General features: G+C 37.6%; 1 protein-coding gene across 1 annotated transcript; it reads left to right on the plus strand.

The window, feature by feature from the left end:
• The first annotated feature begins 31,211 nt into the window (after window positions 1–31,211).
• LOC110876448 lies at window positions 31,212–58,804 on the plus strand. The gene is made up of 5 exons (XM_035977047.1): window positions 31,212–31,470; window positions 31,560–31,678; window positions 31,755–31,893; window positions 57,354–57,643; window positions 58,547–58,804. The coding sequence occupies exons 1-5, from the start codon at window positions 31,212–31,214 to the stop codon at window positions 58,802–58,804; spliced, it is 1,065 nt and encodes a 354-aa protein (XP_035832940.1).
• The last annotated feature ends 13,285 nt before the right edge of the window (window positions 58,805–72,089 follow it).

The raw sequence follows: 72,089 nt of genomic DNA on the forward strand, positions 1-72,089 counted from the left end.
TCCGGGATCATTCTCAGTTATCCTATGGGCTTGTCCCCAGTGATCTTTTGGGATTGTCCCCAGTTACCCTTTGGGCTTGTCCCCAGTTATCCTTTGGGCTTGTCCCTAGTTACTAACTTATCTTTTATATTGGCTTAGTCCCAAGTTATACTCCATTTTTCAGGTTTTCGAAGTTAAACAATTAAGGATCCTTAATCCTTATTGTTCATTAAGATTTTTACTTATGGTTACCCTGATTAAAGGTTAGGATCCTAACTTGGATCCTCAGGTATGATCCTTAACTACTTTTAATTTCGTTATTCATTTGAATAACCTTTAGACCTTGACAACTGAACCTATGATCCTTAAAATAAACTATCTTGAAAACTTTCGATTATAGGATATTTGATCCAGGATCATATCCTAAATTTCTTAAACATAATTTGCTCAACTTTTCAAACATGTGTCAAAACAATTGAAAATCAAAAAGGATAATAACACAAGATAAGCGACAGAAGTTTAAGATTTTATTTATTAAACAAAAGGATCTTTAACCCTTTCAAAAAGTTGTCAAAATTACCTACCCAAAGCATCTACCAGCAATACGTGACCCGTCCGCTGGGGTAGGTAAAGGGTGTCCATGATAATAGGTTCAAAAGTATTGCAGGGAAGTTAAAAGGCGGCAGGATCACAACGGCTTCATCCCCCAAACAGAGGATCCCTCCACCATGTGTAATCCTACCTATTGTTCAAAGGATCCAGGATCCTTAACCCTAAGAAACTATTGTTCAGAGATTACAGACCATAATTGTTTCAAGCATCAACAACCACAAAAAACTACTACCAATCCTAAAAAATTGGGCTCCGGCCTAGTCTCGAAATATCCATCATCGCCCAATCATGCAGCTTACTTCTTCGCTGCTCCATCACCACCAGCTTCTCCACCCTGATCCTTGTCAGCATCACCTCCCTCCAACATTGGGATGTCCTCAGCATCATCATCATCTTCCAATTCTGCTAGCCTTGCCTTCCAACCCTCAGCATCCCATGTGCTCCTGTCAAAGGAAGGATCCTGAGCCTCCGTAGCCATCTGCAGTTGTATCTTGTACATGGTTACCGCGGCAGAGACCTTAGCGTCTTGGGTAATGTCATGCTTCTCATAATCAAACTTGATCAACGCTTTAACAGCCTCATCTTTGACTGCCCGGATCTCCTTCTCAAGATCGGCAATCTTAAGATCCTTCAGCCCACACATCTGTTGAAGGTCAGCAATTTGACGATCCTGATCCTCAACCTGATTGACGTAAGTCTCCATTTCGGAGAATTTCTAAAGAAGACAACAGGAAAGCAACATCAGACACATGTGATCCTCGGACTTGTCGAAGACAATTAACAGGGGCAGTGATCCTAACCTCATCAAAATAGTCAAGGAATTGCTGACGGAGAAGAGGAAATCCCTGAAGGTCATCTGAAGCCTTCCTCTTTTTCCCTTTGCCTCGGGCAGGTGCTTTAGGGGCTGAGACTGAAGGGCTGGCAGCAGGAGCCTTCTTCTTCGAGGACGTGACATTGGCAAGATCACTGATCCCAAACTTGGAGGCAGATTTAACAGACCTGGCAGATTTTCCGGCACCTACACAATTCAAAAACAAGATAAGTTCCCTTGTTAAATTAAATACTTTCACATAAAACTTATTTTTTATGAGGATACTTACTTGACATTGTGGCAGACGCAGAGGATATCTCTTGAGAATCTTGGATAATAATCTGGAAGCTTCGAACTTCAGGATCAAGCTTCTTGAAAGCTAACACTCTTTCTTTGGCAGCAGGGGTCAACTTTAAGTGAGCAACAGAGATAGCTGCAAAAAAGAAAAGACATCAGTGATCCTCATCATATGAGACAGAACTGATAGTGATCCTTCGAGGATCCTCTATCCTACCATGAGTGGCCCATTCCTTGGGCAGATCCTTCCCATCCGGGATGGAATCCCTCTTAACAAAGAAAAACCGACGTTTCCAGTTTGTATCATTCTTGGTAACTTTGAAGATAGGGTGATCCTCTCCAGCTTTCCGTTTCAGCAGATAACGATGTGATCCAAACGTAGTAAGATCATAGAGCTCGGCCAGCTCTGCCATCCCCAGATCAATTCCTTCTTGCTCGATGATCCTCTCGAAGGTATATAGAACCCTCCAGATCATCGGCATAGCTTGGATATATGAGATGCCGGTAAGAGAAAAGAAAGATTGGGTGAACATCGGAAAAGGATATGAATACCCAATGAGGAAGGGAGTAGCAGGAAAAGCCACCCAGACATCTGAGACAAGATCGCTCAAAGCAGTAGGATCAAAGGGTTTGAAAACAACATTCGCTGGGAAACAATGGCGAATCTTGTCTATGTGGACATCAGTAAAGCAGCATCTCTCCACGGGAGAATCCTTGATAATTCCCTGGCTCTTTAAGGGACTCTCCTTCTTGGGACTCTTGTGCGGAGAATTACGGAGCAGCATATTTTGAACAAAAAACAGAGTAAAAGCACGAAAGAACAGAGCAAAGAAGAGAAAGAAGAAGATGATACCTGATCAAGAGTCTTCAATGATGGTTATAAAGGGAGATACTTCGAATTTAAATACAAAATGATCCTAACCCTATCTCCTATTTATAATGATGATTTGCAGGGATCGTCACATCAGTGACGTAAACATCACAACGGCTAGTCCATATGTAACGGCTAATAACCCGGAGTCGCCCGTTAGAGATAAGCTCATAACAAAATATAACTCATCTATTTACAATTAACTCCTTATATTTTGGGGGCAATTGTTGGGGCTGGATTTTACTATAAATGATCCTTATACGTGATCCTGACCAGTGATCCTTGTTTCTTTGGCAGATAGTGATCCTCAGCCAGACTTCAGGATCAGGATCATGGGACGATATGGTGATCCTTACACTAACGGTCACTTCCACTTGTTACAAAATTGTTTTGCAGGAACACCTAGCAGGATATGCTCTACACATCATGATCCAGGGACGCGTTTTCACAAATATGGCAAGAGCTAAATTGGAGATAGACGTTGTGCCGGATATGGAAACATGGCTTGATCTAAGGGCAGCAATTTAGGCTAGATTATCTTTATTTCTAAAGGGGTAATGAGCTGATATTTAGTCATTTTACCTAAAATAGGTCACCTACACATGTATAAGTACTACTCTTCCTCATTCGGAAGAACACACACAACATACGACACAACTCTCAACACTTAGACACTCAGTGATCCTTGTACTCAGCTCATTATCATCCGAAGTTGTAACTACATTTTTATTATATTGAAGTTGGTGATCGGTAGTTGCCATCACCCGAGGTTTTTTATGCCGGAGATCATACATTGATCAAGGGCTTTTTCCTCGTATAAATCACTGTGTCTTTGTATCTTTATCACAGAAGTGATCCTTTACTTTCATAGCTAACCAAGCATCATACCCCGTTTACATAAAGTTTGGTTACATTATCCTTGTGTGATTTTTGACCAAAACAGTAGTCTTTCTACTTCTTCTTGGATAATGGCATTCCTTTCTGGTGCAAACTTCCTCCTTTTTTGATGGATTGGTTTGATAGACCTGTCAATGCCAAGTTTGTGAGTAATAATATCCTTAGATATACCTGTCATATCTTCATGTTTCCAAGCAAAGGTAGATTTTCTTCTTTTGAGGAAGGATATTAAGTCTTCTTTCCTCTTGCCAAGGATCCCTGATCCGATATAGATTTTTGATTCAGGATCACTAGGATCCAAGAGGATTTCGTCCACATCTTGTTCCCTTGCCTCCAAGACATTCCTCGGAGGATACTGTAATTGCTATTGCTCCCTTGGCTTCGAGGTTGGCTTCATGGATGAGGTATAACAATCCTTAGCCTCCTGCTGATCACTGTCGATCTTGATTATTCCCCATGGGCTAGGGAGCTTCACACATTGATGGTAGGTGGATGGGACTGCTTTCATATCATGTATCCAAGGCCTGCCAAGGATAACATTGCAACAAGACAAACAGTCAATAACACAAAATTTCTGATAATTATGTAATCCTTCCACGTAGATTGGGAGTTTGATGTCCCCCAGAGTTTTCTTCGTTTCTCCACTGAATCCTACAAGCACGGAGGATCTTGGTGTGATGTCTAATTCGGGGATTCCCATTTTCTTCAGAACATCAAGCTGGATAATGTTCACTGAGCTTCCTCCATCGATAAGGATCCTGCGGACAAAATGGTTAGAGATAAAGAGAGTAATAACTAAACTATCATGATGAGGATCCTGAATGTTAAAGCGATCATCCTCATAAAACGTTATCATCTTTCCTTCTGAGACACTTGATGTTCTAATAGGTCTTTCTCCATTATCCATTTTTGACTCCTTTGCATGCCTTTTGGCCGCCGAGAAAGATGTACCACAGATGTCTGATCCTCCGGAAATAAAGTTGATCACTTGTGCATTTGCCGGAGGTGCTGGAGCCTTTTCAGGGATCCTTTCAGGATCCTGAGTCCTCTGCTTTTTTCTTCCCAACAATTCTTTTAGGTGCCCCTTGCTTAACAGATATCCAATCTCTTTTCTTAAAGCTATGCATTCTTCAGTCAGATGCCCGAAATCCTCATGGTATGCACACCATTTTGACTTCTCTTTAGTCCCGGATGGTTTATCATTCTTCCTGGGCCACCTAGCTTTTTCACCTAGATTCTGCATTGCAAGGATTAGTTCATGATTATCAACGGAATAACAATATTCTGAGATTGGAGGATAATCTTCATCATCCTCTTCTTGGTCAACAGCATGCACATTCTGGTTCTCATTTCTATGGTAGGATTTGAATTTGTTGTTCTTGAAGGAGGATCCTTGCTTCTCCTGTTTTGAGGATCCTACTTGTCTCTCCTGGATCCTCTTGTCATCCTCTAGCCGGATGAACCTGAGTGCTCGAGTTCTTACTTCATCTAGATTCCTGCATGGTGTCATAACAAGATCATCATAGAATAATGAATCCTTAAGCAGTCCCATTTTGAAGGCTTCAACAGCCGTAGCCATATCCAAGTTGGGAATGTCCAAGGATTCTTTACTAAATTTAGTTATATAATCCCTTAATGATTCATTATGATTTTGAGTTATCCTGTACAAATCACTAGTTAATCTTTCAAATTTTCTACTACAAGAGAATTGGTTATTGAATAAATTAACTAAATTAGCAAATGAAGTAATAGAGTAGGGGGGAAGACTTAGCAGCCACTTAAGAGCTGATCCAGTAAGAGTGGATCCAAATCCTTTACATAGGCATGCTTCCTTCAACTTTTCTGGGATAGGATTGATCTCCATCCTCTCCCTGTATTGTGCTATGTGCTCCTCTGGATCCGTCGTACCATCATACAGCTTCATAGTAGGGATATGGAACCTTTTGGGTACCTCTGCATCACAAATTGGTGGTGCAAAGCGAGATACCTTGTGGCTTCCATCTGCAATCTCCGGGATAGGCTTGACTACCCCCGGAACACTTGAGATCATATCTTTTAGTTTCTGTAATTCCCTGGCCATAGCATGATTGACACCTGTATCCTGCGTGAATCCATGGTTAGTGGTAGGATAATTATTTAAAATGTTACCTCCTATTGGGTTCAAGTTAGGGAATCCATATTGCTGGGATTCTGGAACAACGGAGGGACCAGTGGAAGCAATGGTCTGCATTGGAATGAAGTCCCCTTGATGGACATCTAGACTTCCTGTTTGCAAACTTTTTAGGGGTCCTGGCATCTGGAAGGATCCTGGTATCTGGAAGGATCCTGGTATCTGGGATGATCCTGAAACGAAGGAAGATCCTCCCTGGGATGATCCTGGAACAAAGTAGGATCCTTGAAACTGCTGTGCTCCCGGATAGGCTCCCGAATTCATGAAGGATCCCATATGCTGGGGATAGGATCCTGCCGGCTGAAAGTGTGAGCCTGATGCCTGAGTCATTGCTGTTGATCCGAGGTGCAATCCTCTTGATTCTCCCATAATTTGCACGTCTGGAATTTCCGATGGCTGAGAAGTGATCATTGGAGTATCAAAGCTCAAGGATTTGGGCATCAGTGGGGAATGATCCTCTGCCGTTTTCTTTTGTCTTTTGAGATCTCCAATTTCCCTGAGGATCCTTTCATTAGTTTCATCCTGCCGCTGCATACGATCCTTCATCTGCAAAATCAAAGTAAATACGTCACTAGTACTGGGAATATAAGAATTCATAGCAGAAGAAGATGGAGGTTTAGAGTTAGTGGGAGTTGGTCTCTTCTCAGCATTCTTCTGGGATCCTGCCGGTGGAGGAGGCAGAGTGTTTTGAGACGAGGTGACTGCAGACATCGCCGTGGACATGTTTTTCAATGATGAAGCCATGTAATTCTTTGAAATGATTTCGAACAAAAGGTTTTCTTATGAATGAAGCACCAATTGCCCCACGGTGGGCGCCAAACTGTTTTGGTCAAAAATCACACAAGGATAATGCAACCAAACTTTATGTAAATGGGGTATGATGCTTGGTTTGTAGAAAAAGTAAAGGATCACTTTTATGAGAAATATGCAAAGACACAATGATTTATACGAGGAAAAAGCCCTTGATCAATGTATGATCTCCGGCATAAAAAACCTCGGGTGATGGCAACTACCGATCACCAACTTCAATATAAGAAAAATATAGTTACAACTTCGGATGATAATGAGCTGAGTACAAGGATCACTATAGTTTCGAGTGTCTAAGCGTGTGAGAATTGTGTTGTGTTCTTCCGAATGAGGAAGAGTGGTATATATACAAGTGTAGGTGACCTATTTTAGGTAAAAAGACTAATAATCAGCTCATTACCCCTTTAGAAATAAAAGACAATCTAGCCTAAATTGCCGCCCTTAAATCAAGCTAAGTTTCCATATCCTTTGCAACGTCTATCCCCGATTAAGCTAATGCCATAATTGTGAAGACGCGTCCCTTGGTTATGATGCTAAGAGCGTATCCTGCTAGATGTTCCTGCAAGATAACATTGTATTAAACGAAGGTAACCGTTAGCATGAGGATCCTGTAACGGTCCATGATCCTGATCCTGAAGTCCTCCTGAGGATCACTGTCTGCCAAAGAAACAAGGATCATTGGTTAGGATCACGTATAAGGATCACGTATGATAAAAATCCAGCCCTAACAGTTAGCTTCATCCACATTTAAACTAACGTCATCTTTAACCACGTTAGCTTCATCCACAATAACATTACTATCATCTTCACCTACATGAGCATCCGCACTAGAACTAGAACTTTGAGGTTGTTTTGAGAAAAACTTGTGTATGAGGTTTTGTTTTACTTCGTCGGCCTTTCTTTTGTCCTCCTCTAGCTTCTTCTTTTTATGTTTTTGACTACCGGATAAGTATTTGTATTTGGGAACCAGAGGCATAATTTCTAGACAAAAATATTCAAAGTTTCAATTTGACTTGCAAAAGTATAAACATCAAAGTTTTAAGCATTCAACTTTGCACAACTAGACCTTATCGAACATACATACATTTATTATATGTCCACACAACTCGCTCAAACAAATTAAACAAGCATACACATGGCATACACACTAAATTGATCAAATAAAAATGTGATTAATTAGAGTATTACTTTACTATTTAAAAAATAGAATCAAAATGGTCATTTATAACATAATTTACTAATTTACTAATTTATGGTCATTTACTAATTTATTTGTTTTCCTCAATCTAAAATAACAGTATCATATTGGCTTTAAAATCCACAGTTTGATCATCCACCATTCAACCTTAGCTATGATTTCTAGAATTGGAGTTGGGGCTGGGCGTTTGTTTCTTCTCAAAGGAATCATAATTTATCATAAAAATTCCTTATGGATTGTTAGACATAATAAGTTTGACTGTTTGAGTTACCTTTTATGTGAAATCGAAACCCTAGTCAGTCAGATTGTTGTTGATGTCGAATTTAGAGATGAATGTGACGAACAGATGATCAGAATGATGTCGTTGCTGCTGTTGAATCCATGCTTTTTGCGCTTGATTATCAGAGAACAGAGATGAATGGTTGCTGCTACTGCCGTGTTTTGTTTTAGCGCCCCTATTATATCCCTAGGCCCACATCGATGCATAATATATATTAAAGAATTTTTTAAAATTTTGGGCCCCTTAAAACTTTTGGGCCTCGGCTGTTGCTCGGGCCGCCCGGCCCTGCTTATAGTTGACATATTTTTTACATGTTTCAGGTAACCATGCTCAAAATTAGGGAAAAGTCAAGATCATATAGGAATGCCTTAGATATAAATTAAACAAGACAACTTTTATTTTCTTTTTTTTGGTTTGTTTGAATTCTAAAATGATGCAATTTCTATTATAGTTAATAGTAAATTACCTTTTATTGCCTTGGTCTCTTTTAACATGAAGTCACCACTGTTAATTCCGCAGATGGTGAGGGTGTGACATTAACTATATGAGAACACAATACTTTTCAGCATGTCACATTTCATGAGACTATCTTCACCATGCTTTCTCATGTTTGTGTCACCCACATTTACTCCATCTGGGACTTCTGAGTTAACTCACCCACAACCATTTGCAACCTAGCATCACATTTCATGAGACTATCTTCACCATGCCTTCTCATGTTTGGGCATGTTGAGTTACTTTCTAGGATACACATTGTTACTTTTTCTAGCACCGAGGCAGAGCACGTGCCTTGCTCACACTAATGTTGAACTTCGTTGGACTATGTCTCTGTTTCACGACTTATGCATTACACTTCCTTGTCCTCCCACTTTGTGAAGTAACAATCTTGATGCCATGCATTTAGCATCTAATCTAGTTTTTCATCAACAGAGCAAATACCTAGAGGTTCATTTGCATTTTATTTAGGACATGGTGATAGCTTAGAGTCTTCTAGTTCGTTATGTGTCTAGTGTTCTCTAGATGTTGATCTTTTGATCAAAGGGTCTTTAGATTACGCATTCATCAGTATCTTAGGTTATTGGTTGATTGTTATTTTTTGAATTTTCGTTTTATTTCATTAGTTTCCCTTATGTGTCTACTAAGAAGGTTTAAGCAAGTTTGTTACACTATTGTCTCTTAATTGTATCATCTTTAAGTATTTATACAAATGAAAGCCTTAATTTATCATATAAAACATAAAATACTTGAAATTCAACTTTTGTTCGTTTGATTTGATTTAATCCGTAGTTTACTTTACATGCCAACAACAAACTTTGGATGAAAATAGATATCATTTGTTTCTTCAATCCACAAAAATAATATTAGAGCTAAATCCCTTTATATTACCTTTTTTCTATAATTTTATCGTTCATATATGATTCATGACGAGTATATATAGAAAGTTAGAAACATATGTTCCTTTTGTAGAAATTCCATGGGGGAGGGTTCAGATAGAAAGTTAAAAACATATGTTCCTTTTGTAGAATTCCATGGGGGAGGGTTAAGTACAAAAATCTACCAACAATATAGTCAATGAAGGCCTCCTTTATTCCAGGAGCGATGTTCGAGAATTGGGGTACAAATATTCATAAAAAAGAAGAAGAATATGAAGAAATAAAGCATCATATTTTACCCCTCTCAATAACACTTTCTTTTCTTTTTAGTGTGATAGAACTAAAGCAAAAATAGCAGGCTGAATGGAATAAATCTATACATGATATATAACTAATTACAATATCACGTGTCACACTACGCAAGTTCAAGATAAAATTTTCGTTTTATTATTTTATCCCTTCATATTTCTTTTTTAGTTTAAAAAAGGTTAGCTTAAAAAGAAAGTCAATTATTTTTATTTCAATATATCATTTTACTATTAGACCACAGGATGTGAGACGTCATTGTCTGTGCCACCTTTGCTTTTTATCTATCAATAGCGCACCTCCCCATAGCTATAGGAGTGGGGAGAGGGCTCCTTTAGATCTCGATTTCGATCTTCTTGTTTCGGTTGGTAGAATAACGAGATTTGAATCAGATTCCGGTAGAGAATTGCAGAGGCAAATCGGCCAGCAGCGGTGAACGACGGTTTCGGTGATGGGTGAATGGTGGCAGGTGAATAGGTGTGGGTGGAGGAGAAATTGGGTAGTGGTGGGTGTGGGCCCCACTAAAATGACTTAATTTAATTATATTTCTTTTAATAAATGAGTAAGAGCAATTCAGTAATTCCACATAAATTTGACTGAGTAAATTAACATCCATCCATTTTAGGGACTACGCGAGTAACAAGTAAGTAAACAACAAAGAACAAATATGTTATTTTGAAAAGGTGGGAACTAAAGGTGGAAAAATAAAAAACCATAGAAAACATCCGGGCAATTAACTCTTGAAACAAAGTTAGTTGGTTATAAAATGGTTAAATGTTAAAATGTCCCATGTGATTCAATAGCAAAGCTCCTCGTTGTATTCTACCCATAACTCTTTTCTTATTGAAAGCCTTATTATGTATCATGCATTATGTTTTTTAACGGATAACTCATGCACGCGCTATATATATATATATATATATATATATATATATATATATATATATATATATATATATATATATATATATATATATATATATAGGGTAGGGTTCTAGAGTGAACAACCTCCCAAGAGTGAACTGTGTGAACTGATCTGGATACTTGATTTTCATCATCTTGAGATTTTAAATGAATGGTAAGATGGTAATTATTTGATTAATTTTTACTATTTAATCAAATGAATAAGGGTATTTGTGTAATTACACAATGAACTAATTTAAAACCCGGAAACTTAATAGTTTCCATATTACACATACTAGATATTATTTCTATAATGTCCGAATTTAACATTACACATATTAGATATCATTTCTTTAATGTTGATAGTACACATTTAATATTGGAATAATATACTTTCACATATTATTTCTTTCTATACATATATGTATTATTCGTATTCACATTTAAAAAACGTATGTACACATATGTACATTCTCTAATTAGAAGTTAATGCTATTGTTGTTCAGCATTGTACATATGTGTATAACAAGGATCCGAGCTGGTTATTCGGCATTGTACATATATGTATTGTATGTATTTACAGTTTAGAAACGTATGTACATATATGTACATTTATAATATACCTCTAATCAGAATTTAATGATATGGTTGTTCAACATCTTACGTATGTGTATAACAAGTATCTGAGATGGTTGTTCAGCCTTGTACATATGTGTATAATAAGTTTCTGAGATGATTATTCAGCATTGTACATATGTATACATTAATAAAACCTTGATCTGAACCATCATATGTAAAACCATGATCTGAACCATCATATGTTTCATATACATATATGTTAAAAGGCGAAAATATGATATTTGTCAAATATGATGTCATGACTTCCAAATCTTTTATTTTTACTATATGGAATAGCAGGTGATGTAATAAAAGACTACTAAGAATGTACTCGTAAAAACTAAATTATATTTCCAATGTAAATAAGAACAAACTCTCTTTATCCCATACCAAATCTTTTTATGATGGACATGCAACGAGATTTTAAAGAAGTGGTATTATGTGGAAAAAATTTAATAGATGGGATGTGACTTCAAAAGAAAAAAATAAACAATGGTTATGTAAGTGCAACTTTCATTTGCAATCGAATTAAAGGGAAAATGGCCGTGATGTTTGAAAAGAAATCTCAAAAAAATAATTAATAATTCAAAGTGGATTACGAATACCAAGAACCATAGATCTACAACAGTAGAAGGATGAATAATTGCTAGTTCAATGAAGAAAAGAGTGATCACAAAAAACACTAGAAGATCGACGTGATTCTTTGATGATTAGAATGACTAGAATGAGATTGGATGATTAATTTGTTTGAATTATGATTTGGCAGAAGATCTGGAATTACCAATGGATGATAAATTGATTTGAATTATGATTAGGAAGAAGATCTGGAATTACTAATTTGTAGGGATCAGTTACATTAATCTTGGTAACTGATTTTTTATTATTAAAATTTTATTAGGAGTAATATTAAATGAAAAATTAAATTAAATTACCTAATGACAATCCTACCCTTTTGATCTAAAAAATGATCAAGGGCCAAGATTGGTTCACACAGTTCACTATGAAGATGTTGTTCACTCTTGATCCTAATCCTATATATATATATATATATGGTGCTTACAAAGTGTTAAATATAAAGCAATTATAAACTTCCTACATGGTATAGGGATGGTCCTCTCTTGGAGGATGATCCGTCATTTAAGTGTCACATCATCGTCCTTAGGAGGATGGTCCATCCCACAAATTTAGTAGAAATGGGAGGATGATCTTACCCCACCACTTTTTTATTTTTTTTATTTTTTAAATCTTCCACTTTTTATATTTTTTAAATCTTCCATTTCAAGTTTCAAAGAAATTAATTAATTCAATTTGCAATTTGAACTACTATTTAGACTTCAAGAATTTTATTAAATTGAGTTTTATGACTTTTTCTTTGTTGCTATGAGACAAAACTACCAACTATGCTTCTCTCTCTATCTCATCTTCAACTTCTCCAACTTACTTAAGCTAAAAACCCTAAAAATTTAAACAGTCGCCTGCTTCTCTCTCTTCGAAATCAAACGTGGTGAGTATTTGAATTTGAATAAAAAGGTGAATTTGAAATTTTTTTTATTTATTTTGAACGGTCATAAATCCTCGGTCCCCACAACTTTTTGTCTTTTATGCCCGTCTCAAACGTCTTCCTCTCGATGGTGAGGAGAAATGAATTATTTGATGTTGTAAATTCTTTTTTTGATATTGTATCTTAATTACAATGAGCTTTGTATTAAAAAAATTGGGTTTGATTGGTTTTTTCATTCGTTCTTACGGTTCTCGCAATATTTAGTGTTCTCAAGATAACCCTCCTATATATATATATATATATATATATATATATATATATATATATATATATATATATATATATATAGGTAGAGGATCCTGTAAAAAGTGCTCAAAGTGTGAGAAGTGTATTATAACACTATATATAATACTATATAACACCATATAAACACCGTATAACAATATGTAACACCATATGATACCATATAACACTATGTAACACTATATAACATTAATAACAAATAAAACACTACAGTTTTTTCTGATAGCATGTCTATGATAGATGTATAGTGTTATATTTGTTATATAATGTTATATAGTGTTACACAGTGTTATATGGTATTAGATGGTGTTACATATTGTTATACGGTGTTTATATGGTGTGATACAGTATTATATATAGTGTTATAATACAATTCTCACACTTTAGGCCCTTTTTAAACTATCCTTACCCTATATACGGTGTTTCTTAACCGCAAACTTTTTTTTCAATCTGAAATGTCGATCCAAGCACGTGATCACAACTTACGAGACTATATAAATCACAACTTACGAGACTATATATATATATATAGTCTCGTAAGTTGTGATCACGTGCTTGGATCGACATTTCAGATTGAAAAAAAAAAGTTTGCGGTTAAGAAAAAGCATACTGATATTGGCATATGATTTCTAATTTTTAGGCCATAGAAACATGAAAATGAATAGCGTAATTATAACCGTGATTTATAAAATGTTCGATGAACACAAAAAGTTGTCAAAGAGTGGCTGCTAGGTTTATATATACAACGCGGCCGGCAATTAAAACCAAACACATGCATTGGTTTCCCAATGAGGGTGGTCCATTGTCTGTCTATACATGTACAAAACCCACACTCAAACCCTAGTAAATTTAGTTTAATCTAATCACCCGTACGATTTGCTTTTTCTTTTTCTTAAACAAGATGAAAAGATCCTGTTCAGTATACACATTAGGTAAACAATATTTTATAATATCATTCTAAAAGGTATATCGTAGAACATGTGCAAATAGAAATATTTGGAATTAGTGTTGTTTGTTTTGTAGTATGCATGTTTTAGATGGAGCCATCGAGGAAGCGATCAAAGCCTCAAAAGGCATGTTTTTAAATAATATGTGAATAGTGACTAATTCCTCAAAAGACATGTTTTTAAATAAAATGTAAATAGTGACTAATTGATTTGCATATAAAATTGCTATTTCTAAGTATTACTTTGGATATGAATATCAATACCTTTGTTTACGTAATATTATTACATTATTTTTCTCATGTAATCATCTAACGTTTATACTCGAGGAGGTTTATGATATAAAATGGATTTTTACAAAAATATATATAAAAAAGTTTAATAACTCACTTTCCTCATGCATTGCATCGTATTAATATTGAGAGTGATTAATGACTGATAAATGAATAGTTAAACTATGAAAATAAAGTTGGTTAAAAGGATGGAAAAAGAGCCAATGAGCTTTAGTTCCCGGAAGTGAAGATTTGGGTTTAAGGTCACTGGTTAAAATTTGAATCCGATTCTAACCAGGTTTTACTACAGTGAACCTTCGGGTGATCGGTTTTCTCTAGAACTGAAGATGGTGGGCATGAGCTACCCCACGCTATATGCGATCGGGGACGTAAGCAGTGGCGGAACTAGCCCATTAAATCAGGGGTATCCTCAATTTTTTTTACTGTGCAATCAAACAATATTAAAAACGATAATAAATAAAAATATTAAAAAAAGACTATAAATAATTAAAGTGAAATAAATACCTAATAAATTTATTCTTTTTTTCATAGCTTGAAATCGTTTAATCACATCATCGTCTTTTACTTTAAAAAACAAATACCTAAGCAGGGGCGGAACGGCCGGAACCAATGTTATCGCAGCAGCAAACAACAGGATTGTGGATTCTTTTATCGAACCAGTGTTATTGGCAGCAGCAAAACAGGAGACCAGTGCGTAAAGGATGACCAGTGACGTTTGGTTTTCTTCTAGAATCTAAGCGACGATCAGAAAGAATGCCGCCATACGTATTTTTGTGTTTTTTTGGGCTAATCTATTAGTTGGGCTTATCTAATCAATTGGGTTATTGTTTCAATCGGACTCCCTTGTTTTATAAGTTTGGGTTGTTTATGGGTATCCTTGTATTATTTTAGGGGTATCTTTTGTATAAAACCAAAAAAAAAATATAAAAAATACACTATGCATACGGACTTCATACGGCTCAAATGGCATTGGTTCCGCCCCTGGAGGTAAGGGTCACCTTTTACCATTAGTTGGTTACCCCGGGTAGCTGGGCTTCTATTCTTTGACCGTTCATGAAAGGGTGTAAAAAGAAAACATAATCCAGAAAAGGATGTAAGATAGAATTTAGTAACTCCTTCGTTAAGAAGTTACACATTTTTAATATCATTATTCTTAATTTCTTTCTATAAACTTAAATTGTTGAAAAATCGGGTCATTTGTCAAACACAAAGCACGAACGAACACGCTTGCTCTTTCTGTTATAAAACGTAACACGCCAAATAAATGATTACAAGGACCTCCTAAGTATAATAAACCAATCATAAACCCAATTATATAAACCAAATAATAAACTTATATTTATCCTAACCCTCTATTTAAAATTCAAACTAAACAATTATTAACCCAATAAAACTTTAACCGAATTAGGAAAGTGGGGGTGGGAAGAATTTTTCCCGTGATAAACTTTAATTTACAATGCGTGGAGAAGTGTACAAGACCACCGCCACCATCATCTATAATGCGTAGAGAATTTTTCCCGTGATTTTTTTAACGCGTGATAGTTTTTATGTTGTGAGGGTAATTGTTAGTTGGGGGGAAATTGTTGGGTGTGGTGGTGAGTGATGACTATTGCCACTAAAAAAGGTTGTGAGTGATGGAATAATGGTTGATGACATGGCGAAACTTGATTGGGTGTTGTGAGTGATAGAATTTTTGCAAATGATAACCACCCCCTCCCCCCTTATAACCCTTGTATTAAAGAGTTGTACATAAAAAAAAACAATTTTTTTAATCTTTCATTTTTTTTTATTTTAAACTCATTCTTTTGTATTTCTTTTACATAATCGATGTGTAACATGTGCTCTTTCATGAGGGTTTTTAAATTGCTAGAAATGAACATAAATACTGAACTGATCTTGTAACATTCTTGCCCTTTGATCACACATGATGATCACCAACCCTTTTTGGGTCGACTGCTGGTGACACCACTGACTTGCATCTACAAACATGAACTGTAGCAAACCCAAAAGCAATTAGCCATAATGCTAAGTATTTTCCTTGAAATATGTGATGTGTGCATCTTTTTGTGCTAACTCACAACACCAAATGATTTTGCAATGTATTTTCAAACGCATCAAGTTTTGGTGTAAATTAGAGACATATCAACAATAAAAAAATTGGCTAAAAGGTAGCAAAAAAAGATATCAGCATCCAATAGTTGTATCTGCCAATATGGTATAGCTCAGTTAGTCAGGGGGTTTTCCACTAAGTGGTTTCCTCCTGTGGGAGGTCTCAGGTTCGATTCCTATTAAGTGCAAAATTATGTAAATATGGGAGAACACCTCTGGGAGGGATTCGAACTTGGGGTGAAGGGTTTAAACAGTATATGCTTGGCCCTTTGGAGTAAGCTGGAAATCCAGTTGATCTACCGTTTAAAAAAAATAGTTGTATCTCAAAATCAACAAACTACTGTTTAATGAAGAAATGAGGGTTAATAAACAGCAATCAAACAAGGAAATAATTTTGAGGGGCTAGGTTAGAATGTTTCAATTTAATCCAAACACTCCGATGTTTATTCGGGATCATACCCATTTGGTATATTCTCCTCGAGCTTCATAAAAAGACTCCAATTGAAATCCAAAATACATGAAAGAGATTAAATAACATACAAAAATCTATTTTGTTTGCAAAACTCAATGGCCTTTACCAATTACCAAATGAGAAGCCACAACAAGGAGTGTGAAACCCTAAAGAAAATCGATCTCTCTTGACTTATCGAACACATGGTGCATGTTTGAAGCAAATTGGAGTTCCGATACAGCATTGACCTGCGAGTTTGATGCATGGAAGCTTTCGATTTGTCATTATGAAAGATGGTTTCAATGAATATATCGCTGAAAATGAAAGTTGACGGAAAAAATAACTGACTCGACTTGCCTCGTTTATTATTTGTTAAAAATATAACATAATAAATAGATTATCTAGTTATTCATAGCTTAATTTTATATGTAACAATTATTGTTATACAAATGTATTAAATAAAAAGTGTTGATTATATCTATAAACATGGGTCAAAAATAGAACCTAATCATGTTTATTCAATTATAACGTAAATATAGATACCAAGTTAGAGATACTTACTTGTAGGGATGATTATCTTTGGGGATAAAGATGAAGCCATGATTCCCGTTACGGTACCTTGTGTTGATGGATCACACTAGAGAGAATTTTAGAATTTTTAGTATTGGTGTTCTTCGTCGAGTTGTTCATCTCTTATGATCAATATATATTTAACATCAAAATGAATGATGATCATGAATAGTGATCTGTTATGAAAACTCTTTACATTCTCTATTAAAGGTACCTAAAGGGAAATCATAATTGCCCCTTAAACTAATCAATAATTACAATTACTACCATCAAGTAATTGTCGGAGACTAGTTATGTCATATTGGTAATGTTACCAAATGATCCATAAGGCCACATCAACGGGTTATTTCTAACATTCTCTCACTTGGCCGAGTGATCATTTGTGATAAGTATGAGTAAGTTTGGTCAAGTTAAAACATTAATCAATGTTTAAAAATTGAAATTGCAACAGAAAAATACAGTCATTGAGTTATTGTCAACTCAAGACCCCCATTAATCATGTTACAATCCCAAATCAAAACATACGTAAATTTAAGACCAAAATGACTGAGGTAAGCCCTTTAATTAATTTGTATAATTATTGTCTATACGTCATTTGGTGCACATATACATATTTATAGACAAACAAATTTAAACAATTGAGGAAATTTAATAATAATTAAACATTCATATGTACGATATGCTATTATGTAAGGCCTTTAGTAAAACCCGTCTTTATTATGAGCTCTTAAAAAGACTTTGGGTGTAGACCTTAGTTATCGGATCCGTAAGCATATCATGAATGTAAATGTATTCGATACAAATATTGGTTTCCTCTTCTTGTTCATAAACGAACAATAATTTTGTATCGAAGTTTAATGCAGCACCTCTTGAACTGTTACTGTTCGAGGAAATAAGGTAGCTGACTTTTCACAGTAAGTCTTCAATATAGTATTTATATGGAGTTAATAAGTTTATGAGTCTACTGATAAAATTTCAACAACATTTAGTGACAATTGCGTTGTTAATTAACAACATATTATGTCATTATAATTTAGGTTGTTGTTAACAGTTTCTTATGACTCCTCCATGAGATAAATTTGTCTGCAAGCATAAGGATTACCCCAAATTGACTTTTAAGTTCTTTTGAACATTACAAAATCAAGGTAAGAATAATCAACCTCTTCTTTATAGTCTTTCTCGTTTCTTAAAGATATCGTAAGATGCTTCACAATAATCTAGAGTGGTCTAATGTTCATAAATGTGAGCAATATCTAAACGAGTATAGACTTGAACCTTCGTAAGGCTTCTAATTAACGAAGCATAAGGAAGTAATATCATTTATCATTTTATCTTCTAAAGGAGAGCTATATTGTTTGTTACACATGTAAGAGCCCTCTTTAGAGTAAAGCTTATGGGACGAAACTAATGTCCTGTTGAGTCTATCTCGGTATATTTTGATATCTCTCGCGTAAGTGATATCTCCGAGATTCATTATATCAAAATATATGTGAGAAATTATTTGACTTGTATAACATATACTTATCCAAAAAGTGCTATCTATATAAGGACAAGTTTACATTAGTTGCTCCCACTCATCTTGAGGTAGGTACATAAATCCACTTAATTCTTGATGAAAAAATGCATTAAGATTTCATCACATTTTGATGTTTGCCTTAAAACCATACATGGAATTAATTGACTTACAAAGTAAGTATTTTTGACCTTTAGTTTAGAACTTTCAGGTTGTTTTATAAACATGTAAGTCTTTGTTTACGGAAAGTTGTTTTAATGTTAATATAATGTAGCTCTAAATGATTATAAGCCACTAGAACAACAATGATCCTCAAAGAAAAATTTTGTAAGAAAGGTAAGATGATTCTTTGATAAATAATTCTCTTCTAAGCATAACCTTTAACAATCAATCATACCTTTAGTGTCTTAACGTTTGCATTCAGATTTTGTTTAGTGATGAAGACCCTTAGGTAATTCAACCAAATCCCAAACGTTAAAATCAAATTTGCTAATAACAATTCTTATTCCATTTAGAAAACTGATTGATGCTAATGGCTTAATTAGAGGAAGTAGGACCAGTAAACTTTCCAATATCCATTTCAACTTAAGTCAAGGAGGATACATAATCATCAAAGTTAAACCTGGATGACCTCCGTAGTTGATTATTGGGTTGTATTATGAGTTTCAATTTTATGGATTAACTCTTGATTAAGTTGCTATCACTTTCAAGATTCTAAGTGTGTAAGAGTTGGTGCAGTATGGTGTGCAAGGGGTGTAATCGGAGTAATTTAATAGGTCTTTTCCCCCGCCTCTTGCACTTCTGGCAAGTCCTGATAAGGACTTTTACTGCTCCCACTGACTTAGAAATCTTTAACAATTTAGCATGTTTATGGTCAACATTAAAAGACCAATAAATTCTAATAAAGAAACAGATTAATGAATTTACTTCTTGTAGTTTCTCAGTTTGAGGATTACAAGTTTGGCAAGAAATCTGAGTGTGCCCACGTCTAAGAAACAATGAAACTTTTGTTAAAGTAACAATATATTCTTAAAGAGAAAATTTGTGAAGGGGCAGTGTCTTGTACATGAGGTACAAATTGAGGTAACAACAAGTTTTCACTCCCCTACCTCTTGCAACTCTCGCAAATTAAGATTAAGACATTTAATGCTCCCACTAACCTTTTAGATCTCTAGGAATGCTACAAGATAAGTTTCAATGATGTACGTGTTGTGGGAACATGTCATATATGTTAGACTTGATTTCCTTAATGTCTAGATGTTATAAAAATTTTGAGGGACATATTTAGAAGGAATCATAGTATATATGAATTAATTTCTTTAATAAATTGATCCATATGAGACATATTAGATACAAGTAAATATTATTTGAAATGATAAATGACTTATGTCTGAATATTCCATTTTGGGATAAGTTCCAGTGAAATATAATTTCTGATGGAACTTGATTTATTCCCTTAGACATTTAAATATTAAGGCTTTTAACACATGCTCGTAAGTCACTAAAAATGAGATTTGATAATATTTCATCCTTCATTAACCTGGTCCAAATTTCGCATGCAATTTGGTCTTAATGGATGAAGTTTGTAGATCTCATTTTTCTTTTGTTAAATTTTCATTTTCATGATAACAAAAGGTTGTGAAAAAGTGTAGCATCATCTAGTTCTATCTTATAAGGTTTCTATCCAGATTGAAATGACAAATAATATGAGAGTTTAAGGTAAGAGCTTTGTTGTCAAAGCGAGGGCTTAGGTCACCTAGGCGTCAATTTCAGGCGAAGCCTGTGACAACTCGTATTTCCAAGGTCACTCTATGTATTAGTTCCTTTGAGATTTGATGCATATTTGTCGAGTGAATGAACTATTTGAATAAATTGCTTATGCTTGAATATTAGCGAAGTTGCGAGATTTTATGTGTTATATTACATGTCTAGTCGCACACCATTCATCAAACCGCACAACTTTTCTTTGTTTGACTAATTGGACCCGCGGCCCAAACCTCAAGCCCAAACCGAGCCCCAAACATGTTATCTGATTGAATATATATATTTGGTTGTTGTATGTATTATGTTGAATGATAAATATGGTCCGACTTTGTTAGTTGTATATCATCCACACATGTTCAGCAGGCCTTTTAGTTGGGTTTAAGCCCATTACCCGACCAAAACAGTGACCGCCCTAAATAACTAACTACTAGATTTTATGTACCTATGTATACGTATTGTTTATGCAAGAGTTTTTTTTTTACAAACCCTACTTCTTGGTGTTGAGCGACGGCAGAAGAACTAGCAACCCCCCCCCCTTCACCTTGTACCAGCATCCACTCTCAACCACTCCCCTTCTCCTCTCGAACGATCGATCACGGAGATACGCTCCAGGCGGCGATAAATCTCGATCCACTCTGCAAATATAACCAGCGGCTGCCGGTGCCGGTTAACCCGCCAACCACACATACGCATTACTCTCGCTCCTCTCTCTCTCGGTGTTCTGGTCAGAGTGGCCGATGGTTGTATCTTTTCTGTTGATGATGTTACGTGAAGACGACGATGATTGTTACACCAGCAAAGATGAAGGTCGACCGATGCCGACGCCATTGCTTGTAGCACGAGTAGTTCAATTGCAGGTTGGGATTTTCTGCTCGGTTCTTGTTCGTAGTCGGTTCGAGGTTCGGGTCAGAGCAGCGACAAACCGACACCACAGTCTTTTGGTTAGTGTACGTATATGTGTCTTTGATGATCTGTATTCTTTATGGCTTTTGGCATGTTCAAGTTTGCTAATTGTTTTGTATATAGGAATTTGTTAAATGATTACTTGAATGCATGATTGATTGTTTTGACATGAATGTTACAGTTATCAATTAAGGGTGCAAATATGAATTCATGATAGATGTCCACTAACAGGATTCCATGTGGGTATGACATAGAATCAACCTTGATGTGCTACTGATAATTTGATTTGCAAAGTGATATGATGTTGTTAATGGAGTATTAAATTTGAATGATAAATGCTACTGATGTTCATGCAATAAAATGGTAATAAGGATAAGTTCATGGATTTGTGTTGCTTGACCGTTGTTCGATTTAATTAATATATAAGTGATCGATATAGTGGTGTGATAAGAATGATTCCATGATTGACCAGTTGTGGTTGGATACATGTAAATATTTGCAGTTGATAATGTATGATAACTTGTACAAGAAATCATGCTCATGAATTCGATAAATTGTCCAGTGGGTAGGAATTGAAGAAGTTAATTATGTGAACATTCTGAATCATTACAAAAATCATTTGGGCCTTACATGCTTATCAGGCCGCATTAGTGAGTAAATTGTATATGGACTTAGATTTGGCCTCACGCTGACCCGGGAACAACCGCATGTTCAATGTGGGTTGGGCTCTATTGGGCCACTTGTACCTTTTAGATATCATGACACTTTGGGCTGTAAGTTGTCTACAGCTTGGAGGGTTGCAATGGGTCGCGTAAAACTAGAACGGGCCGCACCAACTAATGGGTTTGAACTGGATTGGTTTGGGTACTAGGGGCTGGGCCACAAGATAATTATAAACAGCATGTTGGAACTATGGGTCGCCCGATCCTTAGGTAGATCGTTAATTCAAGTAATTGTCATAGGTTGTGTTGGAAGGGTGAATGCATGGAATCGAATGAATGTTGAGTGACTATAAGATGACTTTAGGCTGATGTATCAACTGGTTATGACATGAACTACATGTGTGTGCTACTTGTGCAATAACAATGTAACAAGTGAACGTGAAATACATGACTTAATTTTGTGCAAAATATGTGGTTTATGTGCACGTGAAGCTGACTGTGGTTGATACTTATGATAGGACATGTGTGATCAACTCTTAAACAAGTAATTAACCTTACCGAGCAAACCAAAGGTGAGTTCACTACATTCGAGCATGCGTCCCAGTGGTTGGGGACAGTCAGTGGGTATCCCGTGGAGGGATAAGTCTTTTGGGTAAAAACGGGTATATTGGTTAATATTCTCACCTATCATTCTTGTAAGTCCCTTAATATGTTACCTGGAGGGTAACGGGTATTAGTTGGTAGCGCTACTTAGGTTTGGCGCCCTCACACCGCTCCTAGATAGGACGGATGTGAACTAATGACCCAGTCGTGGCCCAGTACTAGATAGGAGTACGTGGGAAGGGCAGTCATGTATTTCAGGAGCCGTCTTGTTCGGAATTGAGATATTAACAATATTACTTGCATTGGTTATTGAACTGTTTTACATACAACTGGTAACAAACGTTTTCTAAAACTGTGAACTCGCCAGCTTTGTCTGATACACTTGTTACATGCTCGCAGGTCGTTAGGTACTTGGGAACAGGAACTTGCTGGCTGGAGGGCGTGAGTGGTCATGGTTGCATTGATGAGTTTATTTATCAAACATTTATTTACTATGGATGTTTGGAAAGTATTTACATTATGTTACGTTAACGCTTCCGCTGAACTTGATGGTTTTTGAATTACTTATGTTTTGATTTTATTACTATTAAATGATGAAACTTTATTTTAAACTTATTGATTCAATGTAATTAGTGGCCCATTACTAGTGGTCACATGCCTAACAGGGATACTCCCTAAGTGGTAATTTGAGGGTGTGACAGTTTGGTATCAGAGCCACTGGTTATAGTGAACTTGGTTTTAAAACGTTTTCATAAAACCAGACTATAACCGAACAATTCCGAAATCGACCATGATACTCAGCTCCAGACTGCAAGGTTCGTCTCTCGTATACTCATTGTACTGCATAACTAGTGAACACTTACATATGATATTGCATGTGATTGCACGTTTAGCACAACAGTATGAATTCATGTATTACTTGCATGCGCTATGTGACTGATAGGGTGGTATTTCCCTAAACATTCATGACTTACGTTTCATGATGCTTCTTGTTTGCTACTAGAGTTTGAGGAACCATTTGACATGAGTTAGGAGGAGCTGAGATGAGCATGCAAATCACAATATTATTGTGGGTGCACACATAATAATAATGTGCGGTGTATGCGAGTTCCAGTGAGGCTTAACAAGTGAAAAAGGGGTTCCGTTCCATTATTTGATCGATGTGAAACACAACAGTTTATAGGAGTCATAGCGGTGATTGTCTCATACTTGAACATGATCTTTTCACTCCTTTCTGAATCCTTACGAATCTCGATGCTATCGAGATTTACCTGAACACACATCTGAACGCCTAGCGAAACGTGTAGAATGTTAGGTGCTTGCACGAACGTCCTTGAGATGGTCTATACCTTTCTCGCTTCTCTTCGTTTGCTGGAACCCTATGTATTGACGTCTTAGACTCCGAAGTGTGATCACTTCTGCAACACTCTCGCAGCCTACCGCGTATTACCCAATCGACTTGCTAGATCGAGAGACAAAAGGGTGAGCGTGGTATTTACCGACCTCAGTATTTGGACAACCCTGATTACCGGCAACAAACACCAGCAAATTGACTTCAATCGAATTCTTAACCCTAGCCAGCGGCTTATGGGAGTCAACTCTTATGAATCAACCGGGACATGAACGATGACAATTGACTATAGAGTGGAATGTGTAACTTTCAGCACAGTGAATAGTGCCCTAGTACGTGACACGGAATGTGAAAAGATGGACCATGTTGGTGAAAGGTCGTAAGATCCCGTTACAAGCAGCGACATTAGAGTCAACAGTCACGGCAACAACGAGGTGCTCATAATCGTAGCTTACAGTATGGAACGAAGGTGACTTCGACAAGGATTGACTGTGTTAAGTCAAGGTGACAACAACCAAGGGAACGACGGCAGTATTGGAAATTCTCGTAACGAAACCAACGGCAAGGAAATGATGCTCATAGAAGGGCACTTCGGGCTGGCGTGGGCGAAACCAGGATTACAGCAACATGGTGGCCAACACGTCTTGGAAGCTAATCGTTTCGTTCCTGTTCTGTTCAACCGTGATATTTCCTGAAACCAAACCTGTTGTGGAATCGACAGACGGCTAGTCAATTAAAACCTCATATGTTTGTTGGGATGCAAACTCGACCTTGTGGGACAAGTGTTCGGTATCAACCTTCCTTCTGCTATTCCTGATAGTTTCGATGCGGTAGTTAGTGTGGGCTAGTTATCCAGATATCACATAGATATGCCCTTAGTAGAGGATCGTTATCTGTTCTAAAGCGTCAGAGGGGCGCAAGAGTTAGCATCATTTCAGCAATAAAAGCCAGGAGCGTCTACGGAGAGACTACCCCGCTACGTTAGCAACCGTTACTGATGTTGAGGCTAAGGAAAAGAGGATCGAGGATCCACCAATTGTCCGTGATTCCTCTCAGCGTGCTACCCGAGGAGCTTTCAGATTTACTTCCACCACTGTTAGGCAGAATCTTAGTTTGATCTCACGACAGGGGCAGCCCTGATTACTCGTCCAACATACCGTCTTGCACCAGGAGGGTTGCAAGGACTATCTACAGGAACTGTTGGACAGGGTTTTTATTGGACATAGTTATTGTTCGCTTTGGGGAGCCCCAGCTATATTCGGGAAGATAAAGCCTTTTTGTATGTGTACTGATTATCCGGAACTCAGCAAGGTGACAATCAAGAACTATTTGCCTCGACCATGTATTGACGGGAGACCAAGAGGAGAATGTTCCTAAAATGACATATCGAACGCAATACGGCCATTGCGACTTTGTACATCATGACCATTGAGTTAATCGACACACCAGTAGCTTATGGACTACAAGAATCGACCGTGTTTATTGATGACATTTTGGGTCATTTCCAGGAGGAAGGCATATCATGGAACGACATGTGTATCTTATTTTAGAGCTCCTGAGGGAGGAGCCACTCCGCGCGAAGTCTTGTTAAAAGTAACTTCTGGATTCGAGAGATACCTTTTTGGTCATATGATCAACGAAGTGGGAATACACGTGGATCTCGCTAAAGACCCATTTCGTTAGATATTGTTCGGCACCAAAGATCCATTCGAGGATGCAGCAGTTTCTTGGTCTCACTAGATGCTATCGCAGATTCATCACAGGATTTTCGAAGATCACGCAGCTTAAATCTCTTTAGCACAGCAGGGTGCTGTGTTCGTGGAAGACAAAACAGGAGGACGACTTTTCAGCTTTCGAATCCCAACTCTGCACCGTTTACACACCGATGCAGCACGAGAGATTAATGACTTACGTAATGGAGTTACAAATGGGAACTGTTTGACACACAACCAGCGGTGGAAACCGTGGTCTTTGGATTTAAGTTGGAGGCATTACTTGGACGGTACCAATTGCACCATTTAGACCGATCACAAGGGCCTCCCGTGTGCATTTGTTCTAAGAGAGCTAATTATGTGCTGGCATCACTGGATGGAACTCTCGAGTGGATATAACTATGGAACCTTAACGCGTATGAGCTTGCAACTCACCATCGACTCTAGCCTACCTGGTTAGATCTGCCCTATTTACATAGAAGCACTGAAGGAGGAGAGTTTTCAAGTTGAGTCCATGCGGGGCACGGAGGAGCAACTTTTGGCAAGTTGGACGATATCCGTTACCTCATGGAACGAATGTGGGTCTCACTATACGGCAATTGTAGGGAACTTGTGTTGAGCAAAGCACGCCAGCCTCGATATGCTGGTCATCTGGATTTGATGGAATAGGTTAGGATCAGAGGATCTTGTACTAGCAACTGGGCTTGAAGGCCTACACAGCGAAGCATGTGAACGACGTTTGGCTTGTGCTAAAATCAAAGTGGAACATCAGAAACCTTCTGGTTCGTGTCAGTAATCAGAAACATCTATTTGGAGATTGGAACAGACGGCCATGCAGTTTGTCACTGGTTTACCAAAAACTCAGAACGGAAACAATATCACCAGGGTGATCGTTGATTGTCTTACGTAACCGGCACACTTTCTTGCAATCAAGGAAACTGATGAGTTTTTGCAGCTTATGAATAATCCTCCGAGAGAGGCAGTTGTGAGGCACGAGGTGCCCACTCCTATTAACTATGGTTTTGATCTATACTCGATGCATATCAGGCAATACGCAACACCCTTGGCTCACGTCTAGACATGGGCATTACTTATCACAGTAGGACAACCGGACAGAGTAATGAACCATCCTGACACGCGAAGACATGCTGCGAGCATGTGTGTGATTGACTTAGTGAAAATTTGAAAGGACACTTACCTTTGGCTGAGTTCTACTACAGCAATCACCATTCTAGTATTCAGACAGCTCTGTTGAGGCAATGCATGGACAGTTATGCTAATTTCCTTGTTGAATTAAGGTGGGTGACAACCTAATCAAAGGTCCAGAACTTGTATTCGAGACTCTTGGAAAGATCGTTTGGATCGGAAATCGTTTGGCAGACGCGAGTGGCCGTCAGGAAAGTTGATAAGCTTAGGAAACACTGGGAGCTCGCTATAGGTGACCGTATCATGTTGAAAATCTCGCCCTGGGAGGGTATGGTACGCTTAGGAAGCGTGGCAAGCTTAATATACGTTACGGTGAGTTATTCAGAATTCTGGAGAGAAGCGGTCATGCCGCTTACAAACTCGAGTTACCCGACGAATTGGATAATGTACATGATGTCTTGAATCTAAGGCAGAGTTTGTCCGATGAAACGCTTATGATACCCTTATTAGAGTCTAAGGTTAGTGACAAGTAGCAGTTATTGAGGAATCTACTAAAATTATAGGCTAGGACGTCAAGGATCGTTGGCATAGTCGAATTCCAATCGTAGGAGTTCGTTGGAACTCAAGACGTGGACCGGAGTTCACGTGGGAACGCATAGATCAGATGAAGCTCTTGTATCCTCAATTGATCAGGTGGTTGAACCAACTTTTGCTATCATTGGTGAATTTCGGGACGAAAATTCCCTTTCAAGTTGGGGATGATGTGGCACCCGCGGAAAATTTGCAGTCATCCTAATCTATCACTTCACTTCTCTGTGCTTACTTATCAAATTTCGGGACGAAATTTCTTTCAAGTTGGGGATGATGTGACAACTCGTATTTCCAAGGTCACTCTATGTATTAGTTCCTTTGAGATTTGATGCATATTTGTCGAGTGAACGAACTATTTGAATAAATTGCTTATGCTTGAATATTAGCGAAGTTGCGAGATTTTATGTGTTATATTACATGTCTAGTCGCACACCATTCATCGAACCGCACAACTTTTCTTTGTTTGACTAATTGGACCCGCGGCCCAAACCTCAAGCCCAAACCGAGCCCCAAACATGTTATCTGATTGAATATATATATTTGGTTGTTGTATGTATTATGTTGAATGATAAATATGGTCCGACTTTGTTAGTTGTATATCATCCACACATGTTCAGCAGGCCTTTTAGTTGGGTTTAAGCCCATTACTCGACCAAAACAGTGACCGCCCTAAATAACTAACTACTAGATTTAATGTACCTATGTATACGTATTGTTTATGCAAGAGTTTTTTTTTACAAACCCTACTTCTTTTGGGTAAAAACGGGTATATTGGTTAATATTCTCACCTATCATTCTTGTAAGTCCCTTAATATGTTACCTGGAGGGTAACGGGTATTAGTTAGTAGCGCTACTTAGGTTTGGCGCCCTCACACCGCTCCTAGATAGGACGGATGTGAACTAATGACCCAGTCGTGGCCCAGTACTAGATAGGAGTACGTGGGAAGGGCAGTCATGTATTTCAGGAGCCGTCTTGTTCGGAATTGAGATATTAACAATATTACTTGCATTGGTTATTGAACTGTTTTACATACAACTGGTAACAAACGTTTTCTAAAACTGTGAACTCGCCAACTTTGTCTGATACACTTGTTACATGCTCGCAGGTCGTTAGGTACTTGGGAACAGGAACTTGCTGGCTGGAGGGCGTGAGTGGTCATGGTTGCATTGATGAGTTTATTTATCAAACATTTATTTACTATGGATGTTTGGAAAGTATTTACATTATGTTACGTTAACGCTTCCGCTGAACTTGATGGTTTTTGAATTACTTATGTTTGGATTTTATTACTATTAAATGATGAAACTTTATTTTAAACTTATAGATTCAATGTAATTAGTGGCTCATTACTAGTGGTCACATGCCTAACAGGGATACTCCCTAAGTGGTAATTTGAGGGTGTGACAAAGCCCCATAATACCGCCTGGTGGCAGGCAAGGCAATGCAAAAGGTGGAATTTGGAAAAGCCCTAATAGGCGATAGCTTTCTTTTAGGCGCTACTCAATGAAGGCGGTGGCTTTTTTCAGGTACGCTCCATCCTAATAGGAATTTGATTTTATCTAAAAAATTCTTTGATTTTGTTTTGATCTTATCACATAAGATTACCAATTCAAATTGATTTACCCTAAAAATTATCGGCAATCTATAAAACTCTAAATAAAAAATCTAGGGTTACCAAGCTTTTCACATACCACGGTAACCAACTAGAACTTTCAGAGGCAAATTCAAGGTTAGTTTTTTTTTCTCCATTGCTCAATATCTTATTTGCTTTATAGCTTATTTGCTTTATAGCTTATTTGCTTTTAATTTGATACCTCAATACTCAACTGTGTATATGCTTTTAATTCATATTATGTTAACTAGTTTTATTTACACTTGAAATTAGTCTATAACTAGCACCTTCTCATAAACTCCGTAGTAGTTGCTAAATTGTACGACCTCTTAGTGTCTAAGTGAATGTAGAAGAGTAAACAAACAGTTTTCTGTTGTAGGCTGACGAAAGCTTAATTTTTTGTGGCTGGGGAAAATCACTATTTAACTTATTGAGATTTTTTAACTAACTGATATTATGGACTACAATTGTTGAGTTGTTTCCACATAAAATGGCATCTGAAGGTGATTTGGCATCCTCACAAACCAGGAGTAACGATCCTGGATGGAAGTATAATCTTTTGAAAGATAAGAATGACAAAAATTGTGTAACTTGCATTTTCTGCAACAAAGTAACTAGAGGAGGGATTTATCGAGCTAAGCAACACCAAATTGGAGGTCATAAAAATGCAAAAGCATGTTCTAAGTTTCCACAGAATGTTAAAGATGAACTGAGAGCATATGTCGAAATCCAAAAGTCAAAGAAAAACCTTGATGGTTTCCATGACTTGGATATTGAACAAGGTGGATTTGGTGATGATGAAGAGGATGAGGATGAGGTAATGGAGATAGCTAATGTTCAAAAGAAAAGGACTGGGATAAATATTGGTGGAGCTGATAAAAGAAAGAAATCAAATGTGAAGGGTCCACTTGATTTGTTAATGTCGAAAGTAAAGGAAAATATGTTCAAACAAGCATAAATGATGCTTGCGACAAGGAGCTTCGAGGAAGAACGGTTCAAAAAATTACTGCCTTTTTTTACCAAGCTGGCATAGCATTCAATGTTGCTAAGTTAGATAGTTTCAAAGAGATGATCGGGGCTATTGGAAACTATGGGCCAAATCTCAATCCGCCTAGTTATCACGAGTTGCAGGTTCCACTTCTTAAGAATGAGATAGACAATGTAGAAAAGTGGATTGAAGGGCAGAAGGTGGAGTGGTCAAAATTTGGGTGTTCGATTATGTCGGATGCTTGGACGGATCGAAGACATAGAACATTGATCAACTTTTTGGTCAATAGTTCTAAAGGGACTGTGTTTATGGAGTCCGTTGATGCACCTTCTTATGCGAAGACGGGGGAGAAGTTGTTTGAGCTATTTGATAATTTTGTGGAGCGAATCGGAGAAGCTAATGTTGTTCAAATTATCACAGACAACGGAAGCAACTTTAAATTAGCTGGTTAGTTTTGTTTTTTGTTAGGATTTTTGCATATTAAATTCATTGATAACTGCTAATTATTTTTTTTCATATCTCATACTTTTAGGCAAACTGCTGATGGAAAAAAAGAAAGCACTTGTTTTGGACACCGTGTGGAGCCCATTGTTTGGATCTTATGCTTGAAGACATTGCAAAGATTTCCAAAGTCAAAGCAGCCATTGAAAGAGGTATCTTTGTTGTTGGTTACATCTACAACCACTGTGGAGTTTTGAACCTAATGAGGGAGTTTACAAAAAACAAGGAACTGACACGAAGTGGGGTTGCACGATTTGCAACAACGTATCTAACTTTACAAAGTCTGCATAGGCAAAAGGCTCCTTTGCGAAATATGTTTGCAAGTGAAAAGTGGGTGAATAGCAAGTGGGTTAAGGATCGAAAAGGTACAAAGTGTAATGACATTATATTCACACCTGGTTTTTGGAGCAATATTCTTTTTAGTCTTAAAGTAATGGGCCCTATAGTTCGAGTACTTCGTTTGGTTGATAACGAGAAAAAAAACCCGCAATAGGTTATATTTATGAAGCGATGGTGAGAGCAAAAAAAAACAATAGCAATAGCTTTAGGCAAGGATAGAACCGATTACATGATGGTGGCAAGCATAATTGACAACAAGTGGAGTTGTCAACTCCACCATCCATTACATGCAGCGAGTTACTACTTTAACCTGAAGTTTTATTGTACCAACCCGGACGTTGAAAATAACAAAGAGGTGTCTGATGGATTGATTGAGTGCATTAAAAGGGTTGTCCCTAACAAGCAAAAACAAGATTCTATCATGAAGGAGATGGTGATCTGGGTGAACCAAGAGGGCTCTTTTGGTTTAGAGATGGCAAAGCGTGGAATTGGTAATATAGCTCCAGCTAAGTTCTCTACCTTTGAATTATTTTATGTTTAAGTTTTTTTTTTATTTTTGCTTAATTTGGTATTTTATCAGCTGAGTGGTGGAAACTTTATGGGAAAGGGACCCCAAATATTCAGCACTTGGTTATTAAAGTTCTTAGTCTGACATGCAGTTGGTCTGGATGCGAAAGAAACTATAGTGCTTTCGAGCATGTAAGTGACCCGATTTTAGAGTTTGTATGAATTTTTTTATTCCTTCAAACTATTTAAAATTTGTCGCTTTTAATAGATCCATTCCAAGAAAAGAAACCGTTTGGAACACAAGAAGTTACATGATCTTGTGTTCGTAAGATACAACAAGACACTCCAAAATCGTCGTGACAAGAATGTTGCATATGATCCAATATCATTGGATAACATTGATGCTTGTAATGAGTTGTCACACCCCAACCAATGGCGGAAACATTGGGATGAGACGAAGTGTGAAGATTGCAAGAGACTTCATAACGCTATTTGTGACAATATTTAATAAATCGATTTCATTTCATAAAGTAAATTGTCAACATTACAAGAAAATTCAAATACATCAAGTTCAAAGAAGTACATAACAACATAAGCAAAATTGATACAAAATATTAAACCTAAACGTCTATATGTGTATCTAGGCATCAACGCTACTTCTTTTCATAGCATCGTCATCATTAACCAGTAACATGTTTAAAATACAATTCAATGCAAAAGCAAAGGCGAGTATACAAGTTTAAGCATAAGTATAAGTATAAGTTTAAAAGTTTAAAATGAATCCACATGGCAACTTAGTCTATACGAGATCAACCTAACGCGGCATGCAATATTTCTAGCCAACCTCTGTTTACGCAAGAAAGTTTAATTAATTCAACATGACCCAAGTTTAAGGGGGGGGCGGTGCGTTACTCCTATAGCGCTATACATGTCAAATAGAGGCTCGTGAAAGCTAATGACTAAAACATATCACATAAGTATGGTCCACGTAAGCATCAAGTATCATAACATAGTATTCATGTATAAGGATTGTTTTGTGCATTGCATAAAGAATAAGTTTAAGTGTAGTTTAATAGTTAAACATGTTACATCCCAAAAAGTAGTAAACATAAAAAGGGGGTTGCGAGTATACTCACACAATTTGCATATGCTTTTCGATTATCCAATGTGACGAAGTTGATGAGGTTAGAAGGTTGAATATGTTCGTGTAGGGATTTAGGAAGTTAAAACACAAGAATATAGGTATTCGAAAGTAATCATCCTTTAACACCAAGTACTTGTTCTTGACACTATGAAACCTCAAGGGTTAATGTTTTCATGAGTAATATACTCATTAGAATTGTAACAAGTCTTATGTCTTAGATGATGTTATTCTAATATCTTGACGAATGAACACAAGTCCATCATCAAGGGCTCGAATAGTATATATATGTATAAGTATTATATGTATTATTTAGTCCATTAGTCAAGCATGAGGTAGAAGATAAATCTACATTTAGGTACCTCTTATGGTTCACCACTACACTTGATGTAAAAACATACAAGGAGGGTCATGAACTAATAACAATACAAGAATAAGAAACAACTACACTATGAGAAATCATCAAGTAATGTGGGGATTCTATGTTGGACAACCCAAGTTAGTCCATAATCACACCTACATTAAGTCTTGGACTTAAACATTACTTGTGGGTTAAAAACCCTAAACAAAACAGAAAGTATTTGAGGATTGACCTCTGATTTTGTATGTCTCAACCTTGTTTTTAAACCTAACTAACCATAGAAGTGGTTATAAGCATAAGGACATAGGTTTGAGATGAGTTAGACTCAAGTTGAACAAGTTTAGTAAAGATTAGATAAAATCAGAAATGAACAGTGAACTTTGGAGCCTTTTTGCCGGAGTTTCAGGGACTTATTTACTGTGAAAAACCCATGGAATCGAAGTTAAGGTCAATCCAAGCACATAGGAAAAAGAATGAGCTAAAACGGACAAGAAACGAGTGAGTTATGCTCACTTTAGTGAAGCTTGCTGAATCTGTCCGAACTTCTGATTATAGTTGCGAATTTAGGGAGTTTGAGAGAGTTTTGAGAGTGAGATTTGAGTTTGTAAAGTGGTAAAGAGACTGATTATAAGTGGTATTTATAGGGGAAAAGATTAGGGTTAAGTTGGTTGCAATTAATAGGATTAGTTGGGTGTTAAAAGAATTAAAACAAAGAAGTTGTTTCTTTCTTGGAGCTTGCGGCCGAACAGGCTATTTTCAGCCAATAACCATCTTTATTTTTTGTTGACAAATTAGATTAAATTATTATAAATGTCATATTATGTGAAACATATACTAACTATTATAAACAAGAGGTTAGTGGGTATTAAACAACTAAAAAAGAACATATTTTCCTTATGATTTGTGGCGCTAATGGCTACATCCATTTGGTTTACATATATTTGTTTTCTTTTGTTTTTAGGTGACAATTATTATACGTACAATCAAATAACTCACAAATGACATAACATTAGTTTAGGTGATTTAAACATCATAACAATTACATCAGCCCAATGACTGACTGATTACATGTTGTTAGTTGTCCCTTTTTTTTTTTTGAACATTAGTAAAAGAACATCAACTTACGTTGATGTTTGATGTACTTATTATTATTATTATTATTATTAGATTATTAGAAATTATTATTATTACTATTATATTATTAGAATTAACCACGTATTTAATAGTTAACAAGTATGTATAAGTTATGAGTACCAGTATGTCGAGTATCGGTTGCGCGTATGCATTCAAGATTGGTAATAACCCGGGTATTGCAACACGTATAAGCATGTATAAAAAAAGAATTTCCTTACGATCGAAGTCTCAGATTTACAATGGTTTGAAACAAAATACGAAATACAAAAGGAACAAGGTTTCCAAAAATAGAAATACAAGACACGTTTTCTAGTTAAGGAAAGTTATGAAAAAGCATGGCATTACAGTCTCCCCTCCTTTAGGGAATTTCGTCCCGAAATTTATTCAAGAGTAAGACTTTGAAAAAGGCATTTTGGTTAAAAAGAATGATTGACTAAAATTGAGATTTTGATGTTTGAGACGTGTTGGGAAGGATGTATAAAATCGTTGAGGAACGAAAGGATAGGGTTGTGAAAAGAGTTTGTTCAAAATAAGTTTTGAGACATTAATTAATCATAAGTAAAATGTGTATGTGTATGTTATCTAAGAACGAAAACTTTCGTATAAAATGGTATGCACTTTGATGAAAAGTGTGGTCACTTCGTAGGTTGTAAGAAAACAAAAATATTTTAGGTTTCGAGTGTTTAAACAAATTTCTTGTAAACGAGGTTTGTATAAAAACCAAGGAATAACTGGGAAAAACGGAGGTATGAGAGTGAACGAACGATCTAGTAGGTGAATGCGAGTACAAGAATGGTTTGAAGGTTGGATACAATGTGATTATGAGTGTTGAGAATGAGGTCTCGTCATGGATAATTGGATATAATGCGTTTGTGAGTTGTTAAAGTTTGTATTGGGTCTAAAAGGTCTGCAAAACACCGAATTTCTCATGGGACGTTTTACGAAAGTTTGGTAACATGGTGAAAACACTTATATATAGGAAGTACCAGCGGCGTATCCACCATGTTTTGACCACGTTGCGCCCGTTTCGGTATTCGCGTCATGTTACGTTCCGTGTCTTACCATACACAGTAGTACACTCTATGGTTCTCATACGCCTATCACTATAATCCAGTGTGCACCCGCGATTATTTTGATCGTCGCATGATCCGTATAGCTTGTACTAGTTGTGTATGAATCAGGGTATACATAATTTAAAAATTAAGAATGTGTATGTATAAGAATATAATATATAAGCAAGTCCATGCTTAAGTATGTATGGGACCCACGCAAGCGAATCCCTCGGATTACGCTCGCGTACAGGTACGAATGTATGAATCATGAGTATGTATGAAAGTATGAGCACAAATATAAGTTTAAGTATGAACATTCACGTAAGTATAAGTATAGACATAAAACGTACGAGTAGTATGAATATAAGTATAAACATAAAACGTATGAGTATGAGCGTAGGTACGAATAATAAGAATTACGTATATAGTGTACGTTAGAGCATAACGAATTTGGACATATAAACGCTTGAGAAATTTGAATATGTAAAACGAATTATATAAGCGATTTCGTCGCGAGGTATCGATTAAAACGTGTATGATGATTTACATGTATAGTTGTTTAAGCGAAAAGTCGCGTTTATTGGATCAAAATAGATCGAGTTTGATTTTGGAATATAGAATATAGTTTGTAAATGTAGGACGGTATAAAGTATTCGTTGGTTATGCGTAACGTATTTTGTAATGAATGGAAATGCTACTTTTGTTTTAATAGAGTTTACGAAATCCGAAGATGGTCGGTCCCCATGAAGTCTTCTTGCCCACGTGTTTTGTAAATTAGTGCTAGAAAAAGGTTTTCGAAAATACGGGTTCGTTTCATTTGCATCCAAACAAGAAATTTTGAATTTTGAAGGTTCTTATGAAAACGTTGATCCTAAGAAAAGAAATTTAGCAAAACGGACTTGGTGATCATTGGAAAGAGTTTTAACAAATGATTTGTTGATGTAAAAAAAAATCTTTGGTAAAACGTTTGTATAATATCTATAGGACCTTATAAGTATATGGGAAAGTTGGTTTGAATTTCGTTAGAGAATGAAAGTTTTTTGTATGGTGATATAATGTGAGTGCGTTTTAGTGATTAAGTCGAATATGAAGTCCATGGGCAAGAGATGCACTGGACCGATTAAATTGATCGGTAGCATTTCGTAAGGTTTGGAAATTCGTGTAGTAAAACGTTTAAGACATTATTAAGAATCTCGTGTATATGAGTTAAGTGAAAATAGGTTGTAGGATAAGAAGTACGTTTGATAAAACAATGTATTTTGAATTTAATATAGGTAGGTATTTCGATAAATGATAAATGACTTAGGTATAAAACATGATCGGATTTGCAAAATAGGACATTTTGAGGTAAAGTTTTGGTAACGATCACCTAAGTAAGGGAATCACCCCTAACTCGTCGGTGAGGTTGTTTTAAGAAAAGAAGGAGTGGAGCTAATCGTCAAGGTAAGGAAATCACTCCTATCTCGATGGTATGCCTCCATTTTGGCGTTACAAAGAATGTAAATAAAATTGAGTGACGTTTTGAAATCATGCATATGTATAAATGTATGAAAAAGATTTAATATGTTGTGTGTGTGAGAAGAAAATATCGAAAGTAAAATTGAATTTGAAAAATTGCATCGTATAAGATAAATATGCTCTGATACCAATCTGTCACACCCCAACCAATGGCGGAAACATCGGGATGAGACGAAGTGTGAAGATTGCAAGAGACTTCATAACGCTATTTGTGACAATATTTAATAAATCGATTTCATTTCATAAAGTAAATTGTCAACATTACAAGAAAATTCAAATACATCAAGTTCAAAGAAGTACATAACAACATAAGCAAAATTGATACAAAATATTAAACCTAAACGTCTATATGTGTATCTAGGCATCAACGCTACTTCTTTTCATAGCATCGTCATCATCAACCTGTAACATGTTTAAAATACAATTCAATGCAAAAGCAAAGGCGAGTATACAAGTTTAAGCATAAGTATAAGATAAATAGTAGAACACATGTTTGATTGAAATTTAGAATGGTTCCAAAACGGAACTTTGACTAACCAAAGTGGTCGAAAAGTCTTTCGAGTTTGAGGAGCATGCTTTGGCCTAATAGGTGAAATACTATCGCCGACAAGTCGGTTAACGGTATTTACCCTTCCGGTTACTACATGTCCCAAGTCAATCGAAATTTTGAGACTTGGCGGGATTTATGAAAAAAATCAAGGAGTGGAACTAGTCGACAAGGTTCGGGTTTCACCCCTAACTTGACGATTTCGTATCCTAAGTGTGGTTGGTACTCGTCGGGTCAAAATTTAATTTCAACACTTGACGAGGGTCCACTAGAATTTGAAATTTGAATTTCTCCATCAAGGTGAGGATTTCACTCCTAACTTGATGGTGAATTTCATGTAAAAAGAAAAGTAGATGGGTCGAGAGTTGTTCACCAAATTGTGGGTTTCACGCCTAGCTTGGTGAAGTTGTCTCGTTTGTGTATTACGAGTGGTTTTGATGTTAGTATAAACGAGTAAAAGACGTATGTTCAAAATAATAATAACAAGTATAAGCATAATAAGCATTTCAAGAAATAATACGTAAAAGACATTTCAAGGATAGCACATAAATGAGGGAATGACACAACAAGTATTAACAAACAAAGCAAGTATTAACACAAAAGTGACATATATGTTTAAAAGGCCAAAAGCAAATAAATAAGGAGTAAGCAATGTATCATGCAAGTGGTTCAAGCAAAACATAAGAATAAGGCTCTAGAACAATAGACTAGGTAAAAAGGCATGGCAATTCTACCTAATTCCCTATAGTTATGGCTCTGATACAAATCTGTCACACCCCAACCAATGGCGGAAACATCGGGATGAGACGAAGTGTGAAGATTGCAAGAGACTTCATAACGCTATTTGTGACAATATTTAATAAATCGATTTCATTTCATAAAGTAAATTGTCAACATTACAAGAAAATTCAAATACATCAAGTTCAAAGAAGTACATAACAACATAAGCAAAATTGATACAAAATATTAAACCTAAACGTCTATATGTGTATCTAGGCATCAACGCTACTTCTTTTCATAGCATCGTCATCATCAACATGTAACATGTTTAAAATACAATTCAATGCAAAAGCAAAGGCGAGTATACAAGTTTAAGCATAAGTATAAGTATAAGTTTAAAAGTTTAAAATGAATCCACATGGCAACTTAGTCTATACGAGATCAACCTAACGTGGCATGCAATATTTCTAGCCAACCTCTGTTTACGCAAGAAAGTTTAATTAATTCAACATGACCCAAGTTTAAGGGGGCGGTGCGTTACTCCTATAGCGCTATACATGTCAAATAGAGGCTCGTGAAAGCTAATGACTAAAACATATCACATAAGTATGGTCCACGTAAGCATCAAGTATCATAACATAGTATTCATGTATAAGGATTATTTTGTGCATTGCATAAAGAATAAGTTTAAGTGTAATTTAATAGTTAAACATGTTACACCCCAAAAAGTGGTAAACATAAAAAGGGGGTTGCGAGTATACTCACACAATTTGCATATGCTTTTCGATTATCCAATGTGACGAAGTTGATGAGGTTAGAAGGTTGAATATGTTCGTGTAGGGATTTAGGAAGTTAAAACACAAGAATATAGGTATTCGAAAGTAATCATCCGTTAACACCAAGTACTTGTTCTTGACACTATGAAACCTCAAGGGTTAATGTTTTCATGAGTAATATACTCATTAGAATCGTAACAAGTCTTATGTCTTAGATGATGTTATTCTAATATCTTGACGAATGAACACAAGTCCATCATCAAGGGTTCGAATAGTATATATATGTATAAGTATTATATGTATTATTTAGTCCATTAGTCAAGCATGAGGTAGAAGATAAATCTTCATTTAGGTACCTCTATTGTGTCATAGAATTCATGTAGGAGGTAGGAAAAGCAAGCTTCCATTTAGGTACCTCTTATGGTTCACCACTACACTTGATGTAAAAACATACAAGGAGGGTCATGAACTAATAACAATACAAGAATAAGAAACAACTACACTATGAGAAATCATCAAGTAATGTGGGGATTCTATGTTGGACAACCCAAGTTAGTCCATAATCACACCTACATTAAGTCTTGGACTTAAACATTACTTGTGGGTTAAAAACCCTAAACAAAACAGAAAGTATTTGAGGATTAACCTCTGATTTTGTATGTCTCAACCTTGTTTTTAAGCCTAACTAACCATAGAAGTGGTTATAAGCATAAGGACATTGGTTTGAGATAAGTTAGACTCAAGTTGAACAAGTTTAGTAAAGATTAGATAAAATCAGAAATGAACAGTGAACTTTGGAGCCTTTTTGCCGGAGTTTCAGGGACTTATTTACTGTGAAAAACCCATGGAATCGAAGTTAAGGTCAATCCAAGCACATAGGAAAAAGAATGAGCTAAAACGGACAAGAAACGAGTGAGTTATGCTCACTTTAGTGAAGCTTGCTGAATATGTCCGAACTTCTGATTATAGCTGCGAATTTAGGGAGTTTGAGAGAGTTTTGAGAGTGAGATTTGAGTTTGTAAAGTGGTAAAGAGGCTGATTATAAGTGGTATTTATAGGGGAAAAGATAAGGGTTAAGTTGGTTGCAATTAATAGGATTAGTTGGGTGTTAAAAGAATTAAAACAAAGAAGTTGTTTCTTTCTTGGAGCTTGCGGCCGAACAGGCTGTTTTCAGCCAATAACCATCTTTATTTTTTGTTGACAAATTAGATTAAATTATTGTAAATGTCATATTATGTGAAACATATACTAACTATTATAAACAAGAGGTTAGTGGGTATTAAACAACTAAAAAAAGAACATATTTTCCTTATGATTTGTGGCGCTAATGGCTACAGCCATTTGGTTTACATATATTTGTTTTCTTTTGTTTTTAGGTGACAATTATTATACATATAATCATATAACTCACAAATGACATAACATTAGTTTAGGTGATTTAAACATCACAACAATTACATCAGCCCAATGACTGACCGATTACATGTTGTTAGTTGTCCCTTTTTTCTGAACATTAGTAAAAGAACATCAACTTACGTTGATGTTTGATGTACTTATTATTATTATTATTACTGTATTATTATTATTATTACTAGATTATTAGAAATTATTATTATCACTATTATATTATTAGAATTAACCATGTATTTAATAGTTAACAAGTATGTATAAGTTATAAGTACCAGTATGTCGAGTATCGGTTGCGCGTATGCATTCAAGATTGGTAATAACCCGGGTATTGCAACACGTATAAGCATGTATAAAAAAAGAATTTCCTTACGATCGAAGTCTCAGATTTATAATGGCTTGAAACAAAATACGAAATACAAAAGGAACAAGGTTTCCAAAAATAGAAATACAAGACACGTTTTCTAGTTAAGGAAAGTAACGAAAAAGCAGGGCATTACATGAGTGGTTGGTTGGGAGGATGGAAGAAGATGTGAATGAAGAGGCTGAAGATGAATATGGGGTTGGAGAGGTAAGGGGAAGAAAATCGTCACAACCTTCTTCCTCACGAGCTCTAGTGGATGAAATGTAACACCTCAAAAATTTATGTCCAATAATGTATTGACACGTGTCATAAGCTTTGAACGTGTGAAAGAATACTTTAGAGGGACTAAAGTTGACAAACAGAAAAAGTATGTGAATATAAGGGTTCAAAGTGTCAACAATGGATAAATATATCGTACAATAGCCCTGATGTGTGTAAAATGCAACATATAAATCACATCAATTAAGGCATAAAACTAACCCTTTTTAAGTACTAATGTTGGAAAAAGAGTGTTTTTGTCTTTCTTTTGTATTTTCAGGATGAAATGAGCTCAAATTCACAAAAGAAGCAAAAAGACAACTAATTCTAGCATAAATACAAGAAAAGGAATAAAAGTAGACTGCCCGGACCCTCAACGGCATCCTCCAAGGCAAAGAAGAGAAAGCAGAAGACTGAACACGCCCCGTGTCCAGCGGACACGGGGCCGTGCCCAAGAAGCAGTATAAAAGACAAACTTATAGAAGCTTCCATTGCCCACCACGGGGCCATGTCCAGCGGGCACGGGGGCGTGGTGAAAGTACAGCAGGCGCATTAATTGTAATTGCGAATTACAATTAATGAGGAGAGAGAGTGTCAGACGGGTACGGGGGCGTGTCCAGCGGACACGGGGCCGTGCCCAGCCTTCTGTTCAGCCTATAAATAGGAGTGCTTGGTTTCATTCCATGTGATCCCTTGGCACACCACCTCTCTCACACTTCATCCACCACCCACCACCACCATAATACCATCATCCACCACCATCATCCATTGTCCATCGTAGAGTGTGTGAGTCGTCTCGGGATCCAAGATTGATCGTAAGAGTTCTTGACAATCAAGGCCATGTTTGCCTAAGTCTCTTACATCACTTGGTGAAGACAAGTGTTTAGTATAATACTTTTTTATTTTTAATCTTTTGCACTTTTTATTTGGTTTTGTATTAATGACTTTAATAACTAGTTACTTATGTTGAAGGTGATATTTCCTTATCGTTTGTCCGTGGTGTCTTGGCGTTATTTTACTGTCTATATAAAATAACAGATTTTCACCATTCATATCTCCACGGTCTATATGGAGGTATGTTGGCTACCTGGTCGGGGGTTAAGGGAACGGTTTGGTAAGGGTCTTGCCCTTGTTCAACGTTTAGAGGTCCTGCTTGGGACCTGGGTCAAATTTAGTAGGATCTCCTTCAATGCCCATAGGTATTGGATGGCGGCTATTTAGGACTGTATCCCTGCTGACTCAGACTACTTAGCCGAGGGTAACGTCATCGCCGAAAGCGGGGCCTACCACAATTTGCATTAATAACTTAATTCATTATCTTTCAATAATCCAACCCTTTAGGATTGTATCCTTGCTGACTCAAACTACTGGGTTGAGGGTAACGTCGCCTTCAAAAGAGGGGCCTACTACAATAACTAAGATAATCTCTTAAACAAGTGCAAAAGTGCGAAAATAATCAAAGGTTATACTAATACACGTGTCGGATCCAAGTGATTCATCTTGTCTATCTGTTTTTATTTTATTTTATTTTTCAGCATTTAGTTAGTTTTTATTTTCTTAGATTAAAACATTTTTCTCACTTTTTGATTTGATTAGACGTTGAGGATAAACCGGTATTAAAAGCTCTTGTGTCCTTGGACGACCTCGGTATCTTACCAACACTATACTACGTCCACGATGGGTGCACTTGCCCATATGTGTGTTTAGTGTTAGTAAATATCGTGTTTTTATAAATTTAAAACTTGGCTAAAAGTGTAAAAAGGGCTTAAATATACATCTAAAATATATCGCACTACACACGCATCAAGCCCTATACGATGTTTATAACCTTAAATGAATAAATCATGGATCATACGAAGCTAAAAATGAAAGAAAGTGAAACTACAAGGGTTAAATGTGCCAACATGTTTAAAGTATACCTCTGAGTGACCTTTTAGCAAACCCGAAGCTTTGTAACGGTAAATTATGCTCACTAGAATGTGTGATAAAAATTTCATAAAGTTTCGTTATCGTATGAGGAAGTTATGATGAAATTCGTATACAAGGGGTTAAAAGCATCAACGTTGAAATCTAAGGCCTTACGGGTGATCACAAGGTTAAACAAGGACTTAACGGAGTTTGGTTAAGTCTTAAGACCCTTAAAAGTAAGGTTGGAGGGCCAAAAATGCAAGAAATAAACTTAAAACCACGCATACAAGGACCAAGGACCAAAAATGCAAATAACAAAACTTGTTTGGCCTGTTCTGGCAGCTCATACCGGCTGCGTAAGGCCCTTAAGGAACTTTACGCGGGCCGCCTGAACACCCCAGCGACAGAAAAAGCTTCACAGCTGCCAGTCAGACCTATGTAACTGACTTTAAAGCTTGTTTTTGCATACCAGGGGCTGCACCAACAAGTTTTCATGCATAGGGGGCACTTGTCTTGATCTGGAATCATGTGTAGACTTCCTTGGCATCATCTTATGAGATCAAAATCACTATATAAGGAACCCACTTGTTGTAACACTTGTGCACACTCACTTGAAACATTCACAACTTCATTTCTGGAGCTCCTCTGATCAACCACAAGCTTCCTTGTGATCTCTAGTCGTAATTAGGACACTTGTAACTATCCTTAACCCTTCCTAATTCAGTTTAGCTTAGTTAATTAGCTAAAAGTCAAACCGCCGTAATTAAGGTTTGACTTCGAGATTAATCATAATTTATTCAGTCAAATCTCAAATTAAAAATACCTATGAGTGGGTAATTATGTGGGTAATAAACCCTTAAAAGGGTACTCTCTTATTCCCACTCTAACTATGTCAATTGTCGGGTCAAAGTTAACTTTAGAAAGTCAACAGAAAGCTTATTTTCAAATTAATGCATAATTAACAATGTAGAAGCCATGCAACCTGTTTTATCATTAAAATAACTTGGTAATTGATGTAAGAACATGTCTAAACATGTTCACCCCGACAATTTTCAGTTTAGGTTCGGTTTGGGACCGAAAGTCGCATAGTTTGACTTCTGCTTTAACTTTCAGTTCTGACCCGTTTAAGCATAGTTTAGATGTGCCTTAGAGCTTATTTAGGACTAGGTTTCATGTTAGTATAACCCTCTGAGATTATACAACTTGATTCACTAGTTATCCGATTCACATGCATGTTTCCGTTAAATGCTTATATGTTGACCATTATGCCCAAATGACCTTAAAATATGATTTTTGAAAATGTAAAAGAGTAGACACCTTAGTTACTGATTATAAACTTGTACCTAAAATTTGACATCAGTTTGAGGTCTAGATTAAGAGTTATGCTCATTAGCGTAATTAGAAAGCTTTTTAGTAATTAAATGACATAATTAGCATATAGCCTATCTAAACCCAATTTTTGATACCAAACTTTTTACCCACTGATATAATATAATATTTTGGGATTTTTGGTGATTTTTAATTATTTTTAGGCTGAGCATAACTTAGAGTTCTAAGTATAATTCGTTATTGTCGGTTTTGCCCTTTTAGGCTATAAAATGAGTTTTACAAATCCTTTTGATACCAAACCTTTTTCTACTGATCTAATATGATAAATAAATTATTTTGAGCGTTCTTTAATAATAAAAAAATATCAGCTTTCCTTTGGAAACCCGGAAATGGCTCCAAATCGCTTTTTTAAGCGTTTTTAACGCATAGTATGTAATAAAACTATTTTAAACATATTAGGTTTGATGCCTACTGATATATTCAGTAAATTTTTATATTTTTATAGTAAGCAAAAGATTTAAACTCGGATTTACAGTTTTGACCTTTTAGGCTTATGTGAAATTACCAAAATGCCCCTACGGTGCATAATATGGTTATAATTAATAAAATTCACATATATATTATAATCTACTGTTATAACTTATTAAATTAAGTATATTTACTGATTAAATCAGACCTGTAACTCAGATTATTATTTAAACTCTTTTATAACCTTTTAAATGACCAAAATGCCCTTACGGGGCATAGTTTGAGTTTAAAATAATTTTGGGTATAATAGAAGATATCTTACTGATGTCACAACATATTTAAAGCATATTAACTTAGGAAACTTGTATGTGATTCATTTGGTTACCCGTTACGCAATTTTCGCGTTCGGATCGGCTTATGTAACTAGTTTGCATATATTAGCCGAAATGGGTCAAACCATATCATTTTTGTCTCAAAATCCAGAATGTGTTTAGTTTACCCATATTATACAAGTCTCTAAACTTTTTGGGTCTAAATCACATTCTATTCCGGTCTTCGCTTAATCATGCGTTTGAACTGTATCTATCTTTAAAACTAACCGGTCTAAGCTTAGGCTAAATTAAAGACCCGTTAGGAATCTAATAGGTTATTATAAACCTTCGTTCCAGAATAGGAGACCCGGTAAAAGCTACGTGCACTTGCTTATTGTGATTATTACTTGCAAAGGTAAATACTTTTAACTTATTTTCCCTTATACGGGCTTGGGGTACGGTATATAAAATACCGCTTGGTCGGGCATTGAATCTTTAATTGTATGGTGGTTAATTCATTGAAATGACCCGTTTAAATTGTTTTGTTTGCTTAAAACATTTGGGGGGTTAATGACCATGTCCCAGATATCCTTGGCATCATTTTAAGAAATGGCCACGACCTTAGCACGCGGGTGTAGGCGTACACCCGCCAGTGCATTTATAAATAATAAGGTATAACCGCCGGTTTTGGGAATAACCCGCCACGGGACTATACCATGTGGTGTGTCAATTAATCTTTAACCCGGTGTTCAACTCGGGCTACTGAACGTATAAGAAACGAGTAATTCTTTTACAAGATTATATACAAATAATTATCCCAAGTTATAAAATCTTTTGTGCCATGTGCATTCAAATCAATTTTCAAACATTTTCAAAATCAGTCAGTTAAATTGTATTTACCAGTGCAAACTGACGTATTTTCCCAAAAAGGTTAAGTGCAGGTACTACTCGTAATAGGCTGGCCTCTCCTTAGCATCAATAAGAGTCTCGCAAGCTTGGATGCATTAAGTCTGTTAAACAAGTTTCCTCTTTATTTTGATCCGCCTGTGGATCTGTTTCAACTGTTTGTGATACTTAATATTACAATTTTATTCGGTTGAAATAAATCTATTTTTTGTTTCTGCTGTGCATTTAAATTTGTGTTGTTTGACTATGATGATATCAACTACGTCATGATACTCCCCACCTGGCCCACCGGTAATACGTGGAAATATCGGGGTGTGACAGGTTGGTATCAGAGCCAACACTGAGCGAATTAAACACTAGCCTTTTTTGTTTAATCTCAGTTACACGAATTGCACATTCCTCGATCCTCGAGTCTAGACAAATAACATAGGACAAATTATGTTTTGTTTTATTTTTGTCTTTCATTATATATATATATTCTTGTTGTTATCTTTGTTTATGTTGACAGGTTGACAATGCCGCCATGATTCCGGAGAGGCAGAGGCAAGGCCCCGGTGACGGGCCATGATCACGAGGCCGGGCCTTCCCACCGGCGCACACCATCAATTACCATGAGCATCAGTCCCCAAGAGCCTTGGAGGACTTACATTGAACCTGGGAGGCGATCCGTCTCCCTAAGCTCCTCACCATCATACCTTCATTCTTTTGGGCCTCAGTCTGAGAATGAGCCCAACAACCCCCAACCTTCGTTCATACCTCTTCAGCGATCGAACTCGCACCATTCATTCAATGACCCCACTACCATTATAATAAAATGGCAAAATTTAAAAAGGACAAGACCTAGCCATGTGTCATCTTAAGACAGGGCCAAGATGGTAGTTCCATAATTAGATTCAGATCCATATTAGCACCTCAATCTAGGATTGTTCTGCGTTAATTATTAAAAGAATCTTAAAGGTAAAACCTAGTCTACATGTTGTTGCAGACATGACCAAGATGGTAAAACCTACACAAAAGATTCCAATTCTTGTTAACATCTGAAAGCATGTTAACATTTCTGACAAACTGTGATACGATAAAATCACATAAGTCATCTTTAATTTGGGATATTCCAGTTTCCCTTATTTATATAACCATCCCTTATGGATGAAGTGCCTACGGGCTATAATTAACGTCCGTTTGGACTAAAGACAGTAGTAGCCTACAACTCCCTGTCTAGAAAAAGGTAATGAACTTTGATTCAAACCTTAAATACCTTGATTCTGTAAAAATCTTGGTTTATAAATTAAATATGTCTGTATGACTAGGCTTTTTGTGTTATTATTAAATTATAATATAGGATTGTAATGAAGGTCCTGAATATATAAATAATTAACAAATTAACCCAAAATGGCTATTAAAACCATTGCTAATAAATCATAAAATACTGTAAAAACTTCTAAATAAACCTTGTCCATTATTTTCTGATATGTAGCATTTAAAGCTACATGGCTGGGTCTGATGGGGGTAAACAGTCATCCGGTAGAAAACCATGAAAACGCTAAGATACATGTGACCGGAGCAGAACTGCAAGCATTAGTAGATAATGCTGCTGCAAAAGCTATGGAACGGTCGTATAGTGAATCTAGTGGAACTCGAAGTAGGACCCTATCTACACCGCATTCCAAGCCTAAGACTCATTCTGAGGCTCACAGCAAGCCACCCTCTAAGAAAGAAGAGCCAAAGAAAGATGATGATCGACATTCCTCAAACCAAAACAGTGTTCCGTCCAAAAGGATAGTATTCGATGACAAACCACGTGCTAAAGGTTGCACCTATAAGTACTTTGTTTCATGCAAACCCTGAGATTTCACTGGGGAGAAAGGGGCAGTGGATTGCATGACTTGGTTGGATGAAATGGACACTGTGGTAGATATTAGTGGATGTGCTGAAAGGGATATTGTAAAGTTTGTATCTCAGTCTTTCAAGGGTGAGGCCCTAGCCTGGTGGAGGTCGTTGATTCAAGCTACCGGGAAGATTCCACTGTATAATATGACAAGGGATCAATTTGTCACTCTTATCAAGGAGAACTACTGCCCTCAGCATGAGGTTGAAAAGATTGAATCTGATTTCCTATCGTTGGTTATGAAGAACCTGGATTGCCAAGCTTACCTTACGAGTTTTAATACAATGTCAAGGTTGGTTCCTTATCTTGTGACCCCGGAACCCAAGAGAATAGCTCGTTTCATTGGGGGTTTAGCCCCAGAAATTAAGGCAAGCGTGAAGGCCTCTCGGCCAGCCACTTTTCGGTCTGTAGCAAATATATCATTGTCCCTTACATTGGACGCGGTCAGGCAGATATCGCTAAGGAACTCGGATGCTGAGAAAAGAAAACGTGAGGATGACAACTCACGGCGGTCAGATAAGAAGCGTAAGGGAAGCAATGACCATAAAAAGGGTTCAGGATCTAAGAAGGAGGGTCAGCAGACGGGTGACAAGCCCAAATGTAAAACCTGCAAGAAGCATCATTTCGGGAGGTGCAGGCATGAGTCAAAATCCCAGTCACAGCCAAGGGCATGTGGGATTTGTAAGTCAAGTGAACATAAGACTCTCGATTGTAAGAAGCTGAAGGACGCAACATGCTACAGTTGCAACGCGAAGGGGCACATTAAGTCAAATTGCCCGAAACTTGCAAAGAAGGCTGAGGAAGGGGAAAAGACCAATGCAAGGGTCTTTCAGATGAACGCACAGGAGGCTATCCAGAACGACAATGTGATAACATGTACCTTCCTAATTAATGATGTCTATGCAAGAGTACTTTTTGATTCAGGAGCTGATAAGTCGTTAGTAGATAATAAGTTTTGTGAATTATTGAAATTGCCTGTTAAAGCCTTAAGTGTGAAGTATGAGGTGGAATTAGCAGATGGAACCGTAGAAACCGCATCAACTGTGTTAGATGGGTGTTTCATATCCATTAGGAACCACTCTTTTCCTTTGTCCCTACTTCCATTTAAGTTAGCCGGTTTTGATATAGTGATAGGTATGGATTGGTTATCGCATAACCAAGCCCAGATTGTCCGCAATAAGAAGCAAGTGGTGATAAAGACTCCGTCTGGTGAGCCACTTACCATTCAGGGAGATACCTAGTATAGACTGCCTGGGCAAATGTCCATGCTCAAGGCATCTAGATGCTTGAAGAAGGGTTGTGTCATTTATATGGCACAGGTGACTACTGATGAGCAGAAGCCCAAGATTGAAGATATTCCAGTCATTTCTGAATACCCTGAAGTCTTTCCTGAAGAACTACCTGGTTTGCCACCAGATAGGCAAGTAGAATTCAGAATTGACATCATCCCCGGAGCAGCACCTGTTGTGAGAGCACCTTATAGGTTGGCACCAACAGAGATGAAGGAATTAAGGACGCAACTAGATGATTTGCTAGCTAAAGGTTTTATTAGACCTAGTTCGTCTCCTTGGGGAGCACCAATCCTATTTGTGAAGAAGAAGGATGGATCAATGCGTCTATTGATTGATTACCGTGAGCTTAATAAGGTTACTATCAAGAATAGGTATCCTTTGTCCAGGATCAACGATCTTTTCGATCAATTGCAAGGAGCAAGACTGCATTTAGGACTCGCTAGGAATCTAATAGGTTATTATAAACCTTCGTTCCAGAATAGGAGACCTGGTAAAAGCTACGTGCACTTGCTTATTGTGATTATTACTTGCAAAGGTAAATACTTTTAACTTATTTTCCCTTATACGGGCTTGGGGTACGGTATATAAAATACCGCTTAGTCGGGCATTGAATCTTTAATTGTACGGTGGTTAATTCATTGAAATGACCCGTTTAAATTGTTTTGTTTGCTTAAAACCTTTGGGGGGTTAATGACCATGTCCCGGATATCCTTGGCATCATTTTAAGAAATGGCCACGACCTTAGCACGCGGGTGTAGGCGTACACCCGCCAGTGCATTTATAAATAATAAGGTATAACCGCCAGTTTCGGGAATAACCCGCCGCGGGACTATACCATGTGGTGTGTCAATTACTCTTTAACCCGGTGTTCAACCCGGGCTACTGAACGTATAAGAAACGAGTAATTCTTTTACAAGATTATATACAAATAATTATCCCAAGTTATAAAATCTTTTGTGCCATGTGCATTCAAATCAATTTTCAAACATTTTCAAAATGAGTCAGTTAAATTGTATTTACCAGTGCAAACTGACGTATTTTCCCAAAATGAGTCAGTTAATATACAGAATGTATAAGGTATCATAAAGCCCAATTATAAAACAGTTTATTATGGTTCTTATAGTCTTAACATAAAATTTTGCCACTAATTCTCATATAAATTATTTGTTGATTTCTGGTAAGTAAACATATAGAACTAGACTCAACCCGTCATGTGTTAATTGGAATATTATCATTAGCAGACTCAAATATCATAAATATCTAACTACTTATCTTAGCCAGCTGTCACATTGAATTACGGATAGTCCATGCTCATGCCTAGTTAATGGCAAAAATTTGAAGTGAGACTTTCCTTTGAAGAAACTTATAGCTGGAAGTAGTACTTGTACACTATCTTTGAATCTTAAAAGTATCCTCCTTTTAGGTTTAGTGGTGGTGAGATGAACAACATCTAATTTTCCAATTTCGTGCATTCATTTTCCTGTACATATGTTGCTAATCAACACACTCATTTTCCTTTGGTACTCTTGAGTAGTATAGTTGATTCTTAAGGCAACTTATAGTATTGGTGGAAAAGTTATATGTAATGTATCAGAAAAGTGTACTGATTTCCATGTGTAAACCTTTAAGTAATGGTTCACGGTATTGTACATCATGATGTATTCACATATACCACTAACTTTATAGTAAGAAACTAGAGTAATGCATGCGTTTGAGGAGTTATTTTGATTCTTCCAAAGAAAACAAATTAGTCTTGGGAAATTTAGAATCTGGAATAGCTCCCATGATGGCAATAAAGATATGAGTTCTTGATTATCATAAGAGATATAATGGTTGACTTATCCTACTAGTCATGCTCTAGTTTTCTTCTGTAATACTTTTATCAGAAAAGAGCAGTAAGATGATCATATCTTAAGAAATAATCAACAATCCAACAAGAGCAAATTTTGTAGAAACTCTTTAGTAAGCAAAACATTTTAGGTTTTGAAATTAGAATGGATAAAATAGATGAGATACAAACTTAAGAAGAAACTTGGAGTGATTTACATTATGGGATGATCAAGTAAGACATACACAAATTATTATATTGAAGATATAGTCTACTATAACACCAAAATAACAGACTAATTTAAGGCTCTACCTGAATTTTGGCTTCGCTTTGGCTTTGACCAAAATTCAGACATTATGAACGTACATAAATAACAAATTGTCTTGATATTCTAAATAAATTTGGCTTCGCTTTGGCTTTAACCGTAATTTATGCTTTATGAACATACATAATAGACTGACTTATTGTTCTACATGAACTTTGGCTTCGCTTTGGCTTTGACCAAATTTCATGTATTATGAACATAAATAAATAAAACCAATTTAATGTTCTGCCTGAATTTTGGCTTCGCTTTGGCTTTGATCAAAATTCACGCATTATGAACGATATAAAATAATAAACCTCGGTTTAATGTTCTACCTAAATTTTGGCTTCGCTTTGGCTTTGACCAAAATTCAGCATTATGAACGATATAAATAATAGACCGTCTTTAGTGTTCTACATGAACTCTGGCTTCGCCTTGGCTTTGACCAAAATTCACATATTATGAACACACATAAATATAGACTGTCTCAATGTTCTACATGAACTCTAGCTTCGCTTTGGCTTTGACCAAAATTCATGTATCATGATGAACATACATACACAATAAGGTAAAACACATAAATATAACGTAACACCTTTGGGCCAGAAATGAAATATTTATGTAAATTAGGCTAATAATTTATTATGTATGTCATTAAACAATTAGTTGTTGGGTTCATTATCCAACAATACACATAATAACATAAAATGACATAAATTAAAGTTGGGCCATTCGCAAGTTATGGTCATACGAAACCAAATAAAATAAGGCTTCCAAAAGTTAACATAAGGCATGCGAATTCGTATAAACGTTATGCGAAAATTTATGCAGAAATAATTTATACAAAATATCACATGCGAAAGCTTAATATATAATTTTTGTGGATCATACAAAAACATCGATTAATTAATTTCATAAATTAAATAAGCCGTGCGAAATTAGAGATAGGATTCACACCAACAAATATATATAATTTAGTTTTGATAGCCATCGACATAAGGCAAGGCACTAAATTTTAAATATAATGACTGATCAATTAACTGCATATAAAACACATCATAGCAATCTAAACCCATCAATTAAGGTTTAACGCACATAGTTCATATATATGAACTAAAATTGCCAATAATCATAATCGTGAATGAAGACAGATATATATTAGTATTTTATAATTCATAAGAAAAATCATTCCAATCAATTATTTATGTGAGTATTAAAAGAATTGATTCATGCATTCAATTCATGAAATGCAACTAAAACGTTGCTTAGACTAAAAAAATAAACTGATTTTAACATGGCAATTTTCAAGATCCAACTAGAAAAGCTAATTAATCGATCATAGAAAACAATTTTTAATGATTTAAGTTTCCAATTCCATAAGATCGATTTGCCGATATACTTGCGAGCGAAAACAAGACAACGAACAAATTAACATGATTAGATTGATATAATCAACATCCGCTCTGATACCACATGTTGATTATATCTATAAACATGGGTCAAAAATAGAACCTAATCATGTTTATTCAATCATAACGTAAATATAGATACCAAGTTAGAGATACTTACTTGTAGGGATGATTATCTTTGGGGATAAAGATGAAGCCATGATTCCCGTTATGGTACCTTGTGTTGATGGATCACACTAGAGAGAATTTTAGTATTTTTAGTATTGGTGTTCTTCGTCGAGTTGTTCATCTCTTATGATCAATATATATTTAACATCAAAATGAATGGTGATCATGAATAGTGATCCGTTATGAAAACTCTTTACATTCTCTATTAAAGGTACCTAAAGGGAAATCATAATTGCCCCTTAAACTAATCAATAATTACAATTACTACCATCAATAATTACAATTTCTACTAGTAGTGTCACCTTCCTCATTAGTTCCTCACACTTCACTATGCCTTTGTTATGAAATTATATCCTTGAATGAAGAACTTTGTTCATCATTCAACACCCTGTATCTTCTACCCCTTAACTCTCTCCAAGCAACAATGATGTCCTTTATTTATGCTTGAAGGGGTATGGTCCTAAATACCGCACACGGCATAACCAAGCAGATGCGGAAGCATGACCATACCCACACTTCAACATAAAAAATGCGCAACCATGCCAGCTCACATACAAAACAACTACTACAAGTATCGTGATTATAAGTATTGAGTTGTTTATAAAATTCTAGATGTTGCTTATACATGTTTTATATTATACATATATAACTTATGTTATTTTTTTTATTTATTAGTTTATTTTATTTTTTCAAATTTCTAATTATAATTGAGTTAGTTGAGTTGGCAACTTTTAGTACAATCCAAATACGATCCAACAGATATTTTTGTTAAATACTACAATTTTTTTATGTTAAGAAGGGCTTAGAAAATTAACCACCATAACCTATAACTGAACCATAACCAGTATTATCAAACCGCTATTAACCGATAACCGACACAACCAATGGTTATGATTATGAAACTTTGTGAACTGACCAATCAGTTATGGTTACGATTATGAAGCTTTTGTTAACCAATATAACCTAAATCAAACAGAACTTATAATTTTAAGTCTATATAGTGGATCTATTTATACATAAACCATATAAAGGTTTTTAACTAAGTTAAAAGTATCTTAGCAACCAAATGATCTTGATGTAGATGACATTTATTTTGATGAAGAATTGAGATGTTATGATCGTAACTTTATAATTATTTTATCTGTAGAGAATTACCTTATTAAAAGGAATCTACATCGGTAGTTTAATAAAAAAAATTGTACTCTTTGTTACTTTATAAGAAAGGGCCAAGCTAATTTAGACTGTACACGCCCGGAATACACACCCATATTTATTTCATACCTTGTTTGATTAATTAACCAAAATTAACCGAAATTAACCATAACTAACTTCATAACCAATTAATCATAACCGAATTTGGTTATGATTATGGTTAAGGAAATTCCATAACCGAAGTTGGTTGTTGTGGTTACGGATAATGATAAAAACCAAATTAAACCAACCCATATGTTAAGTGTTAACTGACTCAAAACTATAAATTATTACCATCCCTACACATGTATCCATGTTATGTATGTATGGATTGTGTATTTGTTCAAAATATATAAATAAACACAAATAAAGTATGGATTGTTGGTATTTTGAATTGCATAAATTCACACGTTTATTAGTTTTCATTCTAGAGGTTGCGGCTCAAACGATGGAAAAACCCATATAAGAGTTGGTTTTCACTTTGTATTAATTTTATTGCAAAACTTAATATCAATTTTTTACTTTGATGCCTTCATTTAAACTATAGCATGCTTGTCATGGAATAATTGGTATGTTTATTGTAGAACATATTTAATGCTATAGAGTAGGGTGTGATTAGAAAATAGAGTACGGTGCAATTAGAAAAGTTCATTGATCTTTTGAATTTTCTCGTAACTTGATGTTTTTAGAGAGAGAATGCATTATTAAAACTTAAAAGATAGAAAGACACCAAAGGGCTTCTAGCTCAGTGAAACTAATGTGGCAACGTGTGATGGAAACGTATCCCTTCCCATGAGGTAGGGTTCTAGTCCTCTGGTGAACTAGATGTGTAGATATAGATGTAGGATTCGTGTGTTTAATTTTTTTATATTTTATTTTCTGAAAAGGCAAATATATAAAACATAAACTCTTGAAGAACCTAGACAAAAATTCTTGGGTCCACCACTGCTCGTGATGATCTCCTCCCGAATTTGGTTTGCCGATCTCCTTAGCCTCGCGCTCTAAATGTACCAAAAAGTGGAAAAGATAAAGGCCATCAAGATTTTCTTCCCCAAGTATGAAACAAGCTCCTGTGCGACCTCAAGTAACTGATCCAAATTGTCCAAACCTGTTAAGTCCCACCCACACTAGCAGGAAACAGCTCTCGAGATATATTAAGCCTTTGAACATGACAAAAAAAAACATGTAGAACTGTTTCACCCATCGGGGGCAAGGCAGACGATATCTAGTCATGGTTCACTTAGACTGTTGCATAAACTGTTGGAAAATTTCGAAATTGCTTGGATAAATCTGAAGTCGTGTAATCACTTTCAGATCAAACAATTGGAGTGGCTACCAATCTTTGATCGGATAAAATCAGATTTGATTCTAGATTTCTGTATGAGAATTTGATTGAGAGAATTTTGAGGGATTTTGACGAACTGCTCATTCGTCTAGGGTTTGGAAAAACGTTTGAGAGAGCGTATTTACAGTTTTCCATAACTGCCTGCAGTTTTTGTTTTGAACAAAAAACACCTTTGGTCCCTCATGTTTCAAAAGTGCATATTTAGCCCGAAATTTAATTTCTGATGCATTTTCGACCCCAGCCAGGGGCTCTGCCCCTTGGACCCCGCCAGGGGCTGCCGCCCCTTGGACCCCGCTTCTCTCGGGGGCGCTGCCCCCGAACCCTTGCCAAGGGGGCGCTGCCCCCTTGGATCCCCCGTTAGTCCCGATGACATTCAAATAAGCATGCATTCTTATTTGTATGTCACGCGCAATCTCAAATTACACTAAAATATCCAACATAAACTATCAGTAGGGTCGAGATAAAATCATTTATTTAGTGTGTATATGTGTATGTGTAAGTTGTTTTGAAAAAAAAAAGATAGAAAGACACGTGAAAGTTACTAATCTAAATGCCAAAAGACCAATTAAAATTTTGAACATCGGGATTTGACATCTTGAGTAGTGTAGGCTTTGCCACGATTGAACTTCATACATTATACGACTTCTAGAGGAAAGTCAGTCATGTATATAACTGATACTGTTGATACAACAAATAATAGACCAAGGCCTGTAGCGATATCTCAGGGGTAAAAGGGTTCAAGGTTTCGATTAGCCTAACGCAGGTCGTGGGGTCCCCCCACGTTTGTAGCACGTGGAGGCGGATCACTTTGTTATTATTCACTTTGAATTCTGGCTTGAAGGGTTCAACCCAGAATGTCTATGTTAAGTGAGATAATATTGTAGTGAGCCGAGAATAGAACAAGCATGGAGCAGGTTCTAGAGAGGAGAAGTAAGATCAGAGATCAAGGGTGATCTGAGTTGATCTGGAATGGCTGGAATGAATGGCAAGAGGCTGTTATTTATAGGGAAAGAATATTCTATAAGAGGAAGCCTTTGACCAGTGATCCTTGGCTACAGTGAGGGACTTGCCCATTTGAGGGTTGAAGGGTTTAGACCTGCGGGTAAAAGCGTGTTCTCTGTGCACATACTCTCTTTTACGGCTGTGAGAGTGTTGGACACGCAGAGGGTGATGTGACAAGGCTCTGACTTGTCTTTTTACTGTTCATGACCGTTGGACTATTTCCGAACCTTTTAACCTTTCAACCTTTTAAGTTGTTGTGTTTCTAATCAGGTTTATTAAGGTTTGAGCTACCCCCGACATCAGCCCCCCAAGTCAGAGGTATTTGGGGTGTAAGCTCAAATGCTTCTGACTTTTGTACACGATTTTTATTGCTTAAAGGCTTCAAGGCTTGAAAGGTTATCAGGTGTCTAAGTTTTTTGGATTTGAATTTTGAAATGACAGTTAATGTGATGGATGGCAGTTTTTTGCCTTTTGCGTAATAATAATTGCCTAGACTTCACTTTATTTTTTCTTTCGATCGTCTCTCCTGAGTGCTAGCAAAGATATGTATGTGAGTTATTCTTGTCTCACTAGAGGAAGTTGAGGCTTTTTGTAAATAATGGGGGATCGATCCAAAGTTTAATCCGGTGGCTCCGGGTTTACATAAATCGATCGATCAGTGTCCCGCTGGTTCGATTGCTCTTTTTTGTTGTCATTTCGAGTTTTCCAACTTGTGTCATCCGTTTTCAGTCTTTGTTCTGAATATATTAGAGTATTATTGTGTGTCGTTTGTTCAGTTGCGTCCTCAAGGTCTTGCTGGGATTTTACATTTTGAGGTTTTATGATAGGGTATGACCCATCGTTGTTGTTCCGATGTTTCTTCCGTTTGACCAAGAACGACGATTGGGTCACGTTTGAGATATCCCAAGTTGATGTTTGTTTGACTTCCTCCATGGTTACTACCTTTGGTTCTATGAAGGACCGATTTTTCTGTATTTCAGAGTCCATTGTTCCTTTCAGGCTTGTTTGGAGGCATCCTTATGTTGTTTTGAATGAGCTTGAACCTTTCAAACACGAGATAGATGGTTGTTGAAGTTTATTAGGGGGTGTCCTTCCAGGCTTTGTCCCTTTCCCGAACATCTTTTAGTGTTGGTGGATGTTAGCAAGTTGTGGGACAAGCCGGATCGTGACCCTGTGCTCGTGAGAGATGATCAAGGTATGATATTTTGTATTTTCTGCTTATGTTATATTTTATTTGTTGCAGTTATGTTTGCCTTAGACTTTATCAAGAGCGATGACACATCTGATGTTGTGTTTGGAGATGCCGAGGCTACAACCGGCGAAGATGTTGTTGTTAGGGGCACTGAACATAGGTTCGAGGGTTCAGGCTATGTGAACGTTCCCAAAGTCAAGGGTTTCACCAAAGTTGTTGCTTCCAAATTCTCTACTCTTCGTTCGAGCTGTTGTTTGATAAAGACTACTGACCAACCATCGGCTTCTGAGCCGGTGGAACTAAGTAATGACATAGAGGCTTCAGATGATTTAGAAGTTGGGGTTGGGGAAAATCAAAAAAGGACAATGGACGGCCCTTGGTGGTTTGGCGGGTAAAAAGGTTGTGAGCTTGAAGGGTTCCGGGAAGGGTGGTGAAGGTTCCACCAATGTTAATCCAGGGGAGGTTTATGTGCCGGATTGGAAGGTCACAGTTGGTGACAGCTTCAAGCCTTCATCCGTTTGTGAGGATGTTCTTACCCACTTTGATTCTCCTGTTGTTCGAGGTTCTTGCTCATCTATGGGTAATGACCTGATGATTTTGAAAATGATGATGAGTGCTTGCAACCTTGCTACCTTGCTTCTTGAGGGTGTATCCCGATTTCGAAGAAAGGATGCAAGAATATGAAGTCTTTTCGAAGAAGAGGGATGAGATGAAATCTTCAATGGTTGCTTTGAAAGAAGCTGAGGGATACGCTAAGAGGGAGAAAGCATTATTGTTTGAAGATTTTTAGGAATTTTCTTCCCGCACAACACTGAATTGGAAAAGCTCTTGGAGACTGACAAGGTTCAAGTCAGGGTCGATAAGGCTGCCTTGGAGCTTCAGAAAAAAGGCCTTATTAGAGGAGAAAGAAAGGTTGAAGGCTTCACTTGCCCAGGCAACTAGTGATAATAAATGGCTCATTGAGCATGAATTCCAACAAGTGGTTAACTATCTTCTCCATTCATCGGAGTTCAAAAAGGTCTTGGGTGATGTGTACACCGAGCTTCTTGCTCATGGGAGACACCAAGATTTGTTTGCTGGTTACAAAGCTTTGTAAGCCTGGGGAGCCTTAGGAAAAGTCTTCTCTTTTTCAACCCAAAGCCTTCGAAGTTTTCAAGGAAACTGTTTTGAAGGTAGGGCATATTATTTACCCTTATGTGGGTGAAGTCTCCAAGTATTTTGGTAAACCTTTGCCTGTCTTGCAGGAGCTAAAACCCAAGGGCCTTAATGAGGTTGTTTGTAACGAAGTGTTGAAGTCCTTCTCGAAGAAACGTCCTTGCTCCGGAGATAGCGAGGAAACGTGTTCTGAAGGTGGTGAGGGCTCAAAGGGTTCAAACCTTGAAGCCTCCGAGGCAGTGGGTGCAGCAGGGAGGAAAAAGAGGAAGGCTAAAAAGACCCAAGATGATGGAGGTTCGAAGAAGGATGATGCATCAAAGTCTACCATCCATGACCTTGCTAAGTGAAGAAGAAACCTTAATTCATAGCTTTCTTAGCATGTCGAATAATGTTATGGGTTGTTTGTTTGAACATCTTTTTATTTTAAAGGAATCGTCTAGATCCCTTGGTGGTTAAAGCCTTGAAGGCTTGTGGACAATGTTTTATGTTTGATGGCCAGTATGGCCGTTGCTATCTTTAACTTATCTTGCTATGTTGTTCTATTTATTCCCTTGCGTTTTCATTGATTTTGCATGTTGTCTTTGTTTTGGGTGGTGCATCTTATGTTATTTATACCTTAAAGAGTTCAGTGCTGCAGTCACTTAGCCTTAGGATATTTTTAACAAGAAGATACAACCTCTATCCTATGTATGACATTCACTTAGAGTCTTTTTGGTTCGTAAGCCAATGTTGGGGCTTAAGGAACATTTGGTGTAGGCTGTTCAAACCCGTCTATGAGACATGATTTTTAAGATTTCTCTGAGTGTAACACCTCGAATTTTTGTGTCCAATGATGTGTTAACACGTGTCATTTGATTACACGTGGCATTGATATTAAATAAAGGACTAATATTGACAAACCTTGAAAGTATACAAATTCGAGGGTTATAAATGTCAAACAAGGGTAGATATACTGTATGGTAACCCTAAATGGTGCTTGTACCTTCAAACGAATAAATCATGGATCGTGCGGAAGCGAAACGCGGAAGAAAGTGAGAGATTACAAGCTACAGGGGTTAACTGTGTCAACATGTTTAATTATACCTCTGAGTGACCCTTTAACGCTCCCGAGGCTTTGTAACAGTATTATACGCTCACTAGAATATAATGTATAAATTCCGCGAAGTTCCGTTTTAAAACGAGAAAGTTATGATCGAATTCGTATGAGAAGGGTTAAAAGCGTCAACAATGAAAGTTAAGGCTTTCTGAATAATTAATAAACTAACCGGGGACTTAATAATGCGGGTAAATAACACAAGGCCCTTAATTGTAATTAACCGAGGGCCAAACCGCAAAGTTACCCCTTCAAACCCGAAAGGTCAGGTTAATAATTACGAAAGATTTCGTTATTAATTACCAGGATTTCGTAATGATTATAAAAGATTTTAAAAACCTGAAAATCAAGCCTCTCGCGACCCGCGTTGTGTTTTGGGTTAAGTGGAGGCGGGCCGCGAGCCACCTCCTTTACGCGCCTGAAGTTTGAATCTCAGGCGACCCGCGTTCAAATGCATGGAAAACTTCCATGCGGGCCGCATTGGACGCCCAGATGCAGAAAGTTTGTATTTTCTTGACTTTTGAGCTTGTGAATGATCAAAACGCCAATAAAAGAGGCATGGGCGCCCCCTACTCGACCCATAACCCTCTAGGACACATGCCAACCATCCATGATCAGTTGTAGGGTGTTGTGTGATGATCTTGGACCTTGACTTTGGCTATAAATAGCATACTTGTGTTCATAACTTTCATCACAACACAACAACACTTCTCTGGTCATTCTAAAGGCTCTCAAGTGTTCTTCATTGCTCTCTAAGCAAGTCTTAACTTCTGTAAGTTCATTAGATCCTTTGTAGTTCAATTTATGCTTAGAAAATCACTAGAAACCAAACCGTCGTAAATACGGTTTGACTTTAAAATAAATCCGAGATGGTTCAGTCTTATGACGAATCAAAGGTAGTTATGAGTTGGTATTAATGTGGGTAATAAACCTCTAAAAGGGTTCCCTCTGATCACCACTCTAACTAGCTCAAATGTCGAGTCAAACGAACGGTTAAAAAGTCAACATAAAGCTATTTTTGCGATTTATGCATAATCTGTAATATATATGCTATGAAACCTGTTTTGGAACTCATAAAACATGATATTAAGTATATAAACTTGTTTACGCTCGTTTGAATCGACCATTTGCTATATTGACCCGGTTCGGAGCCGAATGTCGCAAAAGTTTGACTTTTGCTTTGACTTCAGTTCTGACCCGTTTTAGTGAGGTATAGATATGCCTTAGGACTCTCTTAGGACCAGGTTACATGGTGGTATAAGCCTCTGTGACCGGTTCATGAATTGTCCGAGTCTTTTACGCATTTCCGTTAATCGCCTAAAAGTTGACCGTAACGGCCTTTTAAAAATAAAACGAGTATTTCGGACACGTGAATGGACCATAACCTTGCTTATTAAATTATAAGCATGTCCTTAAAGTTTCACGTCAATCCGAGGTCTAGAATGAGAGTTATGCTAAATAGCGCATTTATAAGAAATTTTTGTAATAAACGGCGCAATTAGCATAACGCCTATCTAAACCAAGATTTCGTCACGAAAACTTTTACCCACTGTTATAAAATAATATTTTTGGAATTTTAAAGATTTTTAATAATTTTTACCTTGCTCATAACCTGCAGTTATGGCTACGGTTCGGTAAATACCGAATATGCCCTTTTTGGCCAAAACTTGAGTTCTACAAGGTCTTTTGACCCGATTCCAGTTGCTACTGATTTTAAATAATAAATAAAGTATTTTAGACTTTATAAACTGTTCGGGAAACTCAGATTTCCTGTAGAACTCGAAAAGCTCTTTAAAAGTCTTTAAAATGACCGAAAAGCCCCTACGGGGCGTAATATTAACTTAAACTCGTTACGGGCATCACGGAAGGTATCCTACTGATGCCACAACCTCTTTAAGGCATATTGACTTAGGAAATAAGCGTAAGGCTCTCATGGTTAACCGTTTCGCCTATTGCGCGCACGGTTCGGCTTATGAAACTAGTTTTCATAAATTAGCCGATACGGGTCAAATTATATTATTTGGACCCCAAAATCCAGAGTGTGAACCTTGAACCCATATAAAACAAGTCCCTGAACTTGTTTGGGGCAGAATCATATTCCATTCTCGGTTTTCGCCTTTTCGCGCGATTAAACCATATTTATATTCCGGAACCAACCGGTCTAGGCTACGGCCAATATAAAGACCCGTTAGGATTCTAAGAGGTTAATTAAAACCTTCGTTCCAGATTAGGAGCCCAGTAAAAGCTATCGGTGACTTAATCAAATTAAGGAATAATACTTGCAAAGGTAAATACTTTTGACTTATTTCCCCTATACGGGCTTGGGATACGGTATAATAATACCGCTTGATTGAGCATCATATTTTCCATCGCTGAGGTGGTTAAATTGTGTAATGTGATCGGCTCATTTAAACAGTTTTGTTTCTTAAAAGCCTTTGGGGGTTAATGACCGTTGTCCCGGATATCCTTGGCATCATTTTACGAAATGGCCACGACCATCGACATCCCGGTGTAGGCGTACACCCGGTATATATTGTCGACATTTAATTAAAAGACGTAGCCGTTGGTTTCTATACTACGGTTTTACGCAATGTGGTGTGTCTATTAATCTTTAACCCGGCACGATCCGGGCTACTGAACGCATAAAAAGAACAGGTAATACGTTCACAAGATTTTAATAATTTTCCCAAGTTATAAAAGAGTTTGTGCCTTGTGCATTCAAATCAATTTTAATAAACATTTTCAAATGTGTCAGTTGAATGTATTTACCAGTGTAAACTGACGTATTTTCCCCAAAAAGATTAAGTGCAGGTACTATACGAAATTGGCTGGTATTAGCTTCCTAAGCATCACGAATAGTCTCGCAAACTCGATGCCGTATCTGAATGAACAATATTTTATTATTTTGATCCGCTGTGGATACATTCGACTTCTGTAATATATTTGATATTACCACCAGAGGTTGAAGTATATATTTATCTTTAAAGCTTCCGCTGTGCATTTATATAATTGTGTGGTTTGACTATATTGTTGCCAACTACGTCACGGTAATCCCCCACCGGGCCCACCGGTGATACACGTGGAAATCGGGGTGTGAGAGGTTGGTATCAGAGCCAACATTGAGTGAATTAAACACTATCCTATTGTGTTTAATCTCAATGACACAATTGCACATACTTGAGTCTAGACAAGAACTTAGGACAAATTCGAATTGTTATTCCAATTTTGTCTTGTTCTTTTATTATTGGTATTTAAAGTTTTATAAAGCAGGAAAAATGCCACCTGTTATATTTCGAGGAAGAGGAAGGGGAAGAAGAGGCAGAGGAGATATCGTGACGCATCACGATCACGAAGCTGGACCGTCAGGTACAAGACCTCCTTCAATGACAAGGAGCAAAGAACCACAACGACGAAGAGACCTTTACGAACCCGCGAGGCATTCCACCTCGCACAGCTCGACGCCATCATACCGGCACTCCTTTGGGCCAAACTCAGAGAATGATCCCAACAACCCACAACCTTCCTTCATACCTCTACAACGTTCGGTATCGCACCGAAATTACGACGACCCTACTCCATACTTCATAGGTCAGTTTAATCCAGCTGACTACATACAGGAACCTTCAGGCTTTGTTCCATTAGGGCCACAAGATCACTTCTCCGAAGACCATATGGATGAAGATACTGATCCAACAGAACCTGCTCGTGGTACGCCCACGCATCCGATAGAAGTCTCTGATGGGTCATCCTTCCATGGCACACCCTATCAGGGACCAGACAGTTTCCAAGCGTTGTTTGACCGACATGAGTGGTACTACACACCACCTCAACAGACATCACAACAACCGCGACATCCACAGGATCCCTCTGAGGATTCACGCTTTGTGGCAGTTACGCCACCACCTCCGCCACCGGCGCAACCAGTAATGCCTGATCCGCCAAGGCGTAGGAGGACAAATGCTCGTATGTCCACCCGAGGAGGAGGGGTATCCACTTCAGCACCCCTCGACACTCTAGTAGTAGCCACTATCCGCCACTACAAGAAGAAGGACCTTCAAGTCCTATACAGGAGGCGAACTCCGCACCAGCTGCACCAAATTCGCCACCATTTGGGTATGACCAACCCATACCTGCTTACACGGGTCCAACGGCTTACAACCCGTTCGAACCGTCTCAGGCACATTACAACTACAATTATGAACGCGACCCATATGTGGTGTCGGCTAGATATAATGCATGCTACCCTGACGGAGCACATGGAAACATGGGAGCTCCGGACTACTCAGCTCATGGGTATCCAATACCTCCCAGACCTCCAGTTCCGCAACAAGCGCCACAACCACGTTTCTCTCCTCCTGAACAGGAAGAGATACTCCATCGACTAGATCATGTGGAGAGAGAGTTCGAGGAAGAGAAAAAGAGCCACCGAGGATTTCTCAAGGGCTTGGCGAACCTACTAAAGGGCAAAAAGAAGAAACGTGACCACTAGCCCTTAATAGTTGTACTAATGTAATTTCTACTTTAAAAGAAGTCCCTACATGGACATTTATCGTATTTCAGTCCCTACGTGGACTTATCTTTAAGTCCTTGCATGGATACTTATTTTATGTTAGTCCCTACGTGGACTTGTCACTTATTTTAAAACCTCTATGGAGGTATGTACTATTTGAAAGACCCATTTAGGGCAATATGTGATTGTATTTAAGATAAAGGAATTTTGTTTTAATATGTATGAAATAAATCAAAACCATTCCTTTTAAATTGATCTGCCTAAATAAAGAATCTTACGAGTGAAACCTAGCCTGGTGTCTTTTTAAGATCCGGCCAAGATGGTAGGACTTAATTAAAAGATTCAAATTCCCTGTTAACCACTGTAAGCATGTTAACAATCATGGCAGATGTGATTCGTTAAAATCACGCACGTCATCCTTATACAATAATCCTTTAAGGATTTCAAAACCCAACTAAATGATTTATAAATCGTGGGTTAAATCACCAGAGAAGGTGATCAACCTTATTTAAACATCCATTAGTGATGTAGTGCCTACGGGCCAATCATATTTAAACATCCATTAGTGATGTAGTGCCTACGGGCCAACCTTATTAAAACATCCATTAGTGATGTAGTGCCTACGGGCCAACCTTATTTAAACATCCATTAGTGATGTAGTGCCTACGGGCCAATCATACTAAACATCCATTTGTGATGTAGTACCTACGGGCCAACCCTATTAAAACATCCATTAGTGGTGTAGTGCCTATGGGCCGTAATAATCGTCTTATAAAGACAAAAGACAGTGGTGGTCTATGACTCCCTGCCAGAAAGGGGTAAGAGAACTACGGTTCAAACCTCTATGCCTTTGATTCTCTGAAATCTCGGCTAATATTATAAAACATCCTCGTGATTAGGCTTTATGCCGCCAATATTATTGATATAGCTAAAATAGGATATATTCAAATCCTAAGATTTAATGAGTAATAAGTTAACCAAATATGGTCTCTGTTACCATGGTTGACAAATTGTTATAAAAGACAATTATATAATAATCTCCTGAATAAAATTTTGTTATCTTCTGTAACAGATTCAAGTTACAATGGCGGATCCCAATGGAGAGAATAGCCATACAAATGAAGATGACTACGACAATGCGCCAGTGCATTTGACAGGCGCACAGTTAAAGGCTCTAATTGACAATGTTGTTCAGGCAGCTCTGGATCGTCAATATACTGAGTCCCAAGGCAGAACCGTATCAAAACCACCCTCCAAACCAAAGTCACAATTCAAACCACTCTCCAAACCCAAGAAAGGTGACGATAATCATTCGTCCACTGAGAACAGTATTCGTCGTGAACGAGAATACACTGATGCATCCGGTGCCAAGGGTTGCACCTACAAGTACTTCGTGTCTTGTAAGCCCCGGGAATTCACAGGGGAAAAGGGTGCTGTTGATTGTATCACCTGGCTGGATGAGATGGACACTATTGTGGACATCAGTGGGCGCGCAGAGAAGGATGTGGTGAAGTTTGTGTCCCAGTCATTTAAGGGCGAGGCCCTGGCATGGTGGAGAGCGTTGGTGCAGGCATCAGGTAAGTCTGCTTTATACAAGATGACATGGGAGGAATTTATTGCTCTCATTAAGGAAAACTACTGTCCTCAGCATGAGGTAGAGAAGATCGAGTCTGACTTTGTGTCACTGGTGATGACGAACCTGGACTGCCAGGCATATTTGACGAGCTTCAATACGATGTCTCGCCTGGTTCCATACCTTGTGACACCAGAGTCTAGAAGAATCGCCCGTTTCATTGGGGGCTTGGAGCCCGCGATAAAGGCTAGCGTAAAGGCCTCTCGGCCGACGACCTTCAGGTCAGTTACTGACCTCTCCTTGTCTCTCATTTTAGATGTTGTCCGTCTGAGGACGCTAAGGAGCAAGGAGGCTGAGAAGAGGAAACGTGAGGATGATACCTCACGAAGGTCAGGAAAGAAGCACCGTGGAAACGGTGATGGCAAAAGAGGGTCGGAGACGAAGAAAGATGGGCAAACTGGTGAAAGACCCAACTGCAAAATCTGCAAGAAACCCCACTCTGGGAAATGTAGGTTTGCGTCGAATTCACAGTCGCAGCCAAAGACTTCTTCCTGTGGACTATGCAAGTCCAAGGATCATAAGACTGTGGATTGTAAGAAGATCAAGGATGCGACCTGCTATGGTTGCAATGAAAAAGGGCATATCAAGAGCAACTGCCCTAAGAACGCCAGAAAGGCGGAAGAGACGAAGAAGACTAATGCTAGAGTCTTCCGCATGGATGCAAAGGAGGCTGTGCTGAACGACAATGTGCTTACAGGTACTTTTCTCATAAATAATATATTTGCAAGAGTACTTTTCGATTCAGGCGCCGATAAATCCTTTTTAGACCAAAAATTTTGCCAACTATTAAATATGCCTATCAAAACCCTAGATGTGAAATACGAGGTAGAGTTAGCAGACGGCACGATAGAAACCGTCTCCACTGTTCTAGAGGGATGTGAAATGTCCATTAAGAACCATTCTTTTCCTCTATCTCTACTTCCTTTCAAACTAGCGGGTTTCGACATTGTTCTAGGCATGGACTGGTTATCCCATAATCAGGCCCTAATCATTTGCGGCAAAAGGCATATAGTATTAAAGACTCCGAGTGGTGAATCGCTTACCATTCGAGGAGATACGCAGTACGGATTGCCCGAGGACGTATCTATGCTCAAAGCTTCTAGATGTTTGAACAGAGGCTGTGTCATTTACATGGCTCAGGTGATAATTGAAGAACCCAAGCCGAAGATAGAGGATCTTCCTGTCATTTCTGAATATCCCGAGGTTTTCCCCGAAGAACTACCTGGTTTACCACCAGATAGACAAGTGGAATTCAGAATAGATATCATACCAGGAGCAGCTCCTATAGCTAGAGCACCTTACAGACTAGCTCCGACGGAAATGAAGGAACTAAGAACCCAGTTGGATGAACTGTTGGCAAAAGGTTTTATCAGACCTAGTTCGTCTCCCTGGGGAGCACCTGTCCTATTTGTAAAGAAGAAGGACGGATCGATGCGGTTGTGTTTCGATTACCGAGAGCTAAACAAAGTGACCATAAAGAATAGATATCCTTTGCCAAGGATCGACGATCTGTTCGATCAGCTGCAAGGAGCAAGCTATTTCTCGAAGATCGACTTAAGGTCGGGCTATCATCAGCTAAGGGTCAGAGATGAAGATGTACATAAGACAGCATTTAGGACTCGCTATGGTCATTACGAGTTCCTAGTGATGCCTTTTGGGCTCACAAATGCACCGGCTGCGTTCATGGATCTCATGAATCGCGTCTGCAAGCCGTATTTGGACAAATTTGTCATAGTCTTCATCGACGATATCCTTATATATTCCAAGAACCAAGCTGACCACGAGAAGCACCTCCGTTGCATTCTCGAATTACTACAGCGTGAGAAACTCTACGCCAAATTCTCGAAATGTGAATTCTGGCTACGAGAGGTTCAGTTTTTAGGTCACGTTGTAAGTGAGCGTGGTATCCAGGTGGATCCCGCTAAGGTAGAGGCAGTCATGAACTGGCAAGAGCCAAATACGCTTACCGAAATTCGTAGTTTCCTGGGATTAGCAGGATACTACATGAGATTTATTGAGAATTTTTCAAGGATTGCTGCGCCCCTGACCTCCTTAACCAATAAGAAAGAAAAATTTATTTGGGGCCCAAAGCAGCAAGAGTCCTTCGAAGTTCTGAAGCAGAAGCTAAGCAACGCACCTGTGTTGACACTACCTGAAGGTACAGATGAATTCGTAGTTTACTGCGATGCATCACACACAGGCATGGGGTGTGTGCTTATGCAGAAGGGCAAGGTGATTGCCTATGCTTCAAGGCAATTAAAGGTGCACGAAAAGAATTACACCACCCATGATTTGGAGTTGGGTGTCGTTGTATTTGCACTGAAATTGTGGAGGCATTACCTTTATGGTATTAAATTTGTGATTTATTCTGATCACAAAAGCCTCCAGCACCTGTTCAACCAGAAAGAGTTGAACATGAGGCAGCGTCGTTGGATGGAAACCTTGAATGACTATGATTGCCAGATCAGGTACCATCCCGGCAAGGCGAATGTAGTCGCTGATGCCTTGAGCAGGAAAGAAAGGGTAAAACCTATTCGAATCAATGCCAAGAGCATTGAGGTCAAGAACAATTTAATTAAAAGGATATTAGTTGCACAGCGAGAGGCTGTGTTGGAAGCTAATTATCCTAATGAAAAGTTAGGAGTAACTGAGGAGCAGTTGACTCTTAGCAAGGATGGAATCCTTAGACTGAACGGACGTATATGGGTTCCGGTTTATGGAGGACTAAGATGTTATCCTCCAGGAAGCCCATAGTTCCAAATATTCTGTCCATCCTGGTGCAGACAAGATGTATCAAGATTTAAAGGCAAACTATTGGTGGATAGGCTTGAAAAAGTCTGTAGCCGCCCATGTAGCAAAGTGCTTAACTTGTGCTCAAGTCAAAGCCGAGCACCAAAAGCCGTCTGGCTTGCTACAACAGCCTGAACTTCCCGAGTGGAAGTGGGAATGCGTAACTATGGACTTCATAACCAAGTTACCCAAAACCAGGAAGGGAAACGACACGATATGGGTCATAGTCGATAGGCTGACTAAATCAGCTCATTTCTTACCCATCAAGGAGACGTATAGCTCCGATATGTCAGCCCAACTTTATGTTGATAAGATTGTAGCCTTACACGGCATACCTGTGTCTATTATCTCCGACAGGGATACTAGATACACGTCTCATTTCTGGAAGAGTTTCCAGCAATCTTTGGGCACGCGTTTGAACTTCAGTACGGCTTACCATCCACAGACGGACAGCCAGAGTGAGCGTACCATTCAAACGTTAGAAGACATGCTACGCGTGTGTGCAATCGATTTAGGTGGTAACTGGGATAAGAACCTACCCCTAATCGAATTCTCCTACAATAATAGCTACCATACCAGCATAAAGGCTGCGCCTTTCGAGGCATTATACGGTAGGAAATGTAGATCGCCTGTTTGTTGGGCGGAAGTAGGAGAGGTCCAATTATCAGGACCAGAGATAGTTTTCCAGACAACGGACAAGATTGTCCAGATATGGGAACGTCTCAAGGCTGCCCGTGATAGGCAGAAAAGCTACGCTGATCCGAAGCGTAAGGACCTTCACTTTAATGTAGGTGAAAAGGTGTTGCTTAAAGTGTCGCCCTGGAAAGGGGTGATGCGTTTCGGCAAGAAGGGCAAGCTGAGTCCGAGATACATAGGACCTTTTGAGGTCATTGAACGTGTCGGGTCAGTTGCCTATAAGTTGAACTTGCCTGAAGAGCTCAATGGAATTCACAATGTGTTCCACATCTGCAATCTCAAAAAGTGTTTCGCCGATGAATCATTGGTGATTCCACACACAGATGTGCATATAGATGAGAGCTTAAGGTTTGTAGAAAAACCTTTGTCGATTGAAGATCGACAGGTGAAAAAGCTTCGAAGAAAGCACGTACCGATTGTAAAGGTCAAATGGGATGCTCGTAGAGGTCCCGAATATACGTGGGAAGTCAAAGCCACAATGAAAGAAAAATACCCCTATTTATTTGAGTAAATCTCGGGTCGAGATTTATTTTAAGGGGGTGAGGATGTAACACCTCGAATTTTTGTGTCCAATGATGTGTTAACACGTGTCATTTGATTACACGTGGCATTGATATTAAATAAAGGACTAATATTGACAAACCTTGAAAGTATACAAATTCGAGGGTTATAAATGTCAAACAAGGGTAGATATACTGTATGGTAACCCTAAATGGTGCTTGTACCTTCAAACGAATAAATCATGGATCGTGCGGAAGCGAAACGCGGAAGAAAGTGAGAGATTACAAGCTACAGGGGTTAACTGTGTCAACATGTTTAATTATACCTCTGAGTGACCCTTTAACGCTCCCGAGGCTTTGTAACAGTATTATACGCTCACTAGAATATAATGTATAAATTCCGCGAAGTTCCGTTTTAAAACGAGAAAGTTATGATCGAATTCGTATGAGAAGGGTTAAAAGCGTCAACAATGAAAGTTAAGGCTTTCTGAATAATTAATAAACTAACCGGGGACTTAATAATGCGGGTAAATAACACAAGGCCCTTAATTGTAATTAACCGAGGGCCAAACCGCAAAGTTACCCCTTCAAACCCGAAAGGTCAGGTTAATAATTACGAAAGATTTCGTTATTAATTACCAGGATTTCGTAATGATTATAAAAGATTTTAAAAACCTGAAAATCAAGCCTCTCGCGACCCGCGTTGTGTTTTGGGTTAAGTGGAGGCGGGCCGCGAGCCACCTCCTTTACGCGCCTGAAGTTTGAATCTCAGGCGACCCGCGTTCAAATGCATGGAAAACTTCCATGCGGGCCGCATTGGACGCCCAGATGCAGAAAGTTTGTATTTTCTTGACTTTTGAGCTTGTGAATGATCAAAACGCCAATAAAAGAGGCATGGGCGCCCCCTACTCGACCCATAACCCTCTAGGACACATGCCAACCATCCATGATCAGTTGTAGGGTGTTGTGTGATGATCTTGGACCTTGACTTTGGCTATAAATAGCATACTTGTGTTCATAACTTTCATCACAACACAACAACACTTCTCTGGTCATTCTAAAGGCTCTCAAGTGTTCTTCATTGCTCTCTAAGCAAGTCTTAACTTCTGTAAGTTCATTAGATCCTTTGTAGTTCAATTTATGCTTAGAAAATCACTAGAAACCAAACCGTCGTAAATACGGTTTGACTTTAAAATAAATCCGAGATGGTTCAGTCTTATGACGAATCAAAGGTAGTTATGAGTTGGTATTAATGTGGGTAATAAACCTCTAAAAGGGTTCCCTCTGATCACCACTCTAACTAGCTCAAATGTCGAGTCAAACGAACGGTTAAAAAGTCAACATAAAGCTATTTTTGCGATTTATGCATAATCTGTAATATATATGCTATGAAACCTGTTTTGGCACTCATAAAACATGATATTAAGTATATAAACTTGTTTACGCTCGTTTGAATCGACCATTTGCTATATTGACCCGGTTCGGAGCCGAATGTCGCAAAAGTTTGACTTTTGCTTTGACTTCAGTTCTGACCCGTTTTAGTGAGGTATAGATATGCCTTAGGACTCTCTTAGGACCAGGTTACATGGTGGTATAAGCCTCTGTGACCGGTTCATGAATTGTCCGAGTCTTTTACGCATTTCCGTTAATCGCCTAAAAGTTGACCGTAACGGCCTTTTAAAAATAAAACGAGTATTTCGGACACGTGAACGGACCATAACCTTGCTTATTAAATTATAAGCATGTCCTTAAAGTTTCACGTCAATCCGAGGTCTAGAATGAGAGTTATGCTAAATAGCGCATTTATAAGAAATTTTTGTAATAAACGGCGCAATTAGCATAACGCCTATCTAAACCAAGATTTCGTCACGAAAACTTTTACCCACTGTTATAAAATAATATTTTTGGAATTTTAAAGATTTTTAATAATTTTTACCTTGCTCATAACCTGCGGTTATGGCTACGGTTCGGTAAATACCGAATATGCCCTTTTTGGCCAAAACTTGAGTTCTACAAGGTCTTTTGACCCGATTCCAGTTGCTACTGATTTTAAATAATAAATAAAGTATTTTAGACTTTATAAACTGTTCGGGAAACTCAGATTTCCTGTAGAACTCGAAAAGCTCTTTAAAAGTCTTTAAAATGACCGAAAAGCCCCTACGGGGCGTAATATTAACTTAAACTCGTTACGGGCATCACGGAAGGTATCCTACTGATGCCACAACCTCTTTAAGGCATATTGACTTAGGAAATAAGCGTAAGGCTCTCATGGTTAACCGTTTCGCCTATTGCGCGCATGGTTCGGCTTATGAAACTAGTTTTCATAAATTAGCCGATACGGGTCAAATTATATTATTTGGACCCCAAAATCCAGAGTGTGAACCTTGAACCCATATAAAACAAGTCCCTG

This window comes from Helianthus annuus, chromosome 9 (genome assembly GCF_002127325.2).
Source record: "Helianthus annuus cultivar XRQ/B chromosome 9, HanXRQr2.0-SUNRISE, whole genome shotgun sequence".
NCBI lineage: Eukaryota > Viridiplantae > Streptophyta > Magnoliopsida > Asterales > Asteraceae > Helianthus > Helianthus annuus.

Coding starts and splice junctions, on each gene's coding strand:
- LOC110876448 (XM_035977047.1), top strand. CDS start 31,212: ATGGTGGCAAGCATAATTGACAACAAGTGGAGTTGTCAACTCCACCAT. Junction 31,894..57,353: donor ATTGGATAACATTGATGCTT/GTAATGAGTTGT, acceptor TATTTGTTGCAG/TTATGTTTGCCTTAGACTTT. Junction 57,644..58,546: donor CAGATGATTTAGAAGTTGGG/GTTGGGGAAAAT, acceptor CCTGTCTTGCAG/GAGCTAAAACCCAAGGGCCT.